Consider the following 60,948-nt stretch of genomic DNA (forward strand, 5'->3'; position numbering starts at 1 on the left):
CTTACACCACCGCACTCCGCTAATTTTTCTATTTTTTGTAGAGATGGGGTCTCGCTCTTGCTCAGGCTGGTCTTGAACTTCTAGGCTCAAGTGATACTGCTGCCTTGTCCTCCCAAAGTGCTGGGATTACAGGCGAGAGCCCCTGAATCTGGCCTAGTCAATCTTCAATGACTCTTCCAAGTCTCAGATTCTTTGTTTCTACCCAGTCTATTTTTATCTATGGAAAAATGAGTCTAAAAATAAACCCTATTGACACTGAGTGTAATGGATTAGAGCTGGTCACAAACTCTTTGATCCTTGTCCTCTAGAGAGGTGAAGTCTATTTTCCCTGCCCATGATTCTGGGCTGTGTTGTGACTCACTTTGACCAATAATAGACAACAGCAGAAGTAGCAATATGCCAGTTCTGGGCACAAGAAATGGGTGTCTGAGGCAGGGCTGAGGGTGGGGGAGGGGAGGATGAGAAGAAACTGGGAATGTTGGGACTCCAAAGGAAGTCCTTCAATGGGGAGTGGCAGTTTTGTCTTTATGTGTCCTGGAATACCTGGTCTTGGAGCCCTAAACTGTCATAGGAGAAGTCTGACTACCTTGCCTGAGAAACTACATGGAGAGGTTTTGAGTCTACATGGAGGGAGAGAGGGGCCCATGGAGTCCAGCCTTACAGCCATCCCTGCCAAGGTGCCAGGCGTGTGAGTAAAATAGTTTTGGACCCTCAAGACCAGCCTCACCACTAGCTGAATATCACCAAGTGTCCCCAGTCATTGCCACCCTGGAGCAGGAGAATCACCTAGCTTAGCCCTGCCCTGATTCCCAATCCACAAAATCATGACACATAATAAAATGGTTGCTGTTTAAGTCACTAAGTTTGAGGTAGTTTGTCATACAGCAATAGATAATCAGAACTTTGCATTGATAGCATCATCCTTGTATGTGAAATTCTATGCAGCTTAACATGCAAATATGTGATGAATATCAGAGAAACTATATGCAAATACACACAGACATCATACGGGCTTGTGGAGGTCCATGACATTTTGTGCTATTCCCAGAAGCTTTGATTTCTCAAGGCAATTGAATGGCCTATGGACACATTTCTACAGCAAAATGCACAACCTCTAAAAACAAGAACCTCCTTGTGAATTGTGCTGAGGTCTGTGATGTAGCACCAAGCTCAGCGTTGAGACTTGCCCAGCAGATGTAGGAGGAGAGGGTGAATTGCGATGAAGGCTTGGGAGGGTGGAGCCCTTGCACAATGAGGGCTTTGTCTGCCCAGGAACACAGTGTGGCCATTTCCTAAGGTGGAATTTTCAGTTTGGAAGAGATTTGCATTTTGAAAAGGGGGATTTTATTTCCTTCTCTCTCCAACTAATTTAAACCTCCCCCATCCCAAGGGAGATTTTTAGTGCAGTATAATAAGGACACTTTTAGAATCACAGCCTCTTTTTCTGAATGTGTTTCTTATGTAAATGCTGCATCAGAGAAATTTCCCTCTGCTTTACACTTTAATTCTGCTTTTAAAACCTGCAAAATAGAAACACAGAGAAAGAGACACCTTGAAAATACTTTGAGTTTCATCTATTTTCCATTTTTACCTCAGGCTCCCACATTTTCTGTTTTATCCTTATTCTTCAAGTCAAGTATATTTTAAAATCATCCTCTGTTGAACTGAGAAGACAAAGAAAAATGATGATTTTTGTACATTTAAGCTGCCCAAATATCCAAGGGATATGAGGCACTTTATAATGATCTAATAATCCTCTGAATGGTGTAATGAAGCCAGGTGTCCCACAGCAGGGGAGTCAACGGACATTTTAAGGGGCCCCATCTGAAGCCACTGTGGTCCCCTCCGCACAGTGCTCCTGGAGAGGACAAGGGAGACCCAGTTCCCTCTTTCTTCCCCTTCTCCTGCTGCCCTTAGGGAGAACTGGCCATGTGCTCGGTGTCTGTGGCCCACCCACGGTGCCCCACACGGAGTCCACCATGCAACACCCTACTGTGGTGATTGGTTTGCATGACTATTTGCCCCCTTGGGAACATTAGCAGTGAGGGGGAGAAGAAGGATTATATCTCATCCCATAGCATTGCACCCAACAAAAATAATACTTAAAGAATAAAAAATATGCATAATGAATGATTGAATGAACGAGTCTGAATCTCAGTCTAGGAACTTACTAGTAGCATTTCCTCGGGCAAGTGATTTAATCTCCAAGAAGGCCCTGGTTTCCTCCTCTGTGACGTGGGGAAAAGTTGCACCCACCTCATAGGTAGGCAGTTGTGGGCAATAAAGGGGATAACATTTGTGAAGCGTGTGGCAGGTGCACCAGGCACACAGTAGGTTCTGGACTAAGGGCCTGTCCATCCTCTTTCCCAGACTCTACTCGTAAAGCCCCATCCACAGAAGGAACGGGCCCTGCCTGTGTGCCAGGGGAAACCTGCAGGGCTTATTGCACCCACGATATTGTCCGCATTCCTGGCTGTCACTTAAATCAATTCCCTTAAGAATATCTTCCTTTAACTTGAGGCTTAGATTCTACTTACAGGTCAAATCTCGGGGAGGGGAGCACTTGAAGCTGTTATCGGTCACTGAAACCTTAGCGTGAAGTAGTTCCAGATCCTTCTCGTAGAACACAATACAACGGAGAAGTGAGGTAGAGAGGGCAAGTGGGTGCCTGCAGCAGGGGAAAGAGGGTGGGGAGAACACTGGAATGCTGGGACTTCAAAGAAAGGAATCAGGAGGGGCAGTGTGTAGGGAGGGCTGCCTGGTGTACGGGAAAACCTTGCAAAGTCAGATAGATCCAGGTTCAAATGCGAGCCCTTCTTGCTGCTAGCATTGTGACTGTGAGCAAGTTACTTAACCTCTTTGAATTGTAGTTTCCTGATCTGTAAAATGGGGCTAACACTAGGTAATACACGGGGAGATCCCGGGGTTAAGTGAGGCGGGATACACAAAGGCTTAGCAGACAGCGGGAGGCACGGTGAGCAGCGGTGAGGACTGCGCAGAGCCCCACTGGCTCCAGCACTCGTCGGCGGGTTAGGCAAGGTTTTATTTGGCCCGTGTAGGCTGTGGTTATTATTTCCTTTCCCTCACCTCAATATCTCAGGCTCTGCTCTTTGCCTGGGGCCAGCTGTGGCCACAGTGACAGCCACCTAAATTAATTATGAGACAATGCATCTTTTCTATCTTCAAATCCCAAACCAGAGACAGAGGCAAGAACACAACAATATTTCATTCTAGCTGGGACAGTCAGCCTCAACCACAGCCCCAGAAAGGAAATAGTGAAACCAATTCCACCATTCAGTTGAAAGCCAGGAGAAAATACGAGCGGGGAGACGTGGATTAAACCCGCCCGGAGGGGCCCTCGGGCCGGGCGCGGCGGGGACCCTCGGCGGCCAGCAGGAGGCGCTGCCGAGCCAGCCGCGCACGCGCTCCGGGCCCTTCCCCCGACCCTCCCAGTGCATCCAGGTCCCCCACGGGGCGCCCTCGCCCCTTTGTTCTTCTCGTCCTCGCCTTCTTTCTGCTCCCACCCCAGCCTCACAGACGGCCCCGCCCGCTGCTCCTGCGCTGCCTCCCTAGGTGCCCCAGCGAAGGGATAGTGGGCCCCGACCCGCCGCAGAGCGGTGGGCGATAGTCGCCCATCCCCGCCCTTCTTTTGATTCCCCCTTCCCCACCTTCCTCCCCCACTTCCCTCTTCTCCCTTTCCCTCCCTTTCCCTTCCTTCTTCCCCCGATTTATGGAATGCCCCAGGAGAAGGCTGGCGCTGCAGACAGCGGCCCCAGCACCCCCCTGACCTTTTCTCCCTTCGGGTGGGATGGAGGGAGAAGGAGCAGGAAGACATCCCAGCAGCGCGCCCTGGCTGACATTGTCTCCCCAGCCTGCCTGCGAGACCCCGAACACTGCCCTGCGCTGCACCAGGCGTTCAGGCTGGCCCCACCCCCACTAAACTAGATAGACTCGGTGGTCCCCAGACACCCCCTCTGAGAGCGAGAGCCCCATGCTGGGGCCAAAGCGAAATGTAACAAAGCAAAGCCACCTTTCCCTCTCCCTGCTTGGCTGTAGTGCAGACACACTCCCGCAGGGCTCGGGCTGTTCCCTGGGCCTGGTGGGCTGCAGGGGGCCGGGGGGTGCACAGGAGTGCAGGTGCATCCTGGAGGGGACTGGGGGGGCTATACACTAAGCCTGCGAGGCCTGCCAGGGGCAGAGCAGCCTTATCTGAGCTCACCCTGGCGCTCTGGAAGCCTTTGACATTTCCTCCTCTGCGGGAATGGGCTTCGCTATAGGTCACATTGCTCTAGGAGAGAAAACGAATCGTGATCTGAATTGTTGTAGAGAGAGTGTTTACTTAAAATCTTATTAAGGTTTATTTTTAGAGCCTATGTCTGCTGGCCTTATCACCAGAGACAAATTCTGCTGGGGTCTCTCTGCTCTGCTGACCTTTAAGAAAAGACTTCAGAGATGACTAGCAGGGAGAGGCAGGTTGTCCTGGGAGTGTAGGTTTTTGTCATGGTTGCAGCTCTCACCTGCATGACAGGAAGGCAGTCGGGGCTGGGTCCACCAGGCATCCTGGATGTACCCAGGAACGCCAGGTCGGTGGGAATCCTTTCCAGAAATGAAAGGGCGTTGTCCCTTCCTTCTCCCCCCTCCAGCCGACACAGGGAAAAGGCCAGATCGACCTGTGGAATAATCTCACAACAGCAAACACTTACTAAGTGCTTCCCACATGCCAGATACTGTGCTAGGTGCTGGACATAGAGTAACTCATTTAATTCTTACCATAACCCTGTGAGGCGTAGATTTTTACTATGCCCACTTTACAGATTAAAAAACAGAGGCACGGAGGGCTTAAGCAATTTGTCCAAGGTCACAGAGCTTGCTGATTGTTTTCGTCATCATAAGAAAGCCTCCACTTGGAGGCATCCTGCCTAAGCCCTGCTGGCCAAAGAGCAGCCCTGAGGGCCAGTCACACACCGGGGAGACCTGGGCAGGGGGCACTGTGCAGGGGAGCACGGGGCAGCACCGGGAGAGCTGCTGCAGGGGTGTGACGTTGCATCAGGCCTCTCAGAGCTGGTGCCAAGAGCTGCTTCTCCCTGCCAGGCTGCAGAAACCATCTCCCGCATCTGCCTCTTTGCACGTGTTATTCCTCTCCTAGGAGCCCACCAGCAGCTTAGTATCTCCGTGTCTGTTAAACTACAGACATACACAAGTTTTAATGGTCCCCACAGTCCCCAGTTTTCACAGATTTGCTGGGCAATGTGGAGGCTGTAAGTGAAATCCCCAGGGACCTAGAGAAGAGCCTCATGACATGCCAGAGAGCGCTGTGCTTCCCACTCGGAACCAATCCGAGGCAGAATGCTGGAGAGGGCAGGGCCCTCTCCCACGGGGCATGCCCACCTGGGTGCAGAAGGAGGCTCGGGTCAGAAGGAGATGGTGGTTGGGGTGCAGGCAGGATACAGTCCTGCCATGGCTCCAGGGACTCCTGGGCACTGTCCTTTCATTGGCTCAAAAAATGCCTGTGAATCGAATGGTTGCCAGCTGTCTTCTGATGTGGCCGGAGGAGCCAGGAGGCAGGGGTGGCGCAAGAGAGGCGAGCAGAAACCAGAGAGAGTCAAGGGAAAACCACCAGAAGCCGCACCCTATGGGAGCAAAGTCAAGCCCACAGAGCGCCAAGCTGCCTGTCTCTGCAAGGCAGGGCCCATGTCGCATTGCGACACGCGAGGGCAGCTGTAAGCCACAACCATGTTGAGAACCACGAGGAGGGCGTATCCACATGCACACACGTGGGTACACAGCTGTACACCTCCAGCCTAGCCCCTGCCACACACACAGACTTTGACACGCTTTATGCTCATATTAGCCCATATCATATTTAGACGTAAGCCCCCCACACACACTCTAGTGCGCAAGAGTGAAGATACAACTGACAGCACACTGTGGTGAGATACACATTTGTCGCTTCACACCCACAGGCCCACGCCCAGAGGTGCACAGTGACAGCCTCCAGCCCGTGCTCACTGGGCACTCCTAGGGCGGGCCCCACGGCCCATTGCTGGCCATGCCCCGAGAGCTGGCCCGGAGCCAGAGTGTCCTGTGGCTGGCTGCCCATAGCTCAGCTGCTCAAAGCAAGGCTGGTTCTGGGAAGCTCTGAGCATCCCAAGAATTGCTCTAGAGGTGCTGGGTTTCCAGCAGGCATTTCAGACACTCAAACTGTGGGATTACCTACCGAGAGGCTCTGGTAGCCTCCCAGGGGAAAAGAATAGGTTTACCCCTTTGCGTGGCTTCCACAGGGGCTCATCTTCTCACACGGGTGAGTGGTTGGGCTGACCACCGCACCCCTGGCTCCATGGTGTCCCCTACTCGGGGTGCCAGTTACCATGGTGCTGCTACAGTTTGTCCTGTACCGAGAGCCACACAGAAAAAGCAGCAAACCTGGAGGCTGAATAGCACAGGGTTAGAAGCACAGATTATGCAGCCAGTCTGCCTGGGTGTGAATCTGTGCTTTGCCACTTACCAGCTGTGTGACCCTGGGCAAGTTACTTAACCTCTCAGGCCTCAGTTTCCTCACCTGTAAAATGAGAACACTACTGTACCAAACTCCTAGGACTAATGTAAGAATTCAATGAGGAAAGTGCAGTCTAAGGAAGTGAGTGGACAGAGAAAGGGCCTGCGGCCCAGGGGACAGGAGGCAGGGTAGCTGATGACAGGGCAGGGCAGGGGCGGGGAGGTAAATGATCTGGAAATGACCAGACTGTGTCTCCGTGCTGTCAACTTCCATATTCCGGAGCGAAGATAAATAAGAGCATAATTCCTGTAACCATATTTCCTCGCAGAGCACAGTCTGCTCAGCCAGAAAGCCACAGCACACAGGAACATTTTCTCATTATTATATAATAATATCAGAGATAATGTCCTTCTTCTCAAGAAGCCCAGAGCACTTAGAGACTGCAAATTCTGGGCGCAGGGATGAGTGCCCGAGGCTGCCAGCTGCCAGCGCTAGGCTGCTGCGTGATGGGGAAGGCAGGACCTGAGCCAGGGCAGTGACAGGGAGCTGCCACCCTCAGCGAAGCCCTGCACCCACAGTGCTCCTCTGACGCACACAGAGAGGTCGTCCGCCTCCGAGGCCACCACCAAATTAGAAACCTTGGAGGGCTGCACAGAAGGAGGGGGCCCTCTCTGCTCACTGCGCTGTCACAGGACAAACGGGAAAGGGGTCTGCAGGCCTGCCTGTTTCCAACTGCTGCTCCCTCCTCTGCCTCCCTGCGGGCTCTGTCTGTGTCCCAGGAAGTCCCGGGAGCTGGGGCAGAACAACTAGAGGGAGAACCTCCAGGGAAGAGCAGGAAAGGACTCGTCTGCTGTCCAGTGCAAGCCCTCACTGCATGGTGGACTCCGTTTCCAGGGTGGCTTCAGCTCTGGGACTAGACTGCATGTGCAGGGAGATATTTTCTTTCATGTGAAGAAGCAGAGACCCACTAATGGACTACATGGTTCCTAAGAAATGTCAGAGAGTTGGTGAATTGCCAGGGCCACTGAGGCAAAGGAAAGCTGTCCAGGGTCAAGTGTGAATCTGGTGTGAAGAAGACTTGATACTTTTCTCCATTGTTAAGCTGTATTTGATATTTCCCTTTTAGGAGAAAAAGGGAAGCGTGTGGCTTCTGACTTAAGGCGTTTTCCATGCCCTTACTCTGGAGCTCTCGGATGCAGATATCTGTGCTCTCAGGCTGACCCCGAGCACCTCCAGAAGGAGAGCAGACGGACCATCACCATTCCTTGAACAGGCAACTGGCAGCACAGAACCCCACAGCCATACACTTTTTGCCCATGTTGCTGTAAGGTCTAGGTCTCACACAGATGTCATAAGGCAAGTAAGACATTAGAACATCAAGACCTCATAGATCAATTGTTTAGGCAGTAAGGATGAGGGGAAATGAGAATACATGCCTGACCTTCATGGCGAGGACCCTCTTAGACTCTTCTTGGACTCCCTGGCACAGTGTATAATACACACCAGCCTCCATGTCTCTGAATCCAGTGCTACTGAGGCTAGGCAGAGGGGCGTCGTACCTCGAGACCTTCTGTAGCTTACTGTGTCTTCTGAGGTCTGTCCCCAAGTAGGGACAGAAGAGGAGGAACTGGAAGATCACCTGAGGACTCTGAACTGAAACAGGGATCCCTTAAAATGGATTGAAGTCTGTCGTGGGTAGGCCAGAGCCATCTGAAAGCCCTGTTTCGTGCTGAGCGCTGGCAGCCTTTGTTGACAATGCAAGGCCACCCAGCAGGAATGGGGCAACGGACAGGCTTGCTTATTTGGCCCACTATAGCCAAATGCCACAGACTGGGTAATTTATAAACAACAGAAATTGATTGCTTACAGTTCTGGAGGCTGGGAAGTCCAAGACCAAGGTGCCAGAGGATTCAGTGTGTGGTGAGGACCCATTCCGCATAGATGATGCCTGATTGCTGCACCCTCACACTGTGGAAAGGGCAAGGCAGTTCGCGCCATTCTGCTTTATAAGGGGCACTGATCCCACTTATGAGGGTGGAGCCCTCGTGACTTCATCACTCCCCAAGAGGTGCCACCTCTTACTACTATCACACTGGGCATCCAGTTCCAGCACATTAATTTGGGGGGTGGGCACCAACATTCAGATCACAGCAGCATTCAGCCAATAACTCAGAGCAGCCCTGCAGAATAAACCCCTTGACTCTCACTCCTTGGGTTCAACCCCATCATGCGTCTGGAGTTTCTTCACACCATGAGCACTTCAGTAACCTCGGCAAAACTTTACATACCCTAATCGTGAAAACTAAACAAATATTAATGTAAACCCTTATTCAAGTGCTTATAGATACTCTGTATGTGGGGAAACAGAAGACTAAAACCATAAAAACAAAAGGGTTCAATCATCTTTTTGAATAGCTTTCCCCATAGTTCCCTAAGCCAAAGTGACCTTAGTTAGAACTGGACATGGAGGACTGGGTTTGGGACTACCTCCAGCCCTTACTAGCTGTGGGTGAGTTCTTTACTCTCACACCGTCTTTATTTCCCCACTTGTAAAACCAAAGTGATTGATCCCTTTCCAGCCTTTTCCCTGGGGGTGATTTTGGTAATCCGAAAGAGATGAGGCATGTAAATGTCCTTTATGAGCCATAAAGCACCCCATAAATATAAAATCCGTTATGAAGTCTTGTTTTCACATAAATCAGAATTTGTTTCTTCATAAAACTTCTTTCTGCTTTGGAATTATTCCTTTTTAGAACAAACTAGTTATTTGCACAAGAAAACAGGTCATACCGACCTTTCATTTTGGGGCCAGATGCTAAGATACTATGATTAGTTCTGATTTCATACCATTATTTGTAAGTTCCATGCTAGGATTTCCTAAAGCACTGGGGTGATTTATTCTGTGGTTGATTTATTCATGCAGTCCATATCTATATCATGGGTTCTACATTTGTCCAGCTATAAGAGGCACTCTTAAATGGCTATTTTTCCTATATCATGGCAACCCCATGAGGTAGGTATCATTTTTCTCTGTTTTCCAGGTAATAAAACTGAGACTTCAAGAATTTAAGTAATTTATCCAAGGAAATTCAATGAGAAATTAACCATTTTTTTTTTTTTTAAAAAAAAGAATTTTCCATAAAATTAAATCTAGTCATTTTAATCTTTGCTAGAAGACTTAAAACAAGTATTTCCAGCTTGTTAAATCACCAGCATATGCACAATCTTTTTGTAGTAAAAGACAAAATATGCAAGTACAGAATAAATTGACGGGAAAAATGTAAATTCCAAAAATTTCAGAAGCATTGTTTTTAGTCCGTTCTTCCTAAGAGCTAAAAGCAGATCCTTCAGGTCAGTTTTTGAAGAAAAATGTGGAAGAACTTAAAATATGACCAAAAACTTCAGGAAGGATGAAAAAGCCTTAGTTACAAGGACTTTTGGCTCATTAACTCTGACTGTCCCCAGAATTCTTTCTTGTTGGTTGATCTCTCATGTGTCTCAAAAGGATGGGAGCTATTTTTCCCTCTATTTTCCCCTCTGTTCTCTCTTGCAATGAGCCAGTGTCCTCGGAGCTGAAGCAAATGCCTCCTCCACCTCCCCTTGCCATTCCACGCTCCTTTGCCCTCCATGACTACGACATCTCCCTGGCTGCTGGAGACCAGAGAGGCCAACATCCTAAAGCTAATTCAGTTCACTGTCACGGCATGGCAGCGTGCTCCAGCTTCGGCCAATGAGTTACTTTATTGTCTTGAGTCCTCGACTTCCATGTTCTGAGCTCTATTTCTGACAAGGCAGAAGGGCAGACATACCTGTGAGGTTGCAGGACGTGAAGGAAGTAGAACACTCTTTCAATATTTGCTTTATTTTTGCCATCCCTTCTCATCGTCCCCTCTGCTGGTCCAGAAAGCAATGCAAAATACCTATTTTTCTAAAGTCTTTAGGAGCTGCCTTCAACTTTCGGGAAAGCCTTTGTCTAGTGAATCTGATGAGTTCACTCTCTAAACGTGCGTAACTGAGCAGGCCAAGTGTGCCAAGTGGCAGCAGGCTTGGCAGGGCACTGAGAGGGAGAGGTGCCCATAGCACAGGTGCTACTGCTGCTTCCAGGCAAAACTCCCTCTAACTAGAAATGGCCCTCCCCTAAAACCTTCATCATGGCAATCCCACCTATTCTCAAGGCCCACCACACACCCTTGACCTTGACTGTGTCCGCTGGAAGAGACCCCTGTTATAGTGCTGCTCTGCACCACGTACCACACAGAAGCACACATCACCCACCACCATGCACCCCACTTGTTTGCACGGACATCTTGGTTTCCCTCCAGGACTGTCAGCTCCTTGAAGCCTGAAACGAAATCTCACGCAGCCTTGCACCCTGCACTGCACCTAGCCTGGTGGTTTACACACAGGAGGTGCTCAGTAAATTATTTAGCTTTTTCAACAATGGCTCGAGGTTTCTGTAGCTTTCCTAGGTTTAATGGTTATAAAAGTGTATGTGGGGAGATCTCAAAATACTTGGACTTAAATAAAACACTTTTAAATAATTCTTTGGTCAGAGAGGAAGTCTCAAGAGAAATTAGAACATATTTTGAACTGAATGGAAATAAAAATACATATAAATTTATGGGATGTACCTAAAGCAGCACTTAGAGGGAAATTTATAGAAATAAATTCTTATATCAGAAAAGAAGGAAGGTGTCAAATCAATCATTTAAGCTTCCATCTTACAAAACTAGATTAAGAAGAGCAAAATTAATCCAATGCAAGCAGAAGGAAGGAAATAACAAAATTATAAGTGCAAATATCAATGAAATTAAAAATAGAAAAAAAGAAATTCAGTGAAACCAAGAAATGGTTCTTTGAAAGATCAATAAAATTAATAAACATCTAGTCAAAAAAAGAAGATACAATTTACTATATCAGGAATGAAAGGGGATATCACCATAGTCCCTGTAGACACCAATAAAATAACTAAGGGAGTACTGCAAATAATTCCACATACACAGATCTGACAACTCAGATGAAATGCATCAGTTTCTTGAAAATTTCAACTACCAAAATTCAGCTATGATGAAATAGATAACCTGAATAGTCCTATAATGATTAAAGACATTGAATTCATAGTTAAAAAACCCATTGGAAAAGAAATCCCCAGGTTCAGGTGGTCTCACCAATGAATTCTACCAAACATTTCAAGAAGAAATAATAACAATCCTCCCAGAAAATCAAAAAGAAGGGAATACTTCTCAGCTTATTTTATGAAACCAACATTATCCTGATACCCAAACCAGAAAAAGACAGTACAAGCAAAGAAAACTTCAGAACAATACCCCCCGAGGGAAATAGGATGTTACTATTCAACAGGTATAAAGTTTTAGTTATGCAAGATGAGTAAGTTCCAGAGATCTGGTATTCAGCATCATGTCTATAGTCAGCAATACTGTATTATACACTTAAACATTTCTTAAGAGGGTAGATCTCATGTTAAATGTTCTTATCCCTCCACACACATACAAAAGGCAAATTGAATCTAGCAAGGTATTAAAATAATAATACACCATGACTAAAGTTTTTCAATGAGTGAAAGGGACAACAAAATTCTTCTATATTTTTATTAGGGTGATGGTTACACAAATCTATACGTGTATCACAATTCATAGAACTGTATACACACAAATGCACACAAAACAGTCAATTTTACTGTATGTTAATTTTTAAAGTTGAAAAACAAATTGTATGCTTTGTGTGTCTGTGTATAACTTCTGTGATGATAGTAACTAGCATCGTTGGCACTTTACTCACTGCAGCCTTGAAATCCTAGGCTCAAGCAATCCTCCCGCCTCAGCCTCCCAAGCAGCTGGGATTGATTATAGGCACACACCATCGCACCCAGCTAATTTTTTTTTTTTTTTTTTTTTTTGGAGAGATGAGGTCTCACTATGTTGCCCAGGCTGGTCTCGAATTACTGGTCTCAAATGATCCTCTTGCCTCAGCCTCCTAAAGTGCTGGGATTACAGGTGTGAGCCAGTGTGTCCGGCCTATACTACACTTTCAATATGATGTGTTTTCCATTACATTTCCTATAACTCATTCAACCACCAACATATGAGGTATGTATTATTGGTCCCATTTTTACAGATGAGGAATCTGAGTCTTAGAGAAGTGGAATGTCTTCATATATACTGATGAGCAGAGCCAAGCCTCAGGTCCAGGCCCTTAGTCCAAGGCACCTGTCAACTGAGGTTCCCACCAACTCTCCCCTGGCTCTGTGCTTATTCCCAGGTGGCGACAGAAATGAACTTCTGTGTCCACTAGAAAGAAAGTGTCCAGAGTAGGGAGGAACTCTGCAGCTCCAGGTGCCGCAGAAACTTTTGCCAAAACTCTGGAGCCCATCCAGAAACTCTGGACAAGCAAGGGGTAAGTTTATTTCCCAGTGGTCACCAACAGAGTCCTCCTCCTCTGGCAGTCACATCTTGTTGGAATGACACTGTGTTTCAAGAGCCTTAATTAATTCTGGTGAAACATCCAGAAGCAAAGTCATTTGGGGTCATTACAACCGCCATGGGAACAGGCCTGGCATGGGGATGGCAGAGATGAGTGAATTCTGGAAGGCGTGGAAGATGTGAAACTGAGTCTGAGATGGTGTTAGAAGAGGCCAGTGAGCACAAAGGGAGACGTCTGCAGTGTCTTTGCAATCTGTGCTTGATGAGCAGAGGGTATGGGAGAGCCACATTTCCCACATTGGCACCAGCAAATCACAGCCAACGGCAAGAGATGACTTCATCTTATGCCATATTTTCTGGGAGCATGAGGCAGCGGGGCATGCTTTTTAGGGAAGGCAGTTGCTTGAAGCAACGAATTCTATGCTTGGAATTGGTGTAAACCTGAGAGGACATATTGTGCAGGGAGGGAGATTAAGAAAAAACCCAGTTGCTTCTTAGACTTTGTGAGGTTGTCCCGGGAGCCCAGAATTCTTTCTCCCTTAAGAATCCAGAAAGGTAGATTTAGAAATAATATTTTTAAATATCCCCATGTCTAAAGGGTTTTTGCTTTGGGGGGCAGATAGCCCACTTTAGTGTCCTCCAAACAAAGCTAATACAAGGATGTAGGAAAATCCTGAATCAATTTCATGATTACAAGGTGCTTAATTTCTCACAGGCTGTCTCATTTGGTTTTCCAAATGTATGAGGCAGGTTTTATGATCCATCTTACAGATAAGGACATTAAGGCTCAGAGAGATTCAGGAACTTGCTCAAAACCTCTCAACAATTGTGTGGTGGAGCAGGAACTAAGTCCCAGATCTGTGCCCTTCCTCTATCCTACGTTGTCTCTCCTATCTTGAGTGACGTTCTCACACTGAAAGCCACCTCTAGGGATTGCAGAGTTGGAAAATACAAAATGAGAATTGCCTTTTATTTTAACTCTGAATTTAACAATTTTTTTAAATATATATTTTAATTTTTTCTTTCTTTTTTTTTTTTTTTTGAGGATGGGATCTCTTGCTCTGTCCCCCAGGCTAGAGTGCAGTGGTATGATCATAGCTCACTGCAGCCTTGAACTCCTGGGCTCAAGCAATCCTCCTGCCTCAGCCTCCCAAGTAGCTGGAACTACAGGCATGCACCACTATACCTAGCTAATTTTTCATATTTTTTGTAGAGGTGGCATCTTGCTACGTTGCCCAGGCTGGTCTTGAACTCCTGGCCTCAAGCAATCCTACTGCCTCAGCCTCCAAAAGATCTGGGATTACCAGCATGAGCCACCATGCTCAGACAAGTAAAGATATTAATAGGTGCTCCACTGCTGGCCTGGAGTATTTGCTCAAATGTTTTCCAAACCCTTCCTGTCCCTCCCTCTCTCCCTTCCTTCCACAAACACACACCTAGGGGCTACTGCACAGATGTGATGATGTTAGACACCGAAATTACAAAGATAAATGAGACTCAGATTCTTCCCTCAGAGGGTTTACAAGGTAGTGCTTGATTGCAAAAAGGCACATTACAAGTAAACTGTAATAAAGGCCAACGAATCCAGGAGCTCCTCCACTGCACTGACGGGATCTGTCTTTTACCCATTGGTTTGCTGCTTTCTGTTCTGCTACCCACCAACAGCAAACTCCCTGTGAGTAGGAACTCATCCTTCTTATTCAAATTGAATTCCCAGGGCCTGGAACAGAACCTGGCATACAGTTGGTGCTCAACAAATATTTGTTGGCTGAATAAATAAATGACAAATTGAGCCTTAGTGGGGGCCTCTTGGAAAAAGTAGCATTTGAGCTGGGCCTTGATGAAGAAGTGGTTTTTATAGGCAGGTTTGGGAGCTGTGCGTGTTACAGATAGAACACGAAGAGTGAGGAGACGAATGAGAAAAGCTGGCTGTGCATGAGGGACACTGAGTCTGGCTGAAGTGTAGGGAGTGTAGGGGAGGGAATTTAGGTCGGGGGTACATCATGGAGGCCCCAAATGGCAAGCATTTGCTCAGCTGGCAAAAGAAAACCATTCAAGCTTCTGCAGTAGGGGAGAGGCTGGCCAGTGCTGTGGGGGCGTGCAATGGAGCTGCAGTGTCACGTCAAGTGTGTCAGAGCGGGGAGTGAAAGGAGGGCAGGCTGCGGGACGTGTTGGGCATGCTAACAAGGGCCCTAGTGAGAGGGGGCAAGGCCCTGAACTGGGTGGGGGCTGCAGGACTAGGAAGGACATGGGTACTCCACAGCCAGAATGTTAAGTCTCAGAACTGACTGAATGTGGAGGCTGTAAGACAGCCAGACATCAAAGAAGAAATTGACGTTCCCCACTCAGGTGCCTGGAGGAGAGAAGGGAAGTCCAAGGAGTTAGGCAGAGAAGAGGAGAAGAAGGGAGGGATGCTGTGTTTGGTTTGTGCATCTTAAATGTCCAGTGCGGTGCCTAGTGAAGACGTCCAGCCAGCTGTCAGAATGTCAGAGACATAGGTGTGGCCCAACAAGCCCTTCCAATCACTGAGACAAAAATAGTCAGTGCAACCGAGCTGGGCAGCCTTTTAAGGCAGCCTATAGGACTATAGACTGCAGAGCACTGGCTGCAGAAGGGACTTTGGAGCTCATTGCTCTACCTCTGTATAGAAGGGGAATCCGAGGCCTAAAGAGGTTGGGTGACTTGCCCAAGTTCACAAAGCTGATTTGTCCTCCCTGGTTCTTTTAGGAGGTCAATTAACTTAGGTGATAGAAATATTAAAATAGAAAAATCCCTAACTTGCATCTCTCGAAGTGCAAAGTTGTTTAGGGTGCTGTATTAATGAATAAAGATAATCCTCTCTGTTAGTAAACTTAGCTGCCACCCAGATGAGAGCAGGGGCCTAAGGAGTCAGGTGCAGGATGGATGGTGGCTGGGATTTTATTTGGTTTTTGGTTTTGGTATGTTATTTTCTCCTACGGTCTCCTGTATATAGCACTCCACAAGGGCCACAGCTGTTGCAGATCAACTTGTTTTTAGTCCTCAATTCATAACCTCTCACTGAGAAAACGTTTCCAAACTCCTGGGAGACGGAGGGCAAAACAAAACAAATTCCTTTTCTTTTACTGGACACCAAATTCCTTTCTTTCTCACCTGAAGGACACTGGTCCAATTACAAACTCCAGGACTTTTAAGAAAAGCAAACAAAACTCCAACCACATCACAAAGGTCATCTGGCCTGTGGAAAGAGTGAATGATTAACTTTTGAGAAAGTGATTTTTGAGGATTTTTACAGGGTTCAAAGGTACAACTAGAAAATTTTAGCCCAGGGCAATTCTAAGACGGTCTTTCTGTCCATGCATCACCCCATGAGCTACATCCATTGACCCTTCCCGGGAGGACCTTGACCCATGTCCATGTGGGGAGTGTCCGCTCTGTCAAGGGCAGGGAACAGCACCCACAGAGAGTGTCCTGGGGGTCCCTCCCTGCCCAGCCCCCGCTCCGTTGGTTCCTGCCAGGCTCATTTCGCTGCAGGGCCCAGCAGGAGGGATTGAGGTTTCCACCTGGAACTCGAGACCTCGCCTGCTTGGACTCCATGTCACCTGCACTGAGGAATTCATTATGACAAATGCACAAAGAACACGGCCCCGCCCACATCCAGCCAGTGACCTTGAGCAGTTCTTTCTTCTCTGTGAGCCTCCAAATGCTCACGGGCAAAATGGGTTTAGGATGCCTGCCTACCTCAAAGGGTTGTTGAGAGGATTAAATGAGATGAAGCACCCAAGATCTGTGCCAGGCACATAGGAAGTGTCTGCAAATTCTGGCGTCCTTTCCTTTCCTGAAACATTCTCAGCCACCCACCTCTTCTCTTCTCGACCCTCCTACCAAGACGTGGGGCTGAAGGGCGGGGAGGGGGGATAGGCTTCAACTTTCCCCTTTTCTTCCCTCATGGCCATTATCTAAGGAAAAGGAGTCCAAGAGAGCACGACAGCTTTCTTCCATCTTCCGCAGCCCCTCTGGTCCTGCAGGGAAGGAGGCTGAGCGCTCCGCCGCAGCGCAGATGCGTCCAGATGAGTCAGTAACTGTGCTGGGAGGGCTGTGCTCTCCCCCCACCCCTGCAGTAAACACTCCCCACTGAAAAGAGGGACCCCAGGGAGCACGGTCGAACCTGTGGATCAGAAGCACTGGGTGGGCTGAGGGTCACCCCAAGGATGCAGAGCTCGGGTGGGGGCCGCGGCCAGCGCGTCCTCGCCTCCAGAGAGCCGGCGCGGGCGGAGGCGGCCTGGCCGAGCGCCCGCGAGCTGCGCCCGGACTTGGCCGCCGGGCTGCGGCTCCCGAGGTCCGCAGTGTCCCAGCCTGCTCCCTACGGCGGGCTCTGCGCTCCGCCGGCGGAATTTCCCCAGCCATTTCGGAGCTCGGCGCAGCGAGGAGCCGCGGTCGCCCCCTGCTGCTGCTTCCGCGCCACGGCGCGCACCACGGCCACCCCGCCAGCCCCAGTCCCCGGGTATGTCCCCTCGGGCCACAGCCAGCGTGCTTCCCGCCGCCGAGACGCCCTGCCGAGTGGGGTGTGCGCCGGCTCCCCTCTCTCTGGTTCGCCTCATTCCTTCGAGAGCCCGTGCCCTGGTCACAAAGGGCTCATGGCACAAATGGCCCCTGTGGGACAAAGAACATCTTGGAGGGAGGCAGGAGAGGAGAGGGAAGAGCAGATAGGAGGAGGAGGGGCCCCAGATGGAGGGGCTGTGCTGAGCAGGAGGGGACAGGCGCTCAGGCTCAGCTCCCTTTGTGCCCCAAGTCGGCCAGGTGACCCACACCGGTACTTTCCCCTCTCCGGGGCTGCTTTCCTTGCTCGCCTTATCTGTCAGGCCTGAAAGCACATGTTGGGGTACTCCTTAGTGAGCACCCCAATGTGTTGGGTGCTCAACCTGTTATCCTAATACCCCTCTATGCCCTGAAGAGGGAGGTCACATTTTATGTCATAAGCAAGAGTGCTTCATTAGATTGTGAAAGTGCTCTTTGCATTTACGGTGACTTTCTCACACGGATAGCTTGCTCACTTGGTCCTTTGTATTTGGGCATCCGTGGGTTGGGTCCTGACAGAAGATTCAGAGGTTACAAAGTCTGAGAACATAAGATATGAACTCACAAAAGAAAGTCACACAGCCAAAAATAAAGCTGATTGAATGAGAGGAAATGAATGGTCTAGATTCAGAGACAAAGAGAACGGGACAGAGACCTTCTGCCAAGACCACTACTGTTTGTCCCCACGCTTGGCAGGAAGGGAGGGTGAAGGTCTGAACTCCTTTGTGATGTGCTTTGTTTAAAGGCAAAGTGTGTGTGTGTGTGTGTGTGTGTGTGTCTCACACAGTCCACAAATCGCATGTTGGGTCCCCGTTAAGCCAGCTGGATCCAGGAAAGGCCTGCTACAGCAAGCGTGCATCAGTACCTGCAGTGGTCCAGGCTGCCCAGAGTCGAGAAGCAGGGCCCGCCCTCTGCAGCATGAGTGTGCATTCTTAGGCTCTGCTGCATCAAGCTGTGCTCTGCACACTGAGAAGAGCCAGGCCTCTTCCCGGAAAACAGGCTTCTGGAGCCAGAGGTAATTTTTCTTGCTCTACAACTAAAGATGTGTGATTCTTCAACCCCTCAAAATGTTTTACTTTGTAGAGTAAAGCACCTGGCCTGAGAATTAGAAAACGTGGGTTCAACTCCAGGCCTTGCCACAAAGCAGATACATGTCATGGAGCAAAATCATTCATTCATCCAATTATCCACTTAACAAATATTTATTGAGCACTTTCCTATGCACTGGGCATTGGTTTCGGTGTAGGAGGTACAACGGTGAACAAAACAAACTCTCTACCTGCATGGAGTTTATATTCTATTAGGGGAACAGGCAAGCCATGATGGGGAAGGTGGAGTAGGGTAAGGGGCAGAGTGACAGGGGACTAGCTGGATTAGGGAGGAGCCAGCTGGTCAGTGGGGAGTAGGACATGTCAGCATATGGGGCAAGGGATTTCTGAGCAGAGGGGCAAACGGTTACAAAGCCCTGGGCAGGAATGAGCGTGGGTGTTTGAAACAAAGCAAGGAAGCCAGGCCGTGCGGCTGGAATGGAGTGAAGGGGAGTGGCAGTGGGTGAGGGAAGACAGAACGGCCAAGTCAGATCACATAGGCCCTGCGGGCCATGGCAGGCAGTTTCGAATTTTTTCTAAGAGTGATGAAAAGCTATTAGAAGGATGAGAGCAGGGGAAAATAAGCACGATTTGGTTTGCATGTTGCAGAGACCACTCTGGCCCTTGTATGTGAGGGCCTGGGGTGGGCAGGGTGGGTGGCAAGAGTGGGAAGTCTGGAAGGGAAAGGGTGATGGGCTGGCCTGGGCTGGGCTGGCTTACTAGGTGGGAGGAGCCATACCTGGGCCACCTTGAGAAAGGAGAGCCCTGGGGAGGTGCTGGTGGGTTGAATGTGGTGGATGATGGCCAGAAAGACCCAACCTAACTCCTGCTTAGGCACATGGCTAGAAAGCGGCTCCATTTATGGGGCCAGGGCAGCTTGGAGAGGAGAAAGCAGGAGTTCAGTTCCAGATGCCACTGATTTGACAAAGCATTTCCTCTCCTCTCTTGTGACCTCAGCCTTCTCCTCTATGGAATGAAAAGCTGGCCCACTTGATCACCAGATCTTCTCTGTGGCAATCAGGGCTGACCTTCCTAATTCATCCATGTTCTTTTAAATCCAACAATATGTTCTGAATTCAGAGAAAAGAAATGAGAAGACTCTTCTAATTCTCTTTGAGGGTGAGGAGAAAAGGCAAAGTGAGTCCCTGTGTCCCATGAGGGGCCACACAGCTGTTGCTGTCCTGGCAGCCATGCGAGAGCCCGTGGGTGAGGGAGCCGATCAGAGCAGAGGGCACAGATGGGGAAGAGCCACCAAACATGTGTGACCAGCCACAGGTTGAGCTAGACTTTGCTTCCTACATTCCCTAGGTTTGCATTTTAGAAGTTTCAGGGCTTCTGAAAGGAAAAGAATTTCAGACTTTCAATCGCAAACTACCTTAGAGTTTGTGGTTTGATGAAAAGAGAATTGGCCTAGAGCCTCCACTAACTGTAAAACCTAAGACAGTTGTTCCATCTCTACAGACCTCATTTTCACCATTCTAAATTAAAAAAAAAAATTAAAGACCTTTACTGTCTCTTCAAGCTTGAAAATTCTATGATCCTATTGCTTTAAAGAAAGAAAAAACAAGCACATGTGAAGGTCCAAGAAATTGGAGCTCTAAATTGATAGTTTTTGAAGGAGTTTTGCAAACATTTTCATTCAACACATGTTTGCTGTGTACTTACTATGTGCCAGGCTCTAAAGATACATCCCTCAAAATACAGATGAAGTCCTTCCTCATAGGGCTTTCACTGTGGTGGGAGACAGACGATAGCTGGACGGCTAAGCGGTCCAGGTGGTGCTAAGTGCCGTGGAGAGGAAGAATACAGAGAAGGGGGGTAGAGCCTGTCACGGCTGGGGCGGGGAGGGGCCAGGGGCCAGCGATGCTGTAGAGACATACAGACATCAGGGAGGATCTCGAGAGGGAGTGGCAGCAAATACAACAGCCCTGAGGAGGAGTCATGCTTGGAGTGGTGTCAGAAGAGCGAGGAAGGCAGCAAGAGAAAGGACGAGAAGTGGGTTCGGAGAGGCCGGGGTCCCGGGTCATCCAGGGCCTTGGGATTTTAGTATGAATGAGAAGGGCAGTGATTGGAGGATGTGAGCAGATGAGTAACATGATCTGAAAAACTGAAAGAGCACCCAAGTTCTGAGAGGTACATGGAGGCAAAGGAATCCCTGTGACGTCAGACACCATGTCAAGATGCTTTAAGCTCTAAAGCAATTAGGAATATTTGTTCCAGCAAATGCTTAAACCAAAATTTCTGGGCCTTGGTGTGCGGCCTGCTGGAAATGTCATTTATTCCTCCACTGAAGGGTTGTTGGCTGTTGGCTGTGTGCACACTGGGGGTACAATGGGATGAAAGACATCATCTCTACCCACACTATAGACAAGGAAGCCGAGGTCTTGCCAAGTTTAGTAAGTTACCGGCTAGCAACTGGCAGAGCAGGAATTCCAGCCCAGGGCCGTCTGACTCTAGACGGGGCAGCCAATACTTGTAATCCTGCCGGATATCCAGGTGAAGAAAAGCATTTTGAGAAATGAAGGGACTCGCCCAAGTGGCAGGGCCGGCTCAAAGGGATGCCTGTAGACTGTCCATGGTGTCATGGGTAGGACCCCTGGACAGCAGCTCTGCGGCGGGATGAGCAGCAGGATGTTTAGTAGGGAGTTCCCCGAAAAGCAACACCTATGAAGGCAGGGGAGGAATCAGGGCTGGGCTGAGGCAGCGGCTGGGCTGCAGCCGGCTTGGGTGAAGGGCCAGGCCTTGCACACCCACAGGGATCAATGCTTGGGTCCGGGCTGCCTCTGGAGAGGAAGTAACCTCCGTTGAGGCAGTTTCCTTCAACCAAAGCCATCCCCCAAGAGGGCTGACAGCTGAGGGCCACACGGGGAGATAAGTCCTCATTCCTTCATTCCATCCAGAGGGGTCTGAACGGCACGTCACAGTGCACACGTGCTCTCTCCACCTCCTCACACAGGCTCTGAGCGATGTCCCCGGGCCTTTTTCAGGTTACAGAGATACCATAAAATCACAGTTCATGTTTGATTTTCTTTTCCTTTTTTCCCTCCGGCATCAGCTGAATCATTGGCATCGTCAGCACTGCCTGCAGGACATTCGCAGACCTTCATGAGAGCAAAGACATTATCTGCTATATTTGACTTTTAAAAAATTACTTTTAGGCTCTATTTGCCACCGTATTTTTGATTTTAAAATGTTTTTTAGTTTTCCTTTCATTTTATTTGCCCTTCCCCCCCCCCCCCCCCATTTAACCAATCTGTTTCTTTCCTTTCTGTCCTCACTCTGTGGCAATGTGGGGCCGTGGAGAAGGTGTTCCTCTTTTCTAATAAAAGCTCTCCCTTTGTACAACTGGGGGGAGATTAGAAATGCAGCCTTTATGTATAAATCTACTAATGGCCTATAGAGCGTCAGCTTGAGGAGTTTTCTATAAGAATTACGTGATTCTGCCTGAGCAAATCCAGGGTGCTGACCTTTGGGGAAAAGGTTGACCCTTGTGAAGTTGGAACTGCCGGTGAAACATCAGGTGAAGTTGTTCCGCAGAAACTACCTGGCCGGGCGGGAACTCTGCCGTTGAGCACCCTTGGATGATGGATGGAATTTGGAACCAAAGGAGTGGGCAAAATTGCTAGGCTGAGTATGTAGAGCCTGAAAAGAAGAGGGCCCAGGACCAAGCCTTTGAGGGAGGAATGACAACATTTAGGGGTAGCAGAGAAGGAGTCATAAAGGAGACTAAGAAGGAGCTGGAGGAGCAGAAAGTGGTGTCACAGGGGCCCAGAGAAGCGTGATGCAGGGAGGAGAGGTCAACGGCTGGATGTTTCTGAGAAGTTGTGTAGAATAAGAACTGAGAAGTGGCGTTTGATTTGGCATATAGGTGGGGCAGAGACCATGTATCAGTGAAGTTTCTGGCTGGCATGGGTCAGGCTATGTACCCAGCAGTAGAGCAGATTAGGCTACACTAAACCGAAAGAGCTCTCAGCTGAAAGCGAAAATGCTGGGCTGGACATCTGTATTCTAAAGCCTTTATAAATACATCCCTCAGGCAGAAGGAAAGTAAGAAATCCACAAACTCTAAAAACGAAATATTAGTAAGAACCCTGGTAGATGAGTGAAAAGCAAAGTTGGCTTTTGCCCTGAGGGGTTTACTGAACGCTAGAGATCTGGAGCTGGTAGCTGTATCAATCTATCATTCATAGCCTGCCCAAGGTGTGTAAGATTCCCTTGTATAAATGTGGCTCAGATGCCCACATTCTCAGAATAAGGGTGAATGAAGAATAAGTTCACCATTAAGAAGGCAATTTGCTTACCTTGACTTTGGCACTGGGTAGAGGGAAAAAAATTCTCCAAGGATTTGTAACTACAAGGTGGCCTCAAATTTTTTCTGTCTGGATTCATCTATCTGTTGGCCTGAAAAACCACAAACATAAAATTTAATTTAAATGGTCTTGGTTTGTTATGCTCTTGGGTAACTGGCAGAATTAAAAGAAAATCCTTTTAGGTACTTCAACTTTAAGCCAGATCTCAAACAAATTCCCACAGATAAAGTTTTAAGGAAAACTTTGTATTAAAAATTTACAAAACACACAAAGAAATAAGCACTACTATTGACAATCAATAAAAAAAAAACCCAGCAGAAACAGTCCATCAAAGATTTCAGATATTAGAATTTTCAGACATGGAATATAAAACAATTATGTTTAAACAAATGAAAGAGAAGCTGAAAAACAAGAGCAGAAATAAGAGACCTTAAAGAGCAAACAGGCAGGTTTGAGAAATAACCAAATAGACTTCCTAGAAATAAGAACTGAAACATTGGACATTTAAAATTCAATGGACATATAGAACGTTAGATTAGATACAGCTGAAGAGAGAATTAGTCAACTGGGAGATAGATCTAAAGAAATTATTGAGAGTGTAGTTCTGAAAGACAAAAAGCAGCAAATTATAAAAAAAGAAGTTAAGAGGTATAGAGGGTAGAATGATAAGAGTTTATGATACATCTTTGGATTTCTGTCTATAATGAAATATTGGGAGAATGGGGAAGACACATATTCAGAGTTAAGTGCTGATAATTTCCCAGAATTGCTGGAAATAATTCCTCAGCTTCAGGAAACCTAACAAATCTCAAGAAAAAGAGAAAAAGAGACGGAGACAGCAAGAGAAAAGATAGTAAAAGCAGCTAGAAAGAAAAGGCAGATGCCCTGCAAAGAAACAACAAATAGTCTAATGACTGACTTGTAAATAGCAACAATGGAAGCCAAAAGACAGTGGGAAAAAAAAATCTTCAATATACTGAGAAAAATTGTGTGAACCTAAAGTTGAAACTATCTTTCAAGAATTAAGGTTAATAAGGACAGTTTCAGACAAATAAAAGCCATTTACTCTGGGATACTGTCACTGTAGGAAATGCTATAGCACATACTCCAGGCGAAAGGAAAATGCTCCCTAATAGAAAGTCTGAGATGCAGGAAAGAGTAGTGAGTGAAGATAGTGGCAAATAAGTGAATAAGATAAAAAAATAAAATTTTATAAGTTAATAGTGGTAAAACATCTATCTTATTTGCGTGTGTGTAGTGGGATGGCAAACAGGCTGGAACCCAAATCCTGGAGGACAACAGCAGGTAATGTGGGCAGAGAGTAAAAGGAGCCAAAGCCATCCGGGTCCTTATTAGAAAGGAGAATGAAGGTATTGATTAACTTTTGACTTTAATCCATAGAATTTAGTCTCTATATATGTAGATACCCTTGGTACTAATTAAAGAAACAAAGATAGGGTATGGACTTGCCAAACCAGTGAGAGGAAAAAGGAATGGGGGGAAAAATAAAAACCTCTTAATTTATAAAATGTCAGGAAGATAGGGTGGGAGGCATGGGAAGATTTCTAAAATGGGTCAAATAGAAAGTCAATGATAAGAGAGTAGCAATGAATCCAAAAATATTACTGATCAGAATAAATATAAATGGACTAAAGATAGAGTCAAAAGGCCTCAACTGTCAGATAGGATTTTGTTTTTTTAATTAGCCATTTACAAAAAACATAGTTATCAATAACATAAAGACACAGATTGAAAGTTGAAAGATGGAAAAAGATATCTTAAGCAACTACTAACTAAAATAAAGTGATGTTACTATTTTAATATCAGGCAAAATCAGTATTTAGAGAAAATGTTTACAAGAGTTTAAAAAAGGTCACTTTATAATGATAAAAGCTTTAATTAACTGAGAAGATATAAAAATTCTAAACCTATATGCCCCTAATAACATAATCTCAAAGTACATTAATGACAAATCTGATGAAACTGTAAGGTGAAATTGAAAAATACATGATAATAATGGTAGATTTTAAAACAACTCTTTTAGTCAATGTTGGAAAATGCAGCATAAAAAATCTGTAAAATAAAGAAAATTTGAGCAGTATATGATCTGACATTTATTAAACATTGCATCTAAACTTGCATGCCTTCTTCATAGAACAATGAAGCATTTGCTAAGCTAAAAAGCTGGACTCAATGAATGTCAAGAGATTGAGGTCTTTCAGAGCATTTTCTACGATTATAATTCCAAGTCAGTGAGAAATCAGTAATAAAAATATAACTAGAGAACTCAACATGTTTGTAAACAATAAGTTTAAAAATAATTGTAGAAATTAGACAATAAATATAATGGAACTGAAAGAAGATGAAAATACAATATACCAAAAACTATGGAATTTGATTAAGAGTATTAACAGGAAATTTATATACTTAGAAAAGATGAAAGGCTAAGAATTTCTAAGCTAAGCACCTAATTGAAGAGGTTATTAAAAAGAACATAAGAATAAACCTACAGAAAGTAGAAAGGAAAAACCAAAGATATGAGTAGAAATTAATGAAAAGAAAAACATAGTATATACAGGATCAACAAAACCAGCAATTATTCTTTCATAAATCTCTAACAGATTTATCAAAAAAGATGAGTACAGATCATCACAATTTAGATAATAAAATATTATGATGCTAGTAAATGCAGAAACTTAGAGACAAAATGAAGAAATTCCTAGTAAAATACAAATTAACAACACCTACTAAAGAATAAATAGAAAACCTGAATATCTTTATCCCTTAAAGAAAATGAATTAATAGTTTAAAACCATCTGACAGGAAAAATACAAGACCTAGCCAGTTTTTTAGGTGAGTTACATAAAAACTTTCAAGCAAAGAGATTTTTCCAATATTACTGAAATAGAATAGGAGTTAAGGAGTACTTCCTAACTCAGGTGAAAAACACAACTATAAAATTCTACAGAACAATATAGGAACACATCCCTATACCTTAAAAAAGGGAAGGATTTCTTAAACAAGACGCAAAATGTGTTCTATTCTAATGGAGAAAGTCACTGAAAATCCTTTTACATTAAAATAGAGAACTTATATTGATGTAATCACTTTGGAAACTATTTTGACATTCCATAGTAAATTTAAACATGCATATGTTCTGTGAACCTAATATTCTTATGTATATACACATAACAGACTTCTGTGCATCAGAAGACATGTATAAGAATGTGCATAAAAACATAGTTCAAATCACTAAAAGTAGAAACAACCCAAATACCCAATTACAGTAACATATTAAGTCTGGCAGAGTCCTACAGTGGAATAGTATGCAGCAATGAAAAGGAACAAACCACTATCACATTCGTATACATGGGAGTCTCAAAAACGTACCATGGACATAAGAAGCAATCACAGAAGACTTCATACAGTCTGATTCCATTTATGTAAAGCTTAGAAACAGGCAAAACTGAAAACACAGTTTGGGATGAATGCAGGTTACGTTTTCTTCATTCTAAGACATACTTTTTTTTTGACATTTTAATCTCTCCCAAATTGGGATGCATCTTATAGCCAGTGGTGTCTTACAATTATATTAGCAGTACTCTATCTTAGATGTGAAAAAATGATGCATCTCATAATGTTGGGAGCTTAAGTTCAATGAAATATGGTAGGTGGTAAAACTATAAAGAAAAGCAGCAGAATGATTATCACAAAATTTGGGATACCTGTGATTATCTATGTCTGAGAGGGAGGAGGCTGCCAGAGGGAGGAGGGACCTATCAGAATTCTACAGTATCGGCAATTTGCTATTTTTTTCACCTAGGTATGGTATATTGGTGTTAGTTTTGTTATTATTCTTTAAACAGGTTGCATTCTCGCATGTATGAATATCTTTCACAACTAAAAACAGTGTGAACAAGACGAGTAAGTGGGGACACACGTACAATAGCTCGGGAAGCCGGATAGGAGAGGGGAGAAGAGAGTCAGGCGGCAGTTGCAGGAGGAGCTGGACGGTACCACGGGAAATAACTGTGAAAGCCCGAGAAGCTGGGGGGCATCAGAGCATTTGCATATGGATAAATTGGCCTTTGAGGGGAGAGACTTCCTCTATTTTAACAAGAGGGACAAAGGGAAAATGGGTATGTGGAATTTGCAGTGGAATTTTCTGCACATTTTCCTTGTGATAATTTCTATTTCCTGCATAAAGAACTTATATATGGGATGGTAGTGTTATCAGGAACGGCAGAGGTGGGCAAACGGCCACGAGGGGTAGGCATCTCAAATGATAAACGATTATTCAGCCGTTATCCCATGCCAGATACCAGACTAGGGGCCTTTTACATTCATTATTCCATTTATTGCTTTCACCAAGGCAATGAGACGCATATTCTCTCATGGTACCTGTGTAGTTTCCCAGGGCCGCAGGAAAATAACAAAACATCACAGACCGAGAGGCTTAAATAGCAGAAATTTATTTCTCACAGTTCTGGATTCCGGCAGTCCGAGGTCGAGGTGTGGGCAGGGTTGGTTTCCAGACCTCTCTCCGAGGCTGGGGGGTGGCCGCCCTCTGCGGGCCCTCACCCTGCTGTCTCTGGCCCTCACTCTCCTCTTCTTATGGGGATCCCAGTCAGATTGGGATCCCACCCTAAATGCCTCATTGTAGCTTACTCACTTCTTTAAACACAGTCACATTCTGAGGTGCCGGGGATTAGTGCTTCAACGTATGACTTCGGGGGAGTCACCATTCAGGCCGTAAAAGTGCTTGTTTTGGAGAATAGGAACTGGAGATTTAGAGAGGTCAGACAGCTTGCCCAGGCCACGCGGTGACACCGTGTCAGAACAGGGAGGCAAACGCTGGCAGGTCAGTTGCAGTGGCTGAATACCAACCACGCCTCTGTAAAGCTAGTCCTGTGCCTAGCAGAGTGCAGAAGGATGGAAAAGCTCTTTGGAGAATTAAAAAAAAAAAAAAAAAAAAACTGACTAAAGGAGTAATGTCAGACTTTTCAGAGCTGTGCAGTCTGTCCCCGGAAACAAGGAAGCTGAATGCTCCAGCCCCCGGGATGGACTGTCCCCTCATAAGCTCTCTTTTTATATCTGAACTTCTAGCATTAAGACTAATTTTGGGCTGAAATGGCAGGAAAAGTCAACAATTTAGCATCAGCTGGAATCCACTGCCCCTGGTTCCCTGTTTTGGAGGAGCCAGGGGTAAGTGCTGGGCTGAGACGAGTGACGCCTGCTGGGCTCTGCGGACAAGTATGGGTGGAACCCGGAGATTTTCATATGTGGTCTCCTGCTGCCCTCTGCTGGCCATACGTGGGAACGCGCAGGAATCTGCAGACAGCCCCACCCCCTCCAAGACCCGCAGATCTCCTGGGGAGAAGGTCACGAGTCTACTGGAATCTGACCTTGGCGCATGTCAGTCTCTCTCTCTTCACACACATACACGCGTGCTGAAGCAGTGGTACAATCACTTTCACTTTTTGGCATTTTGTGACCGCATAGCTGTTTTAAAACTTGCTTAATATGTTTTCATCATAAAAAGAAAGAAACCTGTTACGTTTGCCACCCTCTCAAAGTGATCTTTCCCAAGATACAAAGATATGGGAATTAGAATGCAAGTTTTTTGATGATTTAACAAAACATTATCGTATGTTTGGAACGACTTTTTTTTTTCCCCCTAACATTTTAAAACCGTAATTTCCTATGTGCTAACCTGGGCCCCCACCATTTGGTTACAGTAGTTTTGAAAAATAATGATTTTCATTTCCAAATGTGGATTTTCATCAAAACAAAATCAGTAGTTTATGCTCTAGAAATTTCACTGTGTTATATATATTTGGGGGGAAATAGTTCAAAGTAATAAAGGAGCCCCTTGGGTTGAGAAGCAGTAAGTAAACGCCAGAGGAAACCACTGGTGCCACCAGGACCTCCCGGAGTTCCCGGTCAGTTGTGCTGCGCAGGTGTTGCTCTGTGGGTCTAGCAAGACTCCAGATGGGTGGCTCGAGGGACTGCCGTGCCCCTGACTCTCGTGTGAGCCCCCAGACGCTCTTTATGCAGTTATCAGAACATTCATTTAAAATGCAAGTCAGATCATGGTACCCCTCTGCTTCGGGAGGCCAAATGTCACACTTTGATCTTAGAATAAAATACTGATTCCTCACAGGCTTTCCAAGGCCAAGTGACCTGACTCCTGCCGGCCCCTCCAGGCCTGCCCTCGTTCTCCTCTCCTTCCTTTTCAGCTGTGTGCATTTTCATCCTGCCTGGATCTTTCTGAGACTCTATTTCAACATTGTTTCTTTCAGAGCATTCTCTCCCATCTGTAATATCGTGTTTACGAACCTGTCGTTCATTCCTTGTCTCCACCGTCAGGTGTTATCCCCACCAGGGAAGTCTTTGTCCGTCTTTGCTGTACTCCAAGTGCCGAATGAATATTTGTTTACCAATGAATGAGGGAGTGAATGAAGCGAGTAAAGGAATGTATTGAGAGGTGAGCCACGCCAAGATCATCCCCTGCAGACCGTAGTACTGAGTTCATTACATAAATATCAGGAAGTCCCGTCATGGCATGAGACGCAAAGAGAGGGCTGTGGCGGGGCTCAGGCGGCAGACAGAGCTGCACTGTCATCTTTGACTTGCTCTTACTATCAAAACCGTTCCCCCCCTGCTCAGCGAACACCAGGGAAGCAGGCGGAACCACCGCCCAGGAAAGCTGCGGGGCTGCAAGCACAGGAACGCTTACGCATCAGGAGCAATCACTCCGTCAGTGCTGCGGGTGCTGACCCAGGATGCAAACACCAGCCGCCCACCCAGCCAGTGACACTTCGTGTTGATCCAAGGCCTTCCCCAGTGCCTTGAAAAGGCACCAGCACAGTGCCACAGGCTCACAGCCCTGCTCTGTGGGAGGCACAGTGAGCCCGTGTCCAGTGGGCTGGACAGCACTCCTGGGCAGCAGGCTAATGTCTAGCCTTCCAGGGGTTCTGTCTCCATCCTCCCCGTCAGACACTTGAGCCTGAGCAAAGGAAAATAAATTCAGAACTGTGATCTGTTCGGAATCTGTGGCTTGGGGAAGCTTGATGAGAGGCATCCCCAAGAGAGGTAGCTAGGGCTGAAATGCTCCCTTGGCTCCAGGGAGGCCTGGGCCAGACATCGTGGGCGCAGCTTTCCCCCCTTAAGTGCTGCTGGTCGGACGTGATTTCCTCTGCCACGTGTTTCCTCTCTCCTGGGCAGGATCCTGGCACCTGACTTAGGAACCATCCAGAAAATGAGGTCAAGCCCGAATGAAATGTCCAGAAGCCACCCAGGCCGGGGCAGCCCTCAGGGCAGGCTGATCTGGGGGTTCTTCAGGAAGAAGGCCAGCTTTTGGGCCACTGCGTCCAGTTCGCCCGTGTTCGCGCACCGAAGGAGGTTACTGTTTCGGACGAAGTAGTGTTTCAGAAAGTGCTGGCTCACACACTTGTGCAGTTTCCTCACCAGGCGCAGGAATGCTTTGCCGAAGACCTGCCAGTCTTTAAAGTGGGGATATTTCTCACAGGTCCAAAAGAGCACTGTCTGTGGAAGGAAGAGGTGGTGTCAGCCATGGGATTGGGCAGTTGAGGAAGATATCTTCAGAAACAGTGATTGAGCTTATGTGGCCTTGGAAGGAGGGAGCAAGGAGCCACCCAGGGTGGCCTGGGTCTGCCATGGACGCCTGAGCCAGCCTCGGGTGGGGCCTCAGTCTCACCAGCTGGCCTCGCGCCTCCTCGTGAATCCACTCCCTCACTCTCCTCTGACATCCCAGTGACCACCGCTCTCCTTCCACCTGCAACACCCCACTCCAGGCAGATGCCTTTGCCTCCTACTTTGCAAGGAAAATGGAAGCCCTCGCCCTCCAAACCAGACAGTTCTTGCCTGCTGTGATGTCCTCCTCTCTTCCTCTCTGCACCCGCCCCTCCTCGTAGCGGGTCCGTTCCTCTGCAGGGCTCAGGATCCTGCCTTCCGGGAACTGCATATGATGACGACCCTCTTCCTTGACAGCTTTGCAACCTGTTCCAAGCTCTCCTGCTCCCCCCGTCCACATTTCCCTCCTGCCCTAACTTACCTCTCTGCACACCCAGGCTGCTCCAGAGTCAGCTCTAGGATTTGTTGTCATGTCCTCTTCCCCCATTCTCTGCCTCCAATTTCCACCCCTGTATGGATTGTGCTGCCGTTAATTTTCAGAGGCTGCTCCCGTTAAGACACAATGGTCACGTTTCTAAATCCACAGGCCTTCAGCAGCCTGCACGTCACCCGACCTTTCAGCAGACCCGAGTCTCTCTCGAGCCATCCTTCACTGGGCTTCCAAGCCAGGGCACCCCCGGGACCTTCTCCCCACACTACAGCTACTCCTGGGCAGGCTCGTGCTCCGTGGCGCCTCTGCATGGCGGAGTTTCCGGAGGCGCAATTCTGGGCCCTCTGCTCCTCTAACTCTGCTCTCGTTCCTCAGCTCTCTGTTTCTTCCACCACAGTGGCTTTAATGCTCACGAAACACAGGTGACTTGCAATTTTTTTCTCCAAGCCCAGGCTTCTCCTCTGACCTCCGTATCTCTTGAATATCTGAGTTGCCTCAGTCTCAGCATGTCTGAACTGAACTCGTGGCTTCTCTCGCAAACCCGATCCACCACCAGGGCTGCTTACCCAGCCAGTTCCGCAAGACACAAACCCAGCAGGCACCCCTCTCCCGAACCACCCCACCCAAGTCCTGCAATCCTCCTGCCTAAGTATTTCTCAAATCTACCCACTTGTCTTCATCTCCAGGCTTGCCATCCTCGTCCACACCCCTCCACATCTCACCGGACCTCTGCAAGAGCTGTCTCGCCAGCCTGCAGCTATTCTTGTCACCATCGACCTGCCACCAGCCACACTGCAGCCAACATGATCTTTTTAAAATGTAAATCGACATTCCTTCTTGTCTATAATACAAATCTTGCCCCTGGTTTGTTAACTAAAAACACAATCCTTAACATGGTTTGGTTTGCAAGGTTTGGCCTTTGCCTGTCTTTCCACGCCCCATGTTCTCCCTTGTTCTCTCCCTCTGACCACACTGGCCTCATTTCACGTTCTCTTCTACCTCAGGGCACTTGCACATCCTCTTCCTTCTGCTGAGAACATCCTTCCTTCCTTCTTTGTCCAGAAAACTCATCCATCAGATCAGATTTTCCCGGCACATCCATTACATTCTCTTAGCCATGGACTTCTCGTAAGAAGCAATGATGACAGTAGTTTTTACATTTATGTGATTATTTGATTTTCTCATCTCCCCTACTAGATTATAAACTTCATGAGAGCAGTGGACTACCCCTATTTGTATTCACTATTATGCCACTAGTACCCATGAGAGGCAGTCAATAAAGGTTTATCAAATAAGTGAATGAATTAATCAATTAACATTATGGTATACATATTGAGTATTTTTATTTATTTATTTATTTATCTGAGACAGAGTCTCGCTTTGTTGCCCAGGCTAGAGTGAGTGCTGTGGCGTCAGCCTAGCTCACAGCAACCTCAAACTCCTGGGCTCAAGCGATCCTCCTGCCTCAGCCTCCCAAGTAGCTGGGACCACAGGCATGCGCCACCATGCCTGACTGATTTTTTTTTCCATATATTTTTAGTTGTCCAGCTAATTTCTTTCTATTTTTAGTAGAGGCGGGGTCTCGCTCTTGCTCAGGCTGGTCTCGAACTCCTGACCTCGACCGATCCACCCGCCTCGGCCTCCCAGAGTGCTAGGATTACAGGCATGAGCCACGGCGCCCGGCCCATATTGAGTATTTTTATATAGTCTTTATCTTTTAGAGCAGTTATTGAATATGTTTTGATTTAGATTATATTATTTTGAATAAATGAGTCAGAGATAATTTTTTTGCTATTCTTGTTAGTTAAGCTTTTATCTCCCTAAGCAGACTGGAACAGTTAAGCCAATTATAATCAAGCCATGTACCTTTGGGTGGGTTTTAGGAATACATAAGCCAATGAAAGACAAGCTCTGTTTCACATGAAGCAGTCTCGGGGAACAGCCTCTTTGGGGAGTAGGACCTTACAAAACAGTGTCAGACGTAAGGTGAGACGACTATGATTGCCACATCCTTCCTTACGCTGTTTTGCAACCTCTTCCACTTTCCCCAGGCTGAAGACATGGCAAGGATCCAGCACACTCAGCCCTCGTCCAGGATGGTGTCTAACCACATTGTCACCATACATATTCATTCCTAAGAGTGAGCACCTAAATATGAGACAATTCTGCCCAGGGACCAAGGATGGAAGACTAGAGGAAAAGGCAGTTGGCACTGTTCTATTTATCCTACTTTGATCCACAAATAATCCCCCCTTTTAAAATACCCATCCTTGGCTGGGCACGGTGGCTCACACCTGTAATCCTAGCACTCTGGGAGGCCGAGGTGGGAGGATCGAGGTCAGGAGCTCGAGACCAGCCTAAGCAAGAGCGAGACCCTGTCTCTACTAAAAAATAGAAAGAAATGATTTGGACAGCTAAAAATATATATATAGAAAAAATTAGCTGGGCATGGTGGTGCATGCCTGTAGTCCCAGCTACTCGGGAGGCTGAGGCAGAAGGATTGCTTGAGCCCAGGAGTTTGAGGTTGCTGTGAGCTGGGCTGATGCCACGGCACTCTAGCCTGGGCAACAGAGCAAGACTTTGTCTCAAAAATAAAATAAAATAAAATACCCATCCTTGAGAATGCACAATTCTATTATGCTGTGTAGGTGGGTCAGGGAGGACTGAAACAGAGAACCTTTGATGAATGGCCTTAAAATCCTCTAGGTGATGTAGGAGCTGTCGGAATAGAAGTGCACCCCTGGGTGGAACGCAGTTTTGAGAGCCGTCATGGGCTGGGAGGCCCTTAGTGGCTCTAGTCCATCTTTCCTGAAATTTTCATGCCACTTAATGGTGTTTCTGTCCATCTTAATTGAGGGACAAAGAAGTTAATCATTAAGATTATGAGGTTTGGATATGAGACAGACTTTAGTGCGTGCTTCTCAGCTCTGCCTCTTCCGAGTGTGGCCTGTAGAAAGGCGAGCTAAACCCACAGAACACATCCGAGCATCTTCCAAAGGCACATGCCCTTGACCCGGGAGGACAGCTTGTGTGTTTCCAGGGGAGTGTGCCTGGGGACAAGCTGAGGATGCCAATACTCCAGAGAAAGGCCCCAGTGTGTGTAGACAGATGAGATGTTAAGAGATTCTTGGGCAGGTCAAGAAGGACAGGTTATCAGGAAAGATAAGAGCACAAAACAAACACTAGTGATTTTGTGCAAAAAAGAAACGTTGAATAAGATGTGAAGCCCCTCTTTCATTCGCTCAACAAATGTTTACTGAGCCACTGTGTACACAGCTGTGGAAGAGGTACTGGGGGTAACTCATCCTCCTGCCCGTGAACGAGACCATCGGGAAAGGCCAGGGCACTAGGTGAACAAGACCCACCTGTACTTGCCCCTAAATGGTCACTTTAGAGCAGAAAGAGTAACATGGGGCCAGAAGATGGTTTTGTCCATCGAATGCAGGGAGGAGCAGGGAGGAGCATGCGAGGAAGGCACCACACAGACTGGTGGCTGCCCCAGGACCTTTGCTTACCCGTGTAGAAAGGCAGTAGGGGCAGGGAGCAGGGCTGAGGCTCCTGGGCAGGCCTAGCTGGGCTGGGCTGTGGTGTCCTGCAAGAGTCGGATCCCTCCCAACCCCAGCATGCTGCACACTGCTGTCAGGGAGAGTCCACTTTGCTCTGTGTGGCCCGCAATTTGAGAAAGAGGGAGCGGGGTGACCAAAGGCCACCTCTCCAGGAAGCCCCCCAGTGCCCCAGGCCGGGTCAGGTTCTGCTGCTCTGAGCCCTCATAGAGCGACGTGACTCTCCCCTCCAGTGTTCCCCTCGATATGTCCACGCACCTAAGGGCTTGTGGACCAATGTCTCTCCCCACTGCTAGACCAGAAGCTCCGCAAGAGCAGGAGCCACATCTGTGCGTGCTCACCTTGTACCTCCAGGTGTTGAGCACACCCCAGGTGCTGGCCCAGAGGCCTCCAGCCCGGAAGAATCTCACTGAGCATTTGCTGAATGAATGAGTGAGCAAGTGAACGCACTGGTGAACCTATGATGTTGGGTTTGGGGAAAGGGGAGGCAGGAGCTGGCAGAGCAAGGGAAAAGCCCTGCCTGATGATTTGGAACCCGGAAGTTCAAAGCCTGGAACCAGGGCTGTGGCGATGTTTATGTGATAACCTCACCATTTCCTGGTTTCCCACCCCGCCCCCGCCGCCATGCATAGCGTGTCTGTGTGTGTATGAGCGGTTGCACTCGAGCTAGAACGGGAACTGAGTGGGTCATAACATCAGGGAAAACATGACTTCATCAAAGGGGTGAGGCAGAAACCACGTTTTGTAATTCATTTCTGAACCCCAGCAGGGTTTCTGGCCCATAGTGGGCACACATTGATTTGTTGAGTGAAATAACAGGAGGGAGAGAGGGGATGCAGGGGGAGGGAGAGAGGAGAGGCAACTGGAAAAGGGAAGGGAGGGAGGCAGAGGAGATTTACCCTGGGCAGGGTGTTGTGGACACACACACAGCCGGAGTTCATCTATTTCCATAACGAGTAATAATTTGTGGGACGGCAAATGTAGATATGAGAGCCCGATCCTGAAGTCACACACATCCCGCTCCTGAGTGGCTCTGGCCAGGCCCACACTCACCTGCAGGTGGTGGGACGAGAGGATGGGCCTCTTCCCTGGGCACCAGACGTCCTCCTTCAGCTGCCTCATGGCCTGCAAACACTTCCTGCGGCAGCCCCCGTCCTCATCCAGCTGCTCCAGCAACACCTGCTCGGCCTGGAGGAAGCTCAGCTCCCAGTGGTAATTCGAACGGGCCAGCAAGTTAAACCCAAATGACTGGAAAAAGAGAAAAATACTGGGAAATGAGACGAGCAACGCTTGTTGATGTGGAAAGCCATTTCTGAGGCCGTCCACTAGCCTGGGGCACCTGTCACTGGGCAGGCAGCACATCCTACATGGGACAAGAAGGGGTACGGAGAGAACACAAGCCACCTTGGATGTGGACAGTTCGCAGAAGGTGGCTGGGCCGGCCTCGGAGCCGCCTCACCCAGAGGGCTTATTAACACAGTTGCTGGGCCCTGCCCACAGGCTCTCATCCAGCAGGTCCAGAGTGGGGCCCGGGAATCTGCATTTCTAACAAGTTTTTAGGTCACGCTGCTGCAGGTCCAGGGCCCCACTTTGAGAACTGCTGATCTAGTGACACCTCCACTGTCCTTGGGACGCTGGTGGGCAGTCAGTAAGGAAGGCCGGGACTGGGTAAGCTGCCGGTAACACTGGCCCCGGGGAGCTGGGGTCCCACCCACCGATACCTTGATGCACTCCACTCTCTCTGGGGAAGGCCAGCGCTTCAGACATCGGGGCCACCGGGCTTTCTCCGACCAGGTGGTGGGGATCTCCACTGTGGGGGCCAGCTCCAGCTCCACGTGACATACGGATGTTTCCACGGCAACCCAAACTGCAGAGCGGTTTGCTAGCATGCTGACCTTACCTGACGGGAAAAGACCAAATGGACCATGAGAAGAGAAAGGCTTGCTCAATACAAGTGTTCAAAGGCGGAATCCGTGAGCAGCTGCTCCGACCGGCTCTCTGCAACTGGTGGGTAACTTTCACAATGGCAGTAGCACACCAAGGGTGGGGCATTTACACGGAAACCAGACCATGAGTCAGCTAACCAGGGTTAGAGCATTACTAAAAAGTCTTACTGTTGGTGAGTTTCTCTTTTTTCTTTCTCCCCCTATCCCAAAGTGTTTATGGCACCTTTTCTCTTCTTTTTTTAATGTATTTAAAAATATTAAGGAGGTACCAGTGTTTTTGTGACATGGATGAATTGTATAATGCTGAAGTCAGGGCTCTTAGTGTGCCTGTCACCAGAGCAGTGTACATTGTACCGGACAGGTAAGTTTTTATCCTTCACTCCCCTCCCACCCTCCCTTTTCTTTAAATTAATATATTCTTTTCAGAAGCTTCAACGAAAAGAAAGAGCCATAGAATAAAAAGAAAAAGTACAGTACAGATGCTCCCCAGCTTACAATGGGGCTATGTCCTGATGCACCCATGATAAGTCAAAAATATCATAAGTTGAAAATGCATTTAATGCACCGAACCTACTGCATACCACAGCTTAGCCTAGCCTACCTTAAATGTGCTCAGAACACTTACATAGGCCTGTGGTTGGGCAAAATCATCTAACACAGAGCTTGTTGTATAATAAAGTATTGAGTAGCTCATGTAATTTCCTGAACGGTTGTATGAGTAGTCGAAGTACAGTTTCTACTGAATGTGTATCACTTTCTCACCATCATAAAGCCAAAAAATCTTAGTCCAACTGTCATAAGTAAGGGATCGTCTGTATTTGCTGCTGTAAAATGAAATCTAACCATTCTTCTATATTCTTCTCCATTCTACCCAAAGACCTAAATGTTGGTTTTGGAGTAATGGGAACACAGGGAAGGCCGATGCCTTTTCGTTCGCTTTTTGCCCAGATGTTCTAACACCGGTTAGAAACAGTGTCAGCCCCTTACTGTTTGTATGCCTTTGGTGGAGTTTGGCTTCACCTGTCTTTTATCTGAGTCACAGTCTCTCAGATAATATTCGTTTCTACCCATCCACCCAGCCAGCCCAGCCTGAGATGTAGCTATCATCAGACGCCATTGTAATTGTAAAATTCTTCAAAGCACATCACAGCATCTTTCTTAAAGGGTAAAGTGAGTGGGAGGAAGCCCCCACTGCCTCATTTTCCAACCAGGCAAAGACAGGGAAAGAAAACTAATGTACCTGGTAAAGTTTTCCAGGTCACACACTAGAATTCCCTCATTTCTAATTTGCTCCCACTTCTTTCAAAAGATACAGTAGTTTTCTGTTTGTTTCTTGGCCTTCATTACAGATAAGGATGAGCTGTCTTGAATCGGGATCTGTTATTTTGCTTTTCCTTGCTCAGAGAAGAAAATGGAAGCTCATTCACTGCGCAAAGCTGTTCAAAGGGCAACATTCCTGTCCTTGGCCGGGTACGATAAAGGGCTTATTGTCTGCATCTCATCAGAGCTGCCCAGACAGGAACACAATGATGTCTGGTACTTAGGCATTATTTACTGAAAGCACCCCATCAACCTGGCCAGGTCTGAACCTCTGCTTTGCACTTTCACTGTTAATAATGTTAGCCAGTGTGAGAGGTGAGCTGGTGCTGGGCCGGCCCACGTCCTGCTCCCGCAGCTCGCTCTGCTCCCTGAGTAGTGACCTCTGGCAAGTTACCTAATCTAAGCCTCAGTTTCCTCATCTGTGAAACAGGGGGAAAGAGAATTCTTACTCTGTAGGGTTGTTATGAAGATTAAATTAAATAATTCAGCAAAGCATCCTCAACTTACTAAAACTCCATTAAACATGAACTATTGTCATCACGGAACCTTTCAGAACTACTCTGTCTAGACAAGCAAGCAGACACACAGAGGCATCTTCTATTTCTACACAAATGGAATCTCCTACAGTTTGGGAGTTTTTCATTTAATTATCTGGCCCATACATTTTGTCATAACCCTGTGTGTGCATGTGTGCCGATGCCTGTGGCCTCATTCTTTTTAAAGGCTGCGTAGTAGTCGACTAGGCAGAGGTAACGTAACTTAATGTAGCCAATTTTGCTTTGTTAAACAGTCATTGGGATTATTTCTAGTTATTTACTATTATGAAACCTATGGCAGAGGCTATCCTGGTGCATGTTTCTTTGTGTACTTGCAAAACTATATTTCTAGAACTGGAATTGTTGAATTCTCAAGTAAGCACATTATAAAAATCAAAAATGGACAAACTGTCCTTTAAAAAGGAGGCACCGGCCGGGCGCAGTGGCTCACGCCTGTAATCCTAGCACTCTGGGAGGCCGAGGCGGGTGGATTGCTCAAGGTCAGGAGTTCGAGACCAGCCTGAGCGAGACCCCGTCTCTACTAAAAATAGAAAGACATTATATGGACAACTAAAAAAATATATATAGAAAAAATTAGCCGGGCATAGTGGCACATGCCTGTAGTCCCAGCTACTCGGGAGGCTGAGGCAGTAGGATCGCTTAAGCCGAGGAGTCTGAGGTTGCTGTGAGCTAAGCTGACGCCACGGCACTCACTCTAGCCTGGGCAACAAAGTGAGACTCTGTCTCAACAAAAAAAAAAAAAAAAAAAAGGAGGCACCGATTTACACTTTCAAGAACAATATATAAAAATACCCGTCTCACCCTGCCCAGCCCTCCACTGAGCACAATCACACTTTTCATCTCTTTTAATCTGCTGGGTATTTTAATGTACCCAACATCCAGCACATCCTAATGTATCTTGAAATATACATTAGAGGGAATGCCTTTTCTTATTTTTACCAGCCATTTATATTATTTTCCTGTGATTCATTTTTTTCTGTTTTCGGTGATTATTTCTATTTGTCAGCTCATCTTTTTTCTTACTGGTTTATAAGTACTCTTTTATAATGAAGAAAATTAGCCAATTTTTTCCCAGTTGAAATTCACCTTCTCGCTTTGTGTGAACACAAAAGGTATGTGCGTATGTGCACACACATGCACGAACACACACACATGGCACACATATGCTGCACAGTACAGTCGCTTAAGATTTTTGGGGTTATCAAACTTAATCAGTTCTTTACGGCTTCTGGACTTTGTATTTTGGTACAAGTTGGTGGTTTCCAAAAGTGGTATCTCAGCATACTGTGGTACTGTGGTCAGATGGAGGGCGTTGCTAATTTGCTTTTCAAAAAGTACACTAAAAATTTTAAGCTAACGTCCTGGAAGGGGTGCCTAATCCACAGCCTGTCATATCTATGCCAGAACAGAAATCTACTTAAATCCATGAGTGTTTTGTGAGACTGAATTCCAATCTTCCGTGTGTCACAGCAGAAAAAAAGCTAATTCATATCATGAAGATGGAACAGATGTAAACAGTGCATGATTATTGTGTCAAATTAGGGGTGTAGAGTTCAAGTGACGCCCAAGTAGAGGTTTCATAGAGCAAAAGGGAAATGCCACCAGTTGCCCTTGCACTTTTTCCTGATCTGCTCACCTGAGAGGTGACAGGCTCTAATTGCATTTTCCACCAGCTTCCGGAACACCTGGAGGACCTTGGCGGGCACGATGTCCCCCTCGATGTTCACGTCTGCCTCATGCCACTGCCACAGGCTCTTCACAAACTGCTCCACCTCCAGCCACTGCTGCAGGCCCTCGGGGGCCGGCAAGGGGCAGGGCAACCTGGCGCCCTGCAGGGTGTAGTACCGCCAGCGCTGCTCCCTGGCCTCCCTGTACCCTGCCAGGCCTTTTATTGGGACTGTGACAAGGAACTGACTGGGGGCCAGAACCTGGAGTCAGGAAAGGAGAGAAAATCAGTGTGAGTTCATAGACGTGGGAGGTAACAGACGTCCTGGAGGGCTGCCATGTCGAGCCAGGTGGCTCACTTAGCCACTCCACCCTCGGCAATGGGACGAGGTAGACAGAGACCTACACCTGGGTGTGGCAAGAGGACTACATCTTTGTTCTGCCACTGACCCACTGTATTGCTTCAGGCAGGTGAATTCACTTTCTGAGTTTTGGGTTTCATGAATCCACGAGTAAAAAGAATGAACTAGACCTGGCACTCTAGAGAAGAGCTGAAGTTTGGGTGGAAAAGTTACGGGAGGGGAAAGAACCAGTATTCATTAAGTTCCAGGCACAGGAAGCACTGCAGTTCTCATGCACTTGCCCATTGGATCTCCACAATCACACAGTGAGGTGGGCTTTGTTGCCAGTTCCCAGATAAGGAACCCAAGGCTCAGAGGGGCTCAGAGACCCCCAGGGATACATGGCCTGTAAATAGAAGAGCCCGAATGTAAGTCTTTTGCTAGCTCCTTCAGTGATTATTTTTCCACCCTGGACTGGCTCTCAGCAAAGAAGGACATGGAATGGCGAAAGTTCTGATAGGAATAAAGGGTGGGAGGGGATGGGAGAGGAGATGAAAGAATTTAGCGCATTGGCTCCCTTTCTTTTCGCCTGATGACTCATGGTTGCTATCCTTACAAAATCAAAGGTGAGATAGAAGCCTGTTTGTTTAGATAACGTGAGCCACTGAAATGGTTCTATTGAACAGAGAAAAGCAAACAGTCAGAATCTGCCTACTCCCTTTCTCTAGGAACTGGTTAAGCAGCTCTCAGAGGGAAATCGGTCAGGCCAGTGACCCGAGGGGCAGAACGGGGGCTCGGAGTGCAGCCCTGCCAGAGGGAGGACGTGGCTGTGTCCGGGGCCATCCGCTGCACCTCCGCTTCACGGAAATCCTGACTGTGCTAACTTGGTCAACCCTCACCCACGGCCTAGCCATTGACTCATTCAGGGGTGAACACCAAGTCAGCTTCAGCTGACTCTCGTACAGTTTGATGTTTTAGACCATGGGTCCAAGTGACTTCTAGTGTCCATAGAAAGGTGACTAGATATAAAAAGAGGGAAATACATCTAAACTACAGAATTCAAAATCTATACATTATACTATACATCTCTACTCCATGCTCCATACATCTATACATCTATAATCTTGCATGTGAATTCAAAAGCACTACTATCATGTTGCTAGGCATATAAATGGTGCTTAATAAATACTTGTTGAATTTGATTCAAGATAAAAGCAATTTTTATATGCCACACTGTAAATATTTTCAGAACTTAATATGTAGGACATGACATATATAAATGCAAGACATATTTTAAGCTGTGAAGTCTAAGTGGGACCACAGAAGGACGTTTCCTCAGGTATAGTGCTAAGAGAAGTGATCTAATGTCTCTATTCCTAATCACTGGTCTATATTGGGTCCAATTTAGTTTGGTCTGGGGCCGTAGAGGAGGGGAGGTGATGTTCTCACATTCCAGGATTCAGTCTAGTTTTATAATTTTCACCCTAGAATAAGTTTTCTAAAACATGACTCTGTCTCAAAATCCACAAATCCTAGCATCTCATGGGTGGTTCTTGTGTCCACCAACCTTGAGATATACTAGCTCAGCAATGGTCTTTTGCTCAGGTGCTAATTCTTTTGCTCATTCATTTATTCATTCATTCAACATAAGTTGAGTGTCTACCATGTGCCGCACACCGTGCTGGGTGCTAGGAATGAAACAATCAGTTAACATGAGCCTTCCAATCAAGAAACTTACAGTCTGCTGTGAGAGCTGGGCCAAGAATACATATAAATTTAATACAACGTGAAACAGATTCTTAGGTGGCATAAGAAAAATTGAGATAAAGAATGATGCGGTGGCAGGTATGGTGGCTCATGCCTGTAATCCTAGCACTCTGGGGGGCCAAGGCAAGAAGATCGCTTGAGCTCAGGAGTTCTGAGACCAGCCTGAGCAAGAGCAAGACCCCATCTCTACTAAAAATAGAAAAATTAGCCAGGCATGGTATGGGCCTGTAGTCCCCGCAGGAGGCTGAGGAAGGAGGGTCACTTGAGCCCATGAGTTTGAGAATTGGCTCCGTTTCTTGTCGCCTGATGACTCATGGTTGCTATCCTTACAAAATCAAAGGTGAGCCATGATGACACCAGTGCACTCTGGCTGGGTGACAGAGTGACACTGTCTCAAAAAACAAAAAAGAATGTTGAGATTTAGAATGATCAGAGAGCCTCACTTCTCTCATCTCTAAAATAGAGATGCCTGTACTGTCTTTTCCACAAGGTTATTTACAGGTTCCAGTAAGGTAACTTCTGTGAGAACAGCTCTGTCCACACTGCAGTGTCACGCTGGCTGTCACACCCTGACTGTGTGGCTCACGCTCTGTGGGATCCCTCGGTAGTGGGGAGCGAGAGGCTGCCCCCGTAGTTTCTGAGGGCCACTTGCCGCTTTCCTCCTTCCACCACCTGCCACCCACCGACTATGACTTTCAACTATTTTCTTATCAATGCCCTCAGTCCCCCCCCCCCCCCCAGTCCCCAGTCTATTAAGTAGCTGCTTGATAAATGAACGTGTGCTTGACTGGGCTTCAGTCATCACGGCGGAATGTGCTTCGGCATCGGAAGCCTCGGGGTGAGTTCTGGCGTTAGCACCTACTATGACTTGATGGAGTCATTTGCCTTCTCAAAGGCCAGTGTTTATCATGGAGGAATGTGGGACTCAAACGAGATAACATCTCTGACACGAGATTGGCAATGGCGAGTGCTAAGAGTACCCGCAGAAACACGGAATGTCGTGAGTGTTCTCAGTGGAGTGAGCACCGTCACACACTGGGTTCCGCCCTCCCGAGTGCCCTGGGTGTGCCGCTTGGGCACCCAGAGACAGGTGAGACCTGCTTACCTTAAGGTTCCCGTTGTATGTGTCAGAGTACGGCACGGCTTGGAATCTAATGTCTTGGTGGCTGATTTCCGTGGTCAGTTGGTGAATGACTTTCTGCACCTCCTCCACAGTCTGGGAAATCCGCTGGCGCCTCAAGTCCACCTGGGTGTGAAAGGATTGGCAAAGGTGGTTGTTTCCTGTATGGGCCCCGAGGCGCTGGCATGAGGAAGTGACCAGACAAAGGCACAGCTGGGGGTGACCGTGACTGGAAGAGTTCAGCTCAAACATCCTGCCTTCCGGACTTGGGTCTGACCTTGACTGAGATGACACTTGCCGGTGCCTCAGTGTTCTCTACTGAAGTAGATGCACTTGCTCAGTGTTTATTTAGTACCTACTATGTCGCAGGTGCCAGTCCAGGTGCTGGGGACACAACAGTGATTAAAACAACAGAGAACAATATAGATACTTGCCCTTTAGTAAAACATACAGGATACACGTGTGTGTCTGCGTGTGTGTGTGTGTGTGTGTGTGTGTGTAACGTAACATCAAGTGTGATAAGTCCTGTGAAGAAAAAATAAAATAGGGTAACGGTCTAGAGACTAAGGGGGCTTCCCTAAAAAGGTGACAGATTCCAAGGCCCTTACAGCCGGAGCGTGCTTGGCAATGCTCAAGGGCCAGCGAGGAGGCCACTGTGGTTGGAGCCTGGGAAAGGAAAAGGAAAGTGATCGGAGAGGAGTTTGGAAAGGGAAGCAGAGGCAGGATCGTCGCGGAGGGTTTGTGAGCCTTGGTGAGACTGTATCACGGCATAACAATGCCCGCTGCCCAGGTCGGCGGCTATTAAATGGGTTAACGTGTGTCAGCACCCAGCAGGCTGCTTCCCACTGACGTGCCAATAAGCGGTGGCTCCCTTTGCCTCTGTACTCAACCCTCCTTCTGCAACCAGACGTAAGAAAAGGTGCGCATTTATGGCTCTGCTGCCGCTGCGCAGCAAGTCGCCAAGAACTGGAAAGTTCCCACAGAAAACTGAGCACCAATAAGATACTTAAAGTTCAAGGAAATAGATGTTTGTGGGAAACACAAAGGAACTTTAGTAAACTCCAGGAGAGACAGAAAAACCCAAATGAAAGGAGAAATGGGAAAAGTTTTTCCTGAAATGGAGGTGGCTCTTTGTCACCTTGTGCAGGAGGCACCTGGGGGCTGGTGCCATTACAAGAGTCTCCTGCACAGTCTGCCTCAGCCAGGGGCTGGATTGAAGCAATATTTGATACATCTACATCCACTGCCCATCCACAAATCTTCATGTTCTTTCTGAGTTGGCTGTTTCTACAGATTCTACAGTAGTTTTGAGATACCCATAAACTGGTCAAGATAACTAGAAAAACAAGCACAAGTTAAAGAGATTTCTATGTTTTCCTAAGCTAAGTCATTAACTCTTTCAGTCATCTGAGCTCTCATTCACACCTCCCATCAACCAACAAGCCAACCTCATATGCACATAGAATACAAATGTGAGAGTGCATATTTGCACACATGTGTATCACATATGGAGTCATTTCATCAATAAATATTTATTTAGCACTTCCTCTGTGCTGGGCATTGTTGCCTGCTGGGGCACAGCGATGGGTAAGACAGACATAGCTACGTACTCACAATAGTGGGGAAGGCAGACATAAGTACAGAATACAAGTGTGGGGATGTCACCATGGGGAAGTGTGGGGTGCCACCGGGAACAACAGGGACAGCTGACCCAGTCTGCAGGCTGACTCCTGTTTTATATGTGTATATCCTCACACAGAGGACTGTCTTTGAAAAAAAAGCTAATAACTTCTAGATGCCTAACATTGCAATGAGTCAAAAGAAACATCAGATGAGGGTCTTGATCTCAAGGAGCTTACGATCTCATTGGAAATGCATGATACACACGAATTGGTCTTTTCAAAATCTCTATGTCTTTCCTGACTTTGAACATGGTGATCATGTCTATACCAGCTTTTAACATCTTTCTGCCACCAGCAGCCACCCACTGCTCTCAATACCTCGAATGTCCACCCCACTATATTCATCATGGGAGAAGGGACCAAGGGAACCCTTCTTGAACGCTTGTAAACTACAGAGGCTCTGTGTCTTTCAGAGTATGCAAGTGGGAGGTCACAGAGAGGCAGGTCATTTGCCACAACAAAAATTAAGGAAGATGGTTTTAGAGGCTTATAATTAAGCTTATAATCAAGGGTCCTCCCAGGGTAGGATTTCCCCTGTGTGTTGTGGTTCAACTCCATTCGACTAATTTTTGTTGAACATCCACTTTGTGCCAGGCTCTGTGCATACATGTTGTCAAGAGGTTTATAGATAAATTGACAAGGCAAGACAAATAAACTGGGAATTAAAATCAATGCAATCTGGCGTGAGGTAGAGGTTTGTATGGATACACAGAAAAAGGACACTTCATGTAGTCTGGAGGTTGGGGGACCGTCCTGGGGGTGTAGCGTGTTAGAGTTGTATATTAAAAGATTAGCAGGAGTTAGCTAGGAAGAAAATGGCATGGAGGTTATTCTAGAAAGAGAAAATGGCAGGTATCTAGTTAGGCATGAGGAACACAGAGGGAATCGCAACTGTCCCTATGATACTGTTGGAGCAGCAAATTGCCTTAGAGGAGGGTAGTGAGTTGGGAAAATAAACAGTGAGAAGTCTTAAAGGAAGAAGAATTTCAAGAACAAAGCTAATGGTACGTGGCTAAGTGAGATAAGGCCAAAAAATGTCCATAGGATTTGGCAACTAGAATAGGATCGGTGTGTTTTAGGGGCAGCAGGCACTAGCATCGGCGGGAGGGGAGTGGAAGGCATGAAGTGGTGGATTCAGAGTGAATGGGGGACACGCAAGTGAGGACAGAAGTAAGCAACTCCTCCAAGAAGTTTGATTATGGAAAAAACGAAACAATTCAACAGGGACGCCAACAGGTTTTTCCAAAATGACACACAGGCTTGAACATGTTTCACTGCTGCGGGAAAAGAGTGCATGGAGAAGAAAGAGGCAGCAGAGAACAGAAACACTGGGCAAGGATTTCCCAGCCAGAGTCATGCAAATCCAGAGACCTAAGTGAGGAATTCACCATGTGTGTCGGAAGGAAAGAAAGGAAAAAGGCTGCGGATACGGGTGAAAGGGCAGGGGATGGTAGGAATCAGAGCAATTTCCTGTCTGGTGTCTATTTTATTCATGGAGTAGGAGACAAGGCAGTGTGCTGGGAGTGAGGTGCAACATGGGAGACGTCAGGTGATAGACTGTTGAAATAGCGTCTCTACGGGATGAGGGACTGTTTAGGTACGTGCATAAAGATGGCCAGGCAGCACCAAGACTTAGCCATGGTGGGGTCCGTGAGGCTATGGGATGCAGTAGGCTCAGTTGTGAGATGTTCCTCAGCAGCTCTCAGCCCTCCAGAGGCAAGATACGAGGTGCTAAGATTGGAGTTTGGCGGGTGATAGCTGGAGAAAGATAAAAGAGCAAGGGAGGGCTTCAGTGGTAGGCTAGTGGGCTATATTTTCCAGCCTGGATGGGGGATGGATAAAGCAAGTTTTGTAGATTAGGGAACACTGGGCAAGTTCAGGGACCGGAAGTTTGATCAGGTACAGTGGGAAAAACTAATACAAGAGCTAACTAGATAGAACATTGCAGTCAGAGTGGTTGGGAAACAGTATTCTCCAACAGTCAGGTTCTCCGAATGTGTTGAGGACCAAGACTAACCTCCTAATTTTCCATGTCCTCTGTTGGGATTCCACAAAACTTGAATGTTAGTAACATAGTGGTGGCTACATACATATATATGTATGTATTGTTTCCTGAGATAATAAGCTCTCAAAAGATTCATGACTATATTAACACCATCAATCCATATTTAACCGATTGATAAAAGCTTAAGAGACTGTGTGCATGTGTGTATATATGAACATGTACATATACATACATATAACACATGTGATGAGTAGCCTTTTAGAGAGTTCTTCACTGTAAATCTCTTCTACAACTTGTGTCCTAGTTTGATGGTGACATTTTCTTACTGGACCAGACAAGATCACACACTTCCTGAAAGACAACTATAATCTCTCACTCATTACACAGGACTATTAACCCATCTTTAAGATCTGTTTTCAATTCCAAAGTTGAAAGTCAGAATAAGAGAATGCTTTTCATGACCCAGAACTATAAATTCTGGTTTTGCTTTTCTTCCTTCACCACTTCTGCTGCAATTTAGACTCAGGATCTTAGAAATGGAAGAGAGTTCAGAAATTGTCTTGTCTGGTGTCACTTTACAGAGCACCAGAGTGACAAAGTGGCTTCCCTAATGTCACCTTGGCAGTTGGAAGTGGAACTAGACTGAATGTCCAGGTTCCCCAACTCTTCCTTCCATCACGCTGTGCCACACCCTTAAGTATGGACGCACCAGAAGTAATATTTATCTTTATCCTCCTCTGAACCTGAAAATGCCCTCAATTTGGAGTCAAGGCTCATGAAGTAAAAACTCTAAAGTCTCCATGTATTTGGGCATCACCAGCTGTTCTGGCATCCCACCAGCACAGGAGGGGAATGCAGCCAGGGCCTGACAGTGATGCCAGGCTTGGACCAGAGCTGTGGGGAGAGAGCCCAGCCTGGGACAAGCCTGTTCCCACGGTGCCCAAGCCTTGGAGGCTGAGTGGAAGCCCCTTTCTCATCAGGTAATGGGCACATTACATCTCTGGCCACACTTCCTGCAATGGGCTCTATAGACCTATACAGGATCACTCAGTAGCCCCAGAATTGGTTTGCGCTGGGGGTTTTCCAGGCTTAGTCCCATGTAGCTTTTGTCCCTCCCATGGTGTGACAACCCAGAACCCCCAGACTGTTTCCCTCCACCTGTCCTGACTGCAACCTAGAGAGATGTAGGGAGAAGATTCCAATTCAGGGTGCAGAAAAGCAGGCGGGGGCCTGAGGCAGCATTGCAGAGTCATCGTGATAAAACAGGGAGGCTCTGCCACAAGCAGAGACCCACTGCCAGCCCAACCCAGATTCCCCTGATAGCCTCTCACACTTCAGGAAGCAAGCAAGATATCAGCTGCAGCCTTGAGGCCGCTTTGTCACCGAATTTATTTCATGCCAAAACTTGGAAACAAATTTAAGGCGGAAATATAATAATTTAAGAAGATGGAATCAAAGCACATTTATTAATAATCAAAACTTGGCAGGGCGCGGTGGCTCACGCCTGTAATCCTAGCACTCTGGGAGGCTGAGGCGGGAGGATCGCTCAAGGTCAGGAGTTCGAGACCAGCCTGAGCAAGAGCGAGACCTCGTCTCTACTAAAAAATAGAAATAAATTAGCTGGACAACTAAAAATATATATAGAATAAATTAGCCGGGCATGATGGCGCATGCCTGTAGTCCCAGCTACTCGGGAGGCTGAGGCATGAGGATCGCTTGAGCTCAGGAGTTTGAGGTTGCTGTGAGCTAGGCTGACGCCATGGCACTCTAGGACAGGCAACAGAGTGAGACTCTGTCTCAAAAAAAAAAAAAAAAATCAAAACTTGACCTCACTGATTTGTTCAAGTTTCACTTACCTCCTCTGCTGACTAAATCAATGAACAAAGGTGCAGCTTTTTTATTTATTTTAAAGGCTGCATTTATAATGTGACAGAGCAAAAGCAGAAATGAATTGTATTAAACCAGTCAGCCACAAAATGCTAGGCGTGGTTAGGTACCTAGTCCAACCCTTCTGTTGTACTGACCCCAGGAAAGCTATGCCATGCTTATCAGTATGCAGATTCAGTTATCCTAATTAAGCAGGGTTTATGCAAAAGTAGTCACGTGGGGCACTTTTTAGGGGGGATGCATTTTGCGTGGGCCTCCCTCCATCTGGGCGTGTCTACATGCCTGTAAACATGCACACATCCCAGCCTGGGCTACTTTTCCCTCCTCCCCACCCACAGCGTCTGGCTCATTGTTGTCCCACAAGTCATCTGCTACTATTAATAGCTCAAGTTCGTGAATAATTTACTGTTTCAAATATAAATTATTGGGAATTCAAGGTTATTCCCTATAATAACATTGCTCTGACTCACTTGCATTCCGACACGCTTCCTTGAGACAAAGAGCGATCACAGCGGTGTTAAGTAGCTGGCCAGGAACGTCACACAGGCCTGCTTATGCCCGTGGGCATGTGGCCTGGGTGTCTGTCACCTGTGATGGGTGCCACCAGGGGAAAAAGGCTGAGGACTTCCTTCCAGAAAAGAAGAAGAAAGACCTTTAATTCTGGGAATTGCATTAGATCCAATAATCAGGTTTTTTTAAAACCACACACCAAAACAAAAACCAGCAACATCTCTGTCTTCCAGGAGCTAATAATTTAAAGGGATGGAGACTTAAGTTCAGTGATAGGTATAGAAGAGACCATAAGTTTTCCACCATCCTATCCCTTCTTTTCAGACTAATTCTTCTATGACTCAAGTGCACCAAATGCTGGAGCCACACAGGACATTTGCAGCACCCAGATGTAGCAGAAGCCGTAGCAGCATCCCAGCGGAGTTACGACTATTGAGTCCTTCCTGTGTCCAGGGCACTTTACGAGGGTGGGCTCATTTGAACCTCCCAATAATCCTTTAAGGTGGATGCTATCTATGATTATCCCCATTTTACAGATGAGAAAACTGAAGTTCAGCAAGTTTAAGTAATTTGCCCAGGGTGCCAGAGTTAGTAAGTCACACACCCAGGCACTGTCATTCCAAAGCCCATATTTGTAACCACTGCACTGTTCTGCCTCCCCCACAAAAAAAAAGGTGCCTGGGAATGAAACACACCTCAGATGTTTGAATGGGGTTCCGTTAGCCTGGAAGACCTTTCCTATACTTCTCCACGTACGAAAACCCTATGCATCCTCCAAAGCTTTGTCTCCACTCCTCTTTCTGTAAGACACCTCTCCCATCAGAGCTAATGCTGCTCTGTCTTCCTCTGTTGAAATCTCTATTGCAGCCCTTGTGTCTGCCATATATTACCTTATGCATTTCCCTGTCTGTTCATGGAACTTCCTCCTTTTTCCTTTGGAATTATGTGCAAAATCTGTAAGTGGGACAGGGCTATCCTTAAGACATAAAGCACAGAATTTCTTTCACGGTTAGCAGACCACATCTTATGCCTTGGTCTACCCTCAAACCATGCACAGTGTTTTGCACAAAACAAGCGCTCAATATGTGTTTGCAGAGACATAGAGACGTTTCGCAGAGGAAATATGGCCGTTGGACTGAAAAAGACTAGGCTGAAACCTCAGGACCTTCACAATTTAGCAGTGTGACTTTGAACAATCTATTTAATCTTTGTAAGCCTCTGTTTCCTCCTCTGGAAAAAATGGAGGTAATATGTACATCACATGGCTGTTGATTAGATTAAATGAGATCCTACATGCTCCTCAACCTGCCAACAACTTCCGTACTACTCTTGCCTTATCTTCAATAAACTCTGAAGATATTTCTGACCACATACGTGCAGGATACTCTGTAAATGTCAAAGGAAAGAAATATACCCAAGATACCGCTCTTCCTTCCAGAAATTTATAAAGAATGAAATGATGTAATATTGAAGTCATCATCCAAGACAATAATAGGAGAGGTGTCAGGAGTCAACATACAATGGATTGCCAAATAAACAGTATTTGTAATAATTATGATGGGAGTTTATGGGAGGGCAAAAATGTGTTGTGCTGGGGTGTCAGGGGAAACTTCCTTGAGAACGTGGACTCTGAATTGATTCTGAAGGATGAATATGAGCCAAAGAAGTGGAGAGGAGAGCTCAGGCCTGAGATCTGCTCAGGGAACAGTTCTTGTGAGGTGTGAGTGGGAGACTTGACCCCCTACAGGGTTGGAGTAGGGGACACACAAGAGAGGGAAGGATACAGGGCGGGGACAGGGGGCAGGTGTCAGACCCAGAGGGCTGCAGCCTCCTGAGGTCTGAGCAGCACATGCTCTGCCTAACAGACACTCAGCTCCAGCCCGGGGTTTCCAGGCAAAAGTCAGGAGCTATAGTTGCCAGACATCCTGATATTTTTGTTCCAGGGAAGATAGAAAACTGGATTTCTATGTAAAATCTCACTATTTTGAAATGTTTATAAAGAAATTGGAAAAACTCAAAAAATACTCTTCAGGCCAAACAAGACATGTGACAGGCTGGAGTCAACATGTGAAGCACTGTTTAGAATTTCTGCTGTTGGAAATGCAGGGAAAGCAGAGGGTAGAAAAATAGAGCAGTTAAAGTGACTCCAATGCCAGGTTAAAAAATTTGGAAGTTTTTCTTACCAAAAATACAGGGCCCATAGGAAGATGCCAGCCAACACCCTTCCATTTAGCCCCCAAAGGGAGGAATAATCGGAAATCACTTGGTTTACTATAATTTTTATCATCATAGGTTTTCCTTATTTATCTCTCTTAATGGTTTGCCTAAGAAATACACTTTACTTAAAATTATCATCATGATCTTTGCTTTGTTTACTTGTCAAGGCATGAAAACCACGGACTAGTTCCTACCTCTTAGTTCCAATGTTTTAGTTTTAACATTAACATCACGTCTTAGTAGCTTCATCTGTAAGTGGAAAGACTTAATTTAGATAATATTTAAGGTCACTTCATATTCTAACATTCTGAGAGCCTATGACTCTATCTAGAAGAAATTAAATTAATTCTCAATTGATGGGTACTAAAAATATGATTTAAGAAACCTAGCAGTTTCAATTTTTAAAAAGCTTTATCTTAATTTCATTTGTTCTTTTTCAATGACCCCATTAAGATCCTATTATCACTCCCATTTTACAAAGAAAGCTGAGGCACAGGCAGGTTAAGTGACTCATGACCACACAAGGATTAGTGGCAGAGCTGGAGTTGCAACCCACATTCCAACTCTCCACTCTATACTCCAGTCTGTACCCAACACGCCTCTGGGCACTAGAATCTCAAAGAGAAGACTGAAATACAAGTCCCTAAACCCTCTCAGTGGCGGCAGCCTTTGGTTTCTGGAATCCGTTCTGGATCGAGGTTGGTTGGGAAGGGTGGAGGGTGAGGAGGGGCGCATGGGAGAGACCAAGATTTCTCGTAACTTACCTTACTCAGCAGGCAATCTTCTAAGTTCCCCACAGGAAGGGATTTCATGGCTTCTTGGTTAATCCTGAGTAGAACAGCAACTTCTTGTTTTTTTCTCGGTGGAGCACGACACTTGTGGGTAGCTTTCCCAGTGCTGTTAGTCTCTGGGTTCTAACTTTCTCTGGAAATGTGTACGTGGACCACAGCCTTCTCAATTCTTCGCTGAAGTGAAGAGAACTGTGAGAATCCTTCTGTTATCGTTTTGGAAATTAAAAAAAAAAAAAAAAAAAGAATTTAAAGAGGAGATTTAATGAAATTGAATTTGAGTCCAACCTAATTTTACCCTGTTAGTTCTATTGACTGCTGCTTTGACCAGACGGCAATTTCCAAGCTGTATTTCCCACCCAAAGACTTAAAGCTCCATACAAGACAGAATTGCCCTGTAGTTGGCTTCTCCCCACCTTTTTATGCTCTTGTCCTGACAGTAGATGCACCCTGGAGCTCAGTATCTTACATCTCCTTGTCCTCATCCTGTTGACAGTAAACATCCCTTGCTCTCTAGTCCAGAAAATCCCGCAGATTGATTTACCTTCTTTACAATAAACAAATAGGAAACTGCCAAACAACCAGCCTGGCACCCATCACTATGCATACAAACGAGTGATCAGGTCTTGTCCACCAGAGCAGGGCACACAGTTGGCACTTGGAAAAGCACGAATACACACACACACACTCACACACAGGCACAGGCACACACATGTACACAGACAGGGACAGGCACGCATGCACACAGGCACATACACGCAGGAATGGCGGGGCAGGGATCCTTCTGCTCACCTGCTGACCTTTAAATGTAATTTCCCTCTTCCCACTTGAAAGCTGGCAGTAAAAATAAAGTCAGTGTAAACAAGCCTCTTGAGAGCCCAGGGAACACTCACGTCTAGTTTTGCCAGCAAAACTCACGTTGGAAAACAGCTCAGGCAGTAAATTCCCAGTCTGGCTGGCTGGGGCTAGTTTTACTATACAAAAAAATTTCACAATGGCCTGATCTCCCTGAAGCTGATAAACATCACGGAGTCTTCTATCAGATAATCTAAAGAAATTACAGCCCTTCTGCAAGCACAGCTCACTTTTGAGCAATGCTCCAAAGGCGTGTGTCTTTCCAAACCCACCGGCCAGTGCTTTCTCTGCCCCAGCATTTGCATATCTTTTGATGTGAAAGCCACATCACAGCTCCGCCTGCCTCATTAGTCCCGGCTTTCACTCTAGCTTCTACAGACACCTCCAACTCCACAGCCCGACATAAACATTGTGAAGCTACATCCTCTCCAAGGGCCCTCTGATATCCCCCCTCAAAACTGCCTTGATTTTCAATTTGCTTCTATATGTAATTCGAAATCGTCGTCTTTTTATATCAAATGCTCCCAAATATTTCAGAATCTTATTCCTTTGGTTTCTCTTACCACTGTCAGTGGTGCCAAACTATTAGTTTTGCACAGACAGAACAAGAGCGTCTTCCTCTGTCTGAACTTGCGATTCAGAATTCTCTCTCCACCTCCTGTTCAGCTTCACCGAAGTCCTCCTGTTCCTCCCACAGGCTCTTGTTTTTGTCCGTGCTTCTGCTTTCACTATAATCATTAACTTGGGAGTCCCCTTCCTCTGGTAAGGCCTTTCCTAATGTTCTAGGGTTACCCCAGACTCCCGTCATCAGAGGCAATAAACTTTCATCATTTTTGCACTTGTTGCTGCCCTGTCTTGGTTGCTTCAGTACTGCAGCTGATCAAAATGTTATAACTAGAATCTTCTCTTGCCCTAAGATCCAGGGATGCCTGCCATGTAGGGAAGCAACCCACAGGGCCAACTGAGAGTCCTGGGCAAAGAAGAAAGAGAAGCATGTGCCCAGGGCAGCTGCTATGGTCTGATTTTACCAGGATGCCCTATCCAGGAAATGAGGGGTGTTATATGAACACAAGCTAGTTCCGTACTCTGTGATATATTAATAGTTCCTTCTGAGCAAAGGTTCTGAAATACAGAGCAGTCCCACAAATACAGGCTTTCCGGCAGTTCCTACCTGACAGATGGACGAAGATAAGCTTTCTTTGTAGATACAGATCTCTGACTAATTGGATATTTGATTACAAAAAATGTGCTGAGTAACCCTATGCCTAAGGCACTACCCTGGGCCAGCAGGAAAATTCAAAGTTAATTCAGAGTCTCCTCCTTCCTCCGGAAATAAATATCCTCATTTCTCATGACTTACATCAAACGCAAGCATGAAAACATAAGCTGGCTCTGGCTCAATTTCTGTTGTGAGAACTAAGAACTTATGTTTTAAAGTCAGTTTAACAAGGTGTTCAAAACCCTCAACCGTCAATATGAGAAGTCCTGGAAAGATAACGATAACGTTTGCCCTGGTTTCTCAGCAGAAGTGTTTGTTACTGATTTACTTTGCAACCGAGATTTCATCCCAAGAAGGAAAAAGGTTAGCTTGATCCAAATCGATCTTAAATATGCAAATTTGTTAAAGTTTGCCAGGGTTACAAAGGGCTGACTCAAAGATTTCCTTTAATCCTGGGATGACTCACATCTGACAACTGGGAAGACCAGACAGAGAGATAATCATCTGTGATGTGATTCAGCCCACGAGGGTGAACAGTCCAAGGCAGGGACCACGTCCATGCTGTACCTCCAGGGAAGACTCGGAACCTAATACATAAGTGAGCCTCAATAAATATTATCAGATATTTATTTGATTGCATTAAACATTAAGGTGACATTCTAATAAATAAAATATTTTAAGATGCACAAAATCACTTGATAAATGATAAATTTAATTACATACATGTACCTATAACCACTTAAATGACTATCTTCTTAAGGCCTGCTATAAAAGAACTTAGCATAGTACTTGGCACATGATATGACCTCAGTAAATATTTGTCTTTATACTCTATACTCCATTTTATTCAATGAGGAAAAAGGCCCTTCTTTTTATGTATGTGAGTAATTCTCCTGGTCCTACCTGGGGGGTAGGATCTTACACTGGCTGGGCCTTCACAGTCCCACCACAAAGCCAGTCTCCTTTCCTTTCACACCAGACATGGAGACTGCGATTGTTAGAACTTGATCTTTTGTCCGAGTTCAGAGGTAAAGGATCCCAAACTCAAATGCCTGCATGGGCCAGGCAGGTAATAAAGTAAATTAGGAGAGGGTAGAGCAACGAAAAGGGGTGGGGTGTGTGGTGGATTTAAGATTGTATGTCCTACCTAGGATATTCTAACTTATTGGGTTTTTTCATTTGTCTTTGGCTTTTGTAGGCAATACTGTATACTATCCACAAGATCCACCCCTGTACTCCATGCTCCTGTGATACTAAATTAGTTGCAGTTCCTGAAAGACACCCCCATCCCCAGCCCTCTTCTCTGGACCTTTGCACAGACAGTGCTCTCTGCTCGGACACCCTGCCCTACCTGCCACCCCTGTCACTGGGCTAACTCCTATGTGTCCTCCAAGATTTGTCTCAGCTGCCACCTACTCCAGGGGAGGACTTCTCTGATTCTCAAGGCTGAGTAGGGGACTCCATACAATGTTCCTAGGCCACCCAGTGCTAAACCTTTACTTTGGCTCTTATCACACTGCATTTTGCTGGTTTACTTGAATCTATTCCCTGTTGTACCATAAGCTCCTCGAAGGAAAAGATTTACCTTGTTGGAAACAGTATTTGACTCATAGCAGGTGCTTAATACATGAATGAACAAAGGAGTGAATAAATGAGGGTAGCCTCCTTTCTTATTTCACAATCTAATCCCATTCTATCTCCCATCTGCAGGCATAAGACAAAGTGATAAAAGTAAAGGTAAATAGTGAATAAGCTCTCATTAGTTCATTTGGGAACACAATTAACAAAAGTAGAGAAAGAATAGGGAAATGTTCCTGGAAAAGCCAACTTCAATTCAGAAAGAGCAATGCAACAGGATAAAATGTCTTTGTACCTGAAGGAAGTCACTATTCGCAGCCCAAAGCTATGAAGAATGCTGAAAAAACTGCCCAATAATTAGAACATGCCATGTGGATCTTGGAAGCCAAAAACTCACATGTCTTTGTAGAAGTCATGGCTCCATCTGGCCATTTCAATTAAAAGTACATTATTTCGTAGCTGCAGTTATTATCCCAATTCATCGAGAAAGGAGTACTAGTCCCCCAACATCAGCCTGAAGGAAGAAAACAATAGTTTTCTAAACACCAACAGCTCTACCATTTGGATAGCCTTGGATCAACAAGAAAGAATGAGAAATGACTAGTGCCGTCAGCTCCAGCCTTCTATGCAGGAAGGATGACCTGTTCTAGTTACAAAATAGTACATAATGAACGATCCCAGTTTGGGCTGAGGGAAGGGAGACTCTCTCTGTCTGTTTCCATGTGTCCATCCATCTGTGCTTTTGTGCACTAGCGTGTCATTCTGGATCTTCCTCGTTCAAATGATGCATGCCGGAAGGCAACCCAGAAACTTATTTTTAACAGAGACCAGTTGTCAATATAACAAAACTCCTGCTATGGCTTGGATGACATTTTATTTTCAAATCAAATAGTAAAAGGTGTTTCCATTTTCCTATTTCCCTTCCTGGTAAAAAAGAAAAAAAAAAAAAGGAGTTGTATTTTTATCTGAAACTTCTCCTTAAGTCAAGGTGCAACTCCTTACCGCCTGCCCTGAGCCCTGCAAAGCCGGTATATTTTTCACTTGATACCACCAGAAAAACACTGAGAGTGAGGAGGCGTCTAAGGAAGCAGATATTTTGTTTTTATTGATTTGTTATATCATGAAGCCAACTGGTAACTTTACTGAGCTGTTCACCTCGGTTTCTGTGTTGCCTGAGTTAGGAGGTGGTGGGGAGGAGTTAATTGTTTCAAGTTCTTGGACACACAGAGATTTCTTTCCCCTCTGCCCTCTGTTGCTCATGACATATGACAAATATGTCTGCTTTGTAGTTTAAAAAGCCCCAGATTGGAGATGTAGACCCAGAGATCAATGGAACACAATAGAAAGTCCAGTAATAGACTCACACAAATATAGCCATTCGATCTGTGACAACATGTAAACACAACTCAGTGGAGAAAGGATATTCTTCTCAACTGATGGTTTTGGAACAATTGGTCTCCATGGTCATCCATAGAAAAAGAAATAAACCTTAATATAAAGTTCACATCTTTTATAAAGAATTATGTAAAGTCAATAGAGATTAACTCAAAATGAATCATAGATCTAAACGAAAAACATAAAACTATGAAAGGTGTTAGAGGAAAATATGGGGTAAATCTTAGTGACCTGGGGCTAGACAAAGAGCTCTTAGAAGTGACACCAAATGGGCGATCCATTAAAAAACAATTGGTAAATTGGACTTCATCAAAAAACTCTTGCTCTTCCAAAGACACTGTCATGAGAATAAAGAGACAAGATGCAGACTAGGAGACTATAAAGAACACCCAAACTCAATAATAAAAAAAAATTAAAAATGGGTAAACGATTTGAACAGATACTTCACCACAGAGAACAGGAAGATGACAAATAAGCACCTGAAAAGACAGTCAACATCATTAGCCATTAGGAAAAAACAAACTAAAAACACAATAATATACTATTATTTACATGCTTATTTGAATGGCTAAAATTAAAAACACTGACAATACCAAGTGCTTCCAAGGGTACAGAACAACTCTTACACACATTTCTGATGAAAATGCAAAATGGTGTAACCACTCTGGAAAATGATTTGGGAATTTCTTTTTTTTTTTTTTTTTTTTTTTTTTTGTTGAGACAGAGTCTCACTTTGTTGCCCAGGCTAGAGTGAGTGCCGTGGCGTCAGCTTAGCTCACAGCAATCTCAAACTCCTGGGCTCAAGCGATCCTACTGCCTCAGCCTCCCGAGTAGCTGGGACTACAGGCATGCGCCACTATGCCCGGCTAATTTTTTCTATATAGATTTTTTTAGGTGTCCATATAATGTCTTTCTATTTTTAGTAGAGACGGGGTCTCGCTCAGGCTGGTCTCGAACTCCTGACCTTGAGCAATCCACCCGCCTCGGCCTCCCAGAGTGCTAGGATTACAGGCATGAGCCACCGCGCCCGGCCGGAATTTCTTATAAAATTAAATATATACCTATCATATGACCCTCCGCAATCCCACTCCTAAGTATATACCCCAGGAACATGAAATCTGGCTTACAGAAAATTTGTACATGATCATTCATAGTTTTATTTGTGACAGTCACAGCAGAGCACCACCCTAATATTCTTCAAAAAACAAATGGATAAACAAACTGTGGCACATCCAGACCATGAAACACTCTTCAACAATAAAAAGGAACAAATTATTAATACACACAACTTGGATGAATTTTAAAGACATTATGCTGAGTGAGAGAACCCAGTTTCAAAAGGTTACATACTATATGGTTTCATTTTTCCATATTTTCAAAAAAACTGAGCTACAGTGATGGAGAACACATCAGTGTTGCCAGGTGACAGTGGGGTGAGGGTGTGACTATAAAGAGATGACATGAAGGAGCTTTTTGGGATGGTGGAACTGTTACGCAGTCTGATCGTGGTGTTGTTTTCACAAATCTATACGTGTGTTAAAATTCATAGAACTGTGCACCCAAAGAAAAAAGTAAGTTTCATCATCAGATAATTTTTAAATAAAGATACCCAAGAACATTGATTACAATGCAAATACAATCAAGTTACCAGTTTCCTCACAGATAATATTTTCTGTGTTATTTTATTGGAAAATATAGATATCATGTGAAGTAATCAAGTAGTGTCTGTTTTGAACTCCCCTTAGATCTCAACTATTGCTAATTATTAAAATGCTAATGATGATTTTAATCTTTAAAACTAGATAGCTAAAAAGCCAAATTTAAATAATTAAGTCTAATGTTATGAGTGAGAAATGAGGAGGGGCGTTGTGGATAGGTACATGCTCTGTTACTGCCTTGGCCAATGCCCTTTCTGCATGATACATTTTAATAAACAGATATTCTGGAAATTTTTTAAAGTATGTAGGAGAAAGGAAGAGGGAGGGAGGGTGAGAGAGAGAGAGAGAGTGCACAAAGAAGTCAACACAACAGTCGTTATTTTTGGATGTTGAAATAATTATGGGCTTTTTTTTCTCTATGTGAATTTGTTTTTATACATTTTCTACAATGAGCATATGCTATTTATAATCAGAAAAGGCCTAAATGCTACAAATGCTATTCAAAATTAAATAAAAATGAACTCATTTCTTTTTTTTTTTTTTTTTTTTTTTTTTTTGAGACAGAGTCTCACTTTGTTGCCCAGGCTAGAGTGAGTGCCGTGGCGTCAGCCTAGCTCACAGCAACCTCAAACTCCTGGGCTCAAGCGATCCTCCTGCCTCAGCCTCCCGAGTAGCTGGGACTACAGGCATGTGCCACCATGCCCGGCTAATTTTTCTATATATAAATATATATTTTTAGTTGTCCATATAATTTCTTTCTATTTTTGGTAGAGACGGGGTCTCGCTCTTGCTCAGGCTGGTCTCGAACTCCTGACCTTGAGCGATCCACCCGCCTCGGCCTCCCAGAGTGCTAGGATTACAGGCGTGAGCCACCGCGCCCGGCCTGAACTCATTTCTTGATGCTTCTTTTTTTTTTTTTTTTTTTTTTTTTTTTTTTGAGACAGAATCTCACTCTGTTGCCCGGGCTAGAGTGAGTGCCGTGGCGTCAGCCTAGCTCACAGCAACCTCAAACTCCTGGGCTCAAGCGATCCTACTGCCTCAGCCTCCCGAGTAGCTGGGACTACAGGCATGCGCCACCATGCCCGGCTAATTTTTTTGTATATATATATTTTAGTTGTCCATATAATTTCTTTCTATTTTTAGTAGAGACAGGGTCTCACTCTTGCTCAGGCTGGGATGCTTCTTTTTTATTTGCTTTTCAGTTTTGCCAACATTAATCTGCATAATTAGAAAACAGACCCAATCTCTATGCATAAATGCTTGAAAGTAGAAAAATATTATAAGCATGATTGTAAAGTATGTATTTCTGTGTTGGTTTTCTTTATTAAGATGTATCATGCTGAGGAAGGAAAGATATAAATAAAAAAAGAAATAAAAATATATGTAGGTCAGAGGCAGTAATAGAACACTCATAGATCATTCTGCAGTACACATCTATCTTTCCACGGTAGCTACGCAATTTCAAGGGCAGGCATCCAACACAAAGTTAGATACTTGAAAGTACCTTGGAAAATTTTAAATTTCCAATGTAAATTTTCAGAGTACAACCAAACTCATTACACTCCTGCTTGGTACAAGTCCTGTGCTGGGTGCCAAAAATGCAAGGATCCTATTGATTCTGTAGGTTCCTCCTTTAGGTAAAATTAGAGAGTCCAGGCCAAAGCATAAGAGTGGGTATCCTCAGCCTTGCATTGATGGGTCAAGCGCCAACTGGCTCAGACTTTACTTGCTTCAAGGAAGCACGGGAGGAAGGCTGAGTGCACGCTGAGGAGATCCGTGCTAAGAGAGGTGGGTGGGAGGGGGTGTCCTGAGCCAGAGAGGACAGCTGGGCACAGGCGTAGAGCCATGCTCAGGGACAGTGGTCAAAGCAGTTCACCTGGAGGATGCCAGATTAGCCT

The 60,948-nt window shown here is 46.0% G+C and overlaps 1 protein-coding gene and 1 non-coding gene across 2 annotated transcripts; both read right to left on the reverse strand.

The window, feature by feature from the left end:
• Positions 1-21,623: 21,623 nt before the first annotated feature.
• LOC138391158 (small nucleolar RNA SNORD35) lies at positions 21,624-21,710 on the reverse strand. The gene has a single exon (XR_011234772.1). It is a non-coding gene; the product is annotated as a small nucleolar RNA SNORD35 (small nucleolar RNA).
• A 7,118-nt stretch (positions 21,711-28,828) lies between these two features.
• Positions 28,829-53,831, reverse strand: MAB21L3 (mab-21 like 3). Its single transcript, XM_069478923.1, has 7 exons — positions 53,764-53,831; positions 52,322-52,551; positions 43,242-43,382; positions 40,000-40,291; positions 36,262-36,440; positions 35,594-35,788; positions 28,829-30,439 (listed from the first exon to the last, which is right to left on the reverse strand). The coding sequence occupies exons 2-7, from the start codon at positions 52,367-52,369 to the stop codon at positions 30,206-30,208; spliced, it is 1,089 nt and encodes a 362-aa protein (XP_069335024.1). The 5' UTR covers positions 52,370-52,551; positions 53,764-53,831; the 3' UTR covers positions 28,829-30,205.
• Positions 53,832-60,948: the final 7,117 nt, after the last annotated feature.

This window comes from Eulemur rufifrons, chromosome 8 (genome assembly GCF_041146395.1).
Source record: "Eulemur rufifrons isolate Redbay chromosome 8, OSU_ERuf_1, whole genome shotgun sequence".
Classification (NCBI taxonomy): domain Eukaryota; kingdom Metazoa; phylum Chordata; class Mammalia; order Primates; family Lemuridae; genus Eulemur; species Eulemur rufifrons.

Bases quoted from the DNA above. Each gene is read 5' to 3' on its own strand.
- MAB21L3 (XM_069478923.1), bottom strand. From the start codon at position 52,369: ATGAAATCCCTTCCTGTGGGGAACTTAGAAGATTGCCTGCTGAGTAAG. The intron at 40,292-43,241 runs GTAAGCAGGTCT...TCCTGACTCCAG, and splicing joins CATACAACGGGAACCTTAAG to GTTCTGGCCCCCAGTCAGTT. The intron at 36,441-39,999 runs GTGAGCAGATCA...TTTTCCCGTCAG, and splicing joins TAGAGCCTGTCACCTCTCAG to GTAAGGTCAGCATGCTAGCA.